Raw genomic sequence first — 51134 nt, forward strand, 5'->3', positions numbered from 1 at the left:
ATCAACAAATCACAAGGCACCCTAGAAACACTTCACAAATAAAATATGCTTTTCCCTTCTACCTCCATTATCATCTGTTATGTTATGCATGGCCACTGCTTTCTACTTTCTTTATTGCATGCCACAACTTTGCATTACAAATATTAAAAAAAAAGAAAGAAAGAAAAAAAAAACCTTTGCTGGTTCTGGAATTTTCCCCACGTAACCACTAACCTCCTTATCTTTCGCTATGCTTGCCAATTCTTGCCTGTTGTCCCGTTTCGTCCACGTGTTCGTGAACCTTCCATTTTTCTGTAACCGGTCTGTAGCCTAGATCACTACGTTCACATAATCCCCTCCACACTCTAACAAAGCAGCCATTCACTCCGGCCGTAAAAGCCCGTACGGAACCTTTCTTCCCTCCGGGCTGTTGACCCACAATTCGCATGAACCTTTAAACACGTCACACCTAACCCTTTAAATACCATGCCAATGATGAGGACGGTGCCCAGAAGAAGAACAGTCTCTGTTCGAAATATCGGCGGCTTCTGTCCTGAGGCAACTCCCTTCCTACCGCTTGAAGAAGTTCCTCATACGCTTCGTCTGGCTTCTTCGTCATCGGGGAGTACACGGCGGGTACTGCGGTTGTAGCGAGGGGTGCTAAAATGACGTAGAGTTGCTTGAAGAGCTTGGGCGCTGCATCAAAGTTCCCGTCCATGAACCATGTCGGTGATTCACTTAAAAGCCGGAGTCAACGAAGAGCCTGCGAAGACGATCATGCGGTTCTCTGAGTCGGGCCCATTGTCATAGATGAGGAAACGCCCCTGTGCTGCCCCTCGTGTCACCGTCGATCACAAGTTCTCTGAGAGATGCTGGCTGGGGCAGGTACACAGAAGATCGTTGAGCAGCGCTTGAGGCTGTCCTCTTTCTTCAATCATACCTTCTCTGCTGGTGTAAGACTTGTTCGGGCTACAATCGCTGCAGGGTTTTCCGTCGTAAACATCGCAAGTTCTCGCCACGTTGACATCACCGGGATTCGGAGGGTGGTTGTGGGCTACGCTGACTCGGCACATTCCTGTTGTTTCACATATTAGGGCCCCTTTGCGGGCTTCTATTCTTCTCACGGAGCGCCAGCGGACTCCGCAAGCTACAGTCTTGTGCTTTACGTACACGAACCCACCGGTGCGCATTTTCTCACGTCCTTTATTTGATGTGACGATTTCCATTGTCGTAACCACTCAGGGGCTGTCTGCAACAGCTGTGTAAAAATTACATTACAGTACATACTTGGGAGAAAGCACTGTGAAAAAGCTTCAGTGTGATCAACTTGTCGAAGTCCTTAACAATAATAGTGACCATAGAAGTGAAGCTAAAATAACAATTCTTACATAATGCACTGATACACGAAAATGAAAATAAAATTTCTTACAAATTTTACAATCCACGTCTGAGGTGTCTTAGGACACCCAGACGGGAGGCATCACGTGCCACGTGACCTTCTGACGCCATCCGCTCAAACGTTGCCTGCCTGCGTACTGCTACTGATGGCCCAGCAAGACCGAAACAGCTGTCCATGCAGTACTGGCTTGGTGACGTTTGACTTACAAACATATATGTACAAAAGCTTCAAGACACCCTTCTAATCTCTGTCCTGACGAAGGCGGAGCTTCCGCCGCAACGTTGACCATACCCCTCGATACTTTTATATTAGTTTAAATTGTAATAGCCCCTTTTTTACTTCCCCCCTTCGTTGTTTGCCTTTCATTCCTTCATATTATATAGACCGTTTACAGCAGAGTTATCTGGGCGCCGCCATCTTAGCGCACGTGACCTTGCGCGCCACTGCTTGCCTTCTCTTTCGGCTGCCTGTTGGCACGGCGTACGTAGTACGGCGGTGCAACCCAGATACGCTTTCTCCGATTTAAAATTTTTTGCAATGAATTCCGGATGGAAGGATGACACGAGGCTTTGGCCGAAGCTTCAACGGTCAGGTGAGTGCATTTGCTTGATTTAGAGTGATATTTATTCTGTCCTCGTGCGTCCCAGATGATCGGCCACACCATGCTCGAGTTGCTACATATTTCGGCGTTTTTTTTTCCTCTTCTTTTGTTGCGCATACGTTACGTTGTGGGTACGTTCATAATGTAATATCGTAAAATCGTGATTTCTTGCTTTTTATCGCAAGAGTTGCGGTACAACTACCTGAGAAGGATATGCACGTAATGTCTGTTATGTTGTCGTTATGAAGTAGCATACTTTTATTGTTGATTTCAGATGTATACAACCACATGATCAACGAGCTAGAGGGAGACGGAAAGTCTCCGCAGAACAACAGAAAATTTGCAAAGGGAACGAAGCTCTTTGACAGCAGCCATGTCTGTGTAGTACTGTGCCAATGCAACGATGGTGTATGAATTTTAAGGGCCGACATCAGGTCGACACAAACAGTGAGAAGAACGTGTAATACAGAGACTCGCTTCGGGCCCACTTTGGCGGCAACAGGCACATGAAGTGGGTTTGAGTAGAGGTGCAGTCATATTTTTACACCGCTCATCAAGGTTGTAGAGGCGACAAACAAGGGGCTCACGCACTGACAAGGCATGTACACGGAACCGTTCAGCTGCAAGGAACGTGACCCCTGCTACTATGGGGAAGTGTATTCTCACAAGCAGCAGCCAACGCCTACAGCGGAGTTTGGGGCTCACACAGAAATGCTGCGCCACTTTGAGAGCTGCATTACTTACCCACGCTGACTCTCCCGGTTTGAAATCCTTCTTCTAAAGATTCTATACCTACTCTTGTCGAATCAGCTTGTTTTGCTCTCTTTGTGGAAACCCGTGCATTGCAAAATGCCTCGAACGCGGGCAGCATTTGTATAGCGACGGCTCGTGAATTTAACAAACAGCTTCGTCCCACACGATCAGATCTCTGTTACAGTTTGTACACTCAATCACGGAACAAGTCTTCCCTCTGATTTTCCAGATTTTGCAGAGAACTGTAGCACAGCGGCAAAAAATGTCGAAAACACTCACATAGGCAAAGGCACACAGGCATTCGCAGAAGGCAAGCAATGGCGTGACTACTGTGGCGCCATCTATTAGCGCCCGAAGCAACTGGCTGCTTTCGTCTGCTACGAAGGCTACGAAGAAGCGGTTGTACCGCTGTGCAAGCCGGAACTCTCTGGCTGCACGTATAACATATGTTTTTAAGTCAAACGTCGCCATGCCAGTACTGGACAGCTGTTTCGGCCTTCTTGGGCCTCATCAGTAGCACGCAGGCAGGCATCGTTTGAGCGGATGGCGTCACAAGGTCACGTAACACGTGATTCCTCGCGTCAGGGTGAGCTAACTCACCACTGAAAGCCCAGTGCAAAGCCAGTGAAGTATACTAGGGAAAAAAATAGCCGGAGTTCTTTGGCTGCACCTATTGAAACAAATACAACACAATAATTATTTCAGGCAGTCATTTTCTAAGCAAGTGAGAAATATTTAAAAGTTTCCTACAAAGAAAATCAACAGACACAACTAATACATCACGCATACATAATTCCCAACTCATAGAATATGAATCGAGTGAATACCTGAAACGAGGTCAAAACAAAGCAAGCAGCATGAATACACCCCCACCACCACAACAAATAAATTAATGATAATGAATTGGGAAATTCGCCACATAAGGTGCGGCCCGCTACCCCATGGCACAATGGGCAGGATGAGATATGTCCTGATGATGAGGTGATGAACGATGCTAAATAGGGTCGATAGCCAGTAAGACATCAGAATACACCACAGAAGATAAAGTGTGATGAAAGCCGACGAACCCAACACCAACATCAATGAAAGATTAAAGTCACTGAAAAGGTTAGCTAGCTGTAGGACTCGAACCCACATCTTCTGGAATACCGGTCCAGGGCTAACACACCTCCACAGCGACTTCCAAGGGTGTGTCCATCTGAAGGGACACATCAACCACTCTCTCTCACTCATCCTCCTTTCACTCTTACATTTTTGCTCATTCATTCACAAATTCATACGACGGGGTCGACGCAAGCAGCAACTGTTGAACATGAGACAACTGATGTTCTGAGGCTGGAATAACATAGAAAGGACAAACACATACAAAGCACAAGTTTGTCCTTTCAATGTTGTTCCAGCCTCAGAACATCAGTTCTCTCATGACCAACATCAAGTTAGGGAAGGGAGGATTCTAGCGCGGTCTTGTACATGGAATCATTGAAAGCACACGTTTTTTCTTACACATCACATGTTTTTGTAAATCAGTTTCCATAATTCTCACGGCAACACGAGCGGGGTATTAATAACATTCTAAACCAGATAGCGTAACACACTTTTAAACAATAAACTGAGCATAGATATGCTTTTAATTAAGTGTAGAGAGGCACCCTTGAAAACAGAACAGACAATTGGCTCTACATTGAAGAGATGGACAAATTTATTATTATTATTATTGTTGTTATTGTTTTATTGGTGCCCAAGAACAGCCTCATATGGCTTAGTATTGGCGCACACAACATCACATATGTTAAAATGAGATACAAAATACTGTACAAGAAAGCAAGATAATTGAACAAAACTAAAGAAGATGCGAACAATAAAAAGGAAACCTACATAGAAACTATATGAAAAATCCAAAAACAGACATGAAAGATTATCAGAGTAGTAGATGTTACGATAGGCACATGGTAATACCTCTCTTAAAGGACACAAAGGAAGGAGAGAACGTGTCACATGACATTGAAATTGAATTCAGCAACATTTGGCAACGTACAATAGGATCGTAAGGACAGAAACTCTTTACATAAAATGAAGGCGGATTGCGGAACGCAGCTCGAGGAAGACAAATGAAGAATCAATAGATGAACGTACACGTTTATAAGTAAACAAATCATCAGCAATAATGCGTCGTGCATGCAGTGGGCGTAAGTTGAAATGCTTCAACAAACCATTGTAGTCATACAATTTAAAGGCCGGGATGCGCCGTAGAAAAAAGTAGTGAAGGACGTGACAGCTTCAAGGCGATTCACATCAGTGACGCACAGAGCATTCCACACAACCGACGCATACTCGAGTCTTGGGAGGACATAAGATTTGTACAGCGTTATAAAGACAGTGGGTGAATCAAAAACTTTACATTTATAGGTTAAAAGGCCCAGGACGCGTAGCGCGAAAGCCCTGGCCGCATTGACATGTTCGCGGAAATGCAGTTTGGAATCAAAAGTCACACCGAGATCACGAATTGTATTCACTCGGCATATCACACCATCGCACACGTACGAAAAGATACTAACGTTCTTTTTACGAGTGAATGAGACGACCTTAGTCTTTGTACTGTTAGTTTTAAGCTTATTGACAGAAAGCCGTACTCGAATTTTGTACTCGTTACCATAAGTCAAGGGAAGGCGTGATAGAAAACTGCTTCGAAAAAGAAGAGCCGCGAAATGATTTCATTATCACTCCATTTCAATACGTCCTAGACATGGTCGTATTCGGAGATATGGTAGAAATTACAGAATTAAAGGTGCAAGAATTTGTATATCGGATCTACAATAGTTATAAAAATATCTGCACATCAACATCGGAAGGACCACTGGGATTGATGGAGGGGTTTTTGAGGTCGGCGAACGAAGAACTGAAGTACTCAAGCCCAGATGTAATCGTAATCATTGCAAATGGCGTTGCATTCATCAAGAAAACAGTGAGATCAAATTATCATATACAAGCGGTCTATATCGCACGATTTATTATGAATTTGTTGAAATTACATCTAACTATTGACATGGAAAGTACATAAAGAATCTTATCACGTGATATGTTCTACTACCACGGAAACGCAATTATTTTCTTCTACAAGTTCTTGCAACGATGTCGAATGAGCAGAAGTTCAATATTGTTGTACAAGGTCTGATGTGTCATCACTTATTGAAACTCAACGAACATATCAACTGTGGTGGACCACAGGACGATTTTCATCGAATACTCTCTTGTACGCCGAGAATTTTCATGCAATGAAAGGAAACATCAGTAAGAGATTGCGCAAGTTTGTGGCAACTAAGTGCAAGTTACTGAAGCGGATACAAATACGGCGCCAACATATCGATTGCATTAATCAACACATTCAAGCGACCCATAATAAGACATTATTATATGATGCATTCTCAAGTCATCAATCAAGACAACAAACGAAAACTTCAAAGTTTGAAATAGAACAATTGTACTTGATCGAAATAAACAAGTGTAAAGCTGAAAAAATAAATGTAAATCTTTGTGATCTCTATAATGAATTAAATACATCGCAACGAAAACAGATTGCGATTGTATTTAGCATGCTCAGTTTGAGAACAATGATTGCTAAGGAAACGAATATTCCACACTATGTGCAAGAATTTTCATACGGGATCAGAGCTGACCATCAAATAGGTTTTACCCGACTACACTCTACAATTTCAACATCCGAACGATAGAATTGCCGGAGAAGGATCGGTCATTGAAATTTAGAGGCCTCATGATGCCTCTAAATTTCAATGACCGATCCTTCTCCGGCAATTCTATCGTTCGGATGTTGAAATTGTGTTATTCTGTTGTGAAATTTGTGTTATTCTGCGCATTTTCTAACTTTTGAGCTCCCATTTGCGAAACACACGCACAGGTATGTATAACACACTGCATAATATTGGCTACGGCAACGACGCGGTATCGCCCCTGGCGATGAAACTCATCTTTAGAATAAAGTTGTTGTTGTTGGGAAGGTCCGTCATACAATCAGTTGCAAAACTATATAGTGTGAGCGTGTTGATAGCACATTTCAAACGCTTTATTGTTCGGTGTAGATAAACGAAGCGTCGTGTCCTTTGAAACAGGAATACGGAAATATATCGGAAACACAATAATGAGATATCGCTATAGTCATTCATTGCACTCCGTTTCTTTAAGGTGCCGTGCCTCAGGTAAAGCATTTCTGGCGGGTTAGAATTACCTAAGCTTACACAGGTTGCCGAACTCGGTCTATAGTGATCTTCTCACATTACATACACTGTGGGTATATGAGCCACACAAAATGGTTAATAATATTATCATGGAGTCATTACGCCAACATGCTTATTAATGCTTGGCGGCGGTACGCAAGCGATTAACCTTAAAGAAATTCATTGTTGAGAGCGTTTGACATGTTCAGGGAAAAGCTATACACGATATTTTTGTCTCTTTAAATGTTTCAATGCGGAGGTGATCTCACATTTGTAGACTCTTACTGAGGAACTCATGATTCAGGAAAAGTTTATGAAACGTTGATTTTCGTATACAGGGTGTCCCAGAAAACGTGTCATTGAATTATAATTAAAAAACTACACCACCTAGAGTCATGCGGTCAATGGCATTTGTTCTTACTGAGTTTTTGCCACCTCCTCATGTGACTCTCGTGTAACGTAAGTTTAATGAAGTAAATTTTTGCGAGCTTAAGTCGGAAATTTGCCTAGTAAAGGTCACTTTTTTACCCCACCAATGTGCAGAGCGTGTCTAATTTAGTCAAATTAATGATAATTGACAGGGATATTCAGGAGCTATCCCATCGGAAAAAATAGCCGAACATCATGCTCTATACGGAGGTCGCACAGAATAGCGCACGATGAATTTTTCAGCGCAATCTTTGTCAGTCCGACGAAAGGAGGTTGGAAACCCAGCCCTCCCCGACATCGCAGAAAGAGATAAAACAGGAACGGCTTATCACGTCCGACTTTCGCTGGGATAATGCTTTCCCTCTCCCAATTTTAGGAACTGTTACTTTTTCTACTATCACTCTGTGCGCTGGCTTCGGAACCTCCATTCGTCGCACTCAGAGCGATTGCGCTCAAAAAGTCATCGCGCGCTATGGTTCGGTGCTCCGAAAAGCATGATCTTCGGCTACTTTTTTCCGATGGGATAGCTCGTGAATATCACAATGAATTATCATGAATTTAAGTGAACTCGGAACGCTCTTCATATTGGTGGGGTAAAAAAGTGACCTTTACTTGGCAAATTTCCGAGTTGAGTTCGCAAATATTTACGTAATTAAACTTGGAGTACATGACATTCACATTAGGAGGTGGCAAAAACCTAATAAGAACAAATGCTGTTGACCGCGTGATTCTAGGTGGCGTAGTTTTTTATTATAATTCGATGACACGTTTTCTGGGACACCCTGTATAGTCAAACGGTAGGAGCAACTTATTTACGAGGGGTGTTCAAGTGAAACCGGGACTTTCTGTCTCCTGAGTGTACAAATGGCTCGCGCTACTTCCTTTTCGTCATTTTCACACGCGACAAGCCTCCGCGTTCACCACGTGGTGGTGCAAAGTTTGTGCAAAACAGAAGACACGTGCTGGACAAGATGGCCGACAACGAGGTGAGCGCGCACATCGAACAGCGAATAGTCATCAAGTTTCTCGTGAATGAAGGCGTAAAGTCATCTGAAATTCACAGAAGACTTGAGGCTCAGTATCGCCACGATACACTTAGCCGCAGCAAAGCGTCTGAGTGGTGCAAATGGGGGCGAGACGGCCGTGCATCAGTGCAGGACGATCCCGGTCGGGGCGGCTCAAAGCCAGTGTCAGAGTTCCTGAGAACATCCAACGTTTTTCCACGGTTTTCTGGGACAAGGCTGGCGTTGTTCATGTTGATGTTCTGCCCAGTGGTACCACCATCAATAGTGCATATTACTGACAGGTTCTCAGGGATGTGCATAAGGCGTTGAAGCAGAAGCGGCCGGGCCTCATCACCAAAGGAGTCCTCCTCCTACAGGACAATGCACGCCCGCATACTGCGCATCTCACGACATGCACCTTAATGAAACTTGGCTGGGAGTTGCTGCCACATCCCCCTTACAGTCCAGACCTCGCCCTCAGCGATTTCCATCTCTTCGGGCCACTGAAGGCGTTCCTTGGGGGCCGCCACTTCAGCTGCGACGACGAGGTCAAGAATGCGATCCGATGATGGCTGCTATGCGCCGGTAAGGATTTCTACGCTGCTGGCATCCAAGCCCTCGTGAAACGCTGGGACAGGTGCATTAGTGCCAGCGGGAGATTACGTCGAAAAATCAAACTAATTTCTCGCCTGTAAGTTCATTTTACTTTTGCGAAAAATGAAAGTCCCGGTTTGACATGAACACCCCTCGTATTTACACATGGTAACAAGACTTTCGTGCACGAGACTGCACTTCTTCAGGTTCCAAAAATATGGTACAGGAACAGTTGACGGGGGAGTTTTGGTATGAGAGGGTAACAGGGTGATGGAAAGGATGCAAATACAGGTAAAAATGAAAAGAACATAAATACAAACGAAAGAGTATCAGAAGAAGGTTGCGCTTCTGATACCCCTTCTATTCATTTTTACCTGCATTTGCATTCTTTCCATCACACTGTTACCTTCTCTTACCAAAACTCCCCCGTCAACTGTATATACGTATGTTCCTGTACCATGTTCATATTTTTGTAACTTGAAGAAGTGCAGCCTCGTGCACGAAAGCCTTGTTACCATGTGTAAATAAATAAGTTGCTCCTACCGTTTAATATCACTCTTTGATCTACACTCTAAATCGTTTTACACCTTAAAGGGTGTAAATCAAAATGTTCATGGCGCACACCTTTTAAGGTGTATTTTAACACCCTCGTGGCAATTGGGGTGTAAAGGGTGTAACGCCGAATAGAACTGCTGGGTTCGTGGCAATATGCTGGTATACTTGTTTTTACTTCATCTGTGTGATATATTTTGTTTGAGGAATAGCAAGCCGACCTTCAGTCAGGCTGACCTTTCCGAAATATACGTATATCCCCCCCTCCCCGCTGGTAACCGTGTATTCACAATTACCAGCAAATTTCATATAATCAGATTGAGGTCCATATATGTATGTAAATCAAGGTGATTAAATATGTGTGTAAACATGCACAGCCGACATACAGAAAATCATGTATGGCGTGGCAGCTGTGCATAGCAATGAAGCATGGCAGCTGTATATAGCTTTTCGTGAAATTGTAGACCTTCTCATGAGCAGGCACCTCCCCCATATGCATGTTCATTACTTAGAACGTTGGATTTGTTCGTTTTTTCAAGGCTTTGCAGTGTTGTACCACAAATATATAACCCCTGTAAAATGCATTACATTGTTCATTATCCGCGACTCATCAGGATGTTTGGTCCTCTCCTAGCTGTATTGTGTATGCGTTTCGAAGGGAAACATCAGCATTTTAAGATGTTGCTAGAAAAACTCGACATTTTAAGAACATAACCCTTTCATTAGCAAGAAGACATCAACTTTATCAAATGGATGTGTGGTCGCAGCCCTTCATCAGAAATGTCACATCTACTGATGGTTCCAAGGAGATACTACTTCAACATGCCCCAGAAGCAATTCAGAGTTCTATGTAAAAAGTGCAGATGATAATGATAACACATTTGCTGTTGGCTGTGTTGTTGCCAAAGAATCTTCCGAGGAGGACTTACCCGTGTTCGTTGAGATTACAGGCATATATGTTATTAACTCTGATACTATTTTTCTTATACAAACATTAACTACAGTTGAGTATATATATCATGAGCACTATCATGTATTTGTTCTGTCTTGCAATGAGGGGCAACGTGTTTTAAGAAATTTAGGCACTATCTCAACAGATCTTCTAAATCTGTAGATGGTAGACGTGTTGTAAATCCACACCATGGACTTTTGTAATGTAACTTCCCGTTCCCGGTTGTTGTATACATTTACTTTTGTTCATGTGAACGAAAATAGACATACTCCCTTCCTACACCCAGGCGACACACTTATCACCATATTTCACCTGAGGGTGTAGTACACCATTGTTACACCCTCAGGAACTTCCAAAACAAAGTTGTAGGGTGTGAAAGGGGTGTGATCTTTGTTAATACACCTATTTTACACCTTTAAAGGTGTGAAACGATTTAGAGTGTACTCATCACCGGCAACTTGACATCGCCTATTTTTCTGCCTTCGTATGTTATAGTCAAACGCTTCGTAAGGGAAGCAGTGGGTAGGCAACAACATTAAAGGTTTTGATGTGTGCAATTTGTTTCCCCCTTGACTCTGTGGCGTGAATTACTGCTCATGGTACATCTTACTGGCCTACTTAAAAGTTTTATAGGAAGAAAACGGGGTGTAAAAGATGACTTCTATGCTACTTTAACTCCTAATTCCTGCGAGACCTAGAGCTTTGGTGCAGTATGCCAACAGGACGGCGTTGGCCCTGGCGTGAGCAAACATTATACCATTTGTTTGATGTTTTCACCTCATGGTAGCCACTTATTGATGACTCGATGTCTGGTCGCTTATCATGGTAGTGGCGCCACTTGATCACACTGATCAATCAGATATCTCTGTTTGAGGTTAGGATCCGCGGATATCTCGGACAGAAAAATCCTCTTGTGCTTCAAACATTATGACGGGAGAATTATTGAATGCACACACGCGCTATGTGCGTTAAATTATGTTCGAAATGCGCATCATCTCAAGGTCAAGATCAATGTGAAATAATATACAGGGTGTTGCAGAAAACGTGTCATTGAATTATAATAAAAAAGCCCACATTACCTAGAGTCAACGGCATTTGTTCTGACTAGGTTTTTGCCACCTCCTGACGTGAATGTCGTTTAACATAAGTTTCATTCGTTGCAAAGTAAAGGTCACCCCACCAATGTGAAGAGCGCGTCTAATTTACTCAAATTAATGATAATTGACAGGGATATTCAGGAGCTATCCCATCGAAAAAAATAGTCCAACATCATGCTCTACGGCAGCGTTTCCCAAAGTGTGGTCCGCGGACCCCTGGGGGTCCGCGAGAGTGTCCGTGGGGGTCCGCGACCGCCTCTCACATTTCAGTGAGGATTTTCGTCCCCACAAACAAGCGCTCGTACATGCCGCCCGACTTCCAATCACCCAGACCTTCCAAAATTGCTACAAGCATGCTTCAACGGCTAGCTTCAAATTTCTGATAGAAAAGTCCTGCGATGCACGTTTGTCCGCGTCATACACATACAAACAAGAAGAAGAAACCAGTCCGGAATCATTTCTGAAGCTGTATCGAAAGCACGCAGCAGCTGACGAGGTTGCTGGTTATGCACTGGCTGTGACGGTGTGTGTGTGTGTGGGGGGGGGGGGGGTCCGTGAATTGGTTCTCATCGCTTCCGGGGGCCCGTCACCGCCAAAAGTTTGGGAAACACTGCTCTACGGGGCTCCCACAGGATAGCGCGCGATGAATTTTTCTGCCCAATCTTTGTCAGTCCGACGAAAGGAGGTTGGGAACCCAGCCCACCCCGGCATCGCAGCAAGAGGTAACACAGGCATGGCTTATCGCGTCCGACTTTCGCTGGGATAATGTTTTCCCTCTCCCAATTTTAGGAACTTTTCTACTATCACTCTGTGGGCTGGCTTTGAAACCTCCTTTCGTCGGACTGAGTGCGATTGCGCTCAAAAAGTCATCGCGCGTTATGGTCCGCTGCTCCGAAAAGCATGATGTTCGGCTATTTTTTCCGATGGCGTAGCTCGTGAATATCACTGTCACTTATCATGAATTCGAGTGAATTCGGCACGCTGTTCATATTGGTGTGGTAAAAAAGTGACCTTTACTTGGCAAATTTCCGAGTTCAGTTCGCAAATATTTACGTAATTAAACTTACGATACATGACATTGATATCAGGAGTTGGCAAAAACCTAATAAGAACAAATGCGCATGATTCTAGGTCGCGTAGTTTTTTTATTATTATAATTCAATGACACGTTTTCTGGGACACCCTGTATATTGGGACACCCTGTAGGTCGTGGTTAACTTTATAATGCGTGCCAGCTATGTGAGGGAACTTAAATATTGCACCGTCTTTAGACACACTCGGCAACGAGATACCTACAGTAAGGTGTTGCATAGAGAAGGGTACGGTAGCGGATAAGTAGCGGCATAGTATTTACGTTACTTTTATTTGGTAGTGGTATCGCGTTACGTTTTCAAATTTGTAGCGACGCTAGTATTGCGTAAATTTTCTGTGGGGTAACAGTATTTCGTTACTTAGTTTTGGTAGCGCACTGATAGCACCCATTTAAATGAAACAAGGGGGGAAATCAATCAGAAATAACGGTTATTCGTGCTGACGTAAACGACCATAACAGTTCCGAAGCTCTAAGCCAGAAGTCGTGGACCAACACTATTTTTTTTCACGACGCCAGCACGACGTCTCAGCTAATGTCTTGCATGATTCCTCCTGACATTTTGCGAAACTCCTTCGTTTGGAAAGGAATAGGTGAATGCTCAGTTGCTCACCCAACGAGGTAATTTTTTTGCAATTACGCCACCGGGCGTTACCCTGCAGAAGTTGGCTTTCCGTTAGCTGCAAGTCCTACGGGATTAATGCAAAGTTCGGCATGCATCTCTTTATTTTGACAGGAAAGGATAAGACTGAGACACACAGCAGCCGAGCTCGTCCGTGTTGTTGTGTGCCATGTCAAGTTACCAACTTTCCACCTTATGCGATTTCATATCTAGTTTGCTTCAAGTCTTTCATTGGGCCCAATAGATATCTATCTGTCTGGAGAAGAGAAGGTAGTCGATGCGAACCCGTTTATTTGAAGCGAGTTGTTCGGTTCCATATCTGGCGAAATATGAGTCCAAGACACCTCTCGGACCGAGGAACACAATAATGGGCAACACTTTCGTTCGTGCTGTTCACTTTCGTTGCAGAGCTTGTCCGACTTGTTTTAGCAGCGTTGTGCGGCTGAGACGTATATAGGCGCATGCATCAAGACGATGGCTGTCGCATCGTTTTTCAACTGTCAAGTTTTTGTGCAGGTATCGCCGATCCCCCTCACCAAGTTTTGCGAACGTGTTTGTGAAGAGCAAATATAGACAGAATGGAATCCCTTTGCCTGTTTTTGCAAATACATGGGCAGGAATGACGCGTGATGACATCAATGATACTCTATTTTACGTGTCGAGACTTCCAGTGAAACATTTTCCAGGAAAAAAAACGCGCTTCGACACTCGATGCAACTATCGTCCACTAAATTCATCCGGGTGGGTCCTTATCACCCCACAATCGCCCGAGCGGATGAGTCCCTCCGTTAAAAGTACATCTGTAGATAGCTGTAAAATATATATTTGTGAAATTGAGTTTTTTTTTTTAAGGTCATGCTTTTGGGCATTTCGTCGTTTGACATTTTCTAGTTTCATTTTTGCGTCGAAACGACGAAAATATGTGATGGTAAAGGGTCGGTGCGCGTCTCCAGTGGAGGACATAAACGCTCGATTAGCAAATAGAGGCAAAATGCTCGTGTATCAGACGGACTAGTCTCCACGGATAGAAAGCCAATTGAGCCACTCCAATACAATTAGTTGCGGGACACGAAGCAAATATGAAATGAAAAATTGCTCCCGGCGCAAATGGGACTTTTTAGTAGCCGAAAATCTCCATACAGACTTTGGAGAGGACACTCGCAAATAAATTCTTGCAAGCATTCCGCGTTTCACATGAGATGCCAGGCCTACGAGTTGTTCCTCTTCAGCACTGGACTAATGGAATAGGACACCTTTCCTTCATCATCACCCCTTCCGCAAGAGCAATGAGGCAGTATACCGCCGGCGGTAATCACCCATCACATCATCATCCCATTTATGTGTGTGGGTGTCCGCGTTTCGGAAAAGTATTTCCACATCGTCAAGATTTCAGATGAGGTGAATTCAGTATGTGATGTACCTCACTGCATGTTTGAGAGCCAGTTAAAACACCATTACCTCAGAGAGAAAACACAAATACATTGTTCGCGGTAAAAACACATGAAGGGGTTTCTTGAAATGGGGCTGCGCGCGATTTCTGATCGTTCGGGAAACTGGCCGTTCCAATAATGATCTCTCATCCTGACAATCACCGAAAAAGCTGACGACGATTAAATATGTAACGGACGTCAAAGGATTTCTTTGACCCCATCCGATACGTAGTTTTGACAATTTCCGACCAAGAGATGGTATTTTTTTGTTTGCCGTAATTTCGGAAGGAAAATGCCCTTTATTAGGAACTTTCATGAATCCTTTAAAAGCAGGTTGTTTGTCATTCACCTCGTTCCATCATTGTGCGCCAAAATGGAATTTTTGAACATTCCTCGAGAAAGGGGGATTAAAGGAGGAAACAAAAGACGAGATGAGGGTCACACCAAGACTTTCACCGCGCCCTTAAAATTAACGCCTTTCTTTCATGCATGAAACACGTCCCTCAATTGGCTGCTTTTCAAGCAAGTTGGGGGAACTTGTTAATGACGAAATGTACTGGACCAAGAAATGTGCACTCATCTAAGATGCAGTGCGTGAAAAGGTCCAATCAAGAGTTCATTCTGTCCTTTGAACTGACGGTCGATGCTGGGGAGAAAACGAAAAAAAAAAAAAAATCTCTACCGAAATTGCCAAGTACTGCCTGGAAAACAGCCGTCGTAGAATATCCAATTCAAACATCCTGTGTCACTGGAAATTTGTGAAAAACCCAGCATTTCTAGAAGAGGAAAATTGTCCTAAAAAGAACGGCCACCAAAGAGGTGATGCATTCTTTTTTTTTTTACAAAAAGGGATGTGACATATGGTAAATAATGAGAAAGGATGATGGACAGAAAGCGATCGATGGCGCCTCCCAGAGGATGCTCTTGCAATCGTCCTCGGGAATTGCAGAAACAAAAGGTCGTTCTAGAAAGGGCTCCCTTTCCAGTGAAAATGGCCTACTAATCCCATTGTGGAGCTCCTCTTAATGGACGCCGTCATTTAGAAACCTCTCCACGTGCATTATCTCACTTTGTCTTCTTTTTTTTTTTTTTGTCTCGCCCAAAAAATGTCTCTATCCAATGGTGATGTGCTGCAAATATTGGCGAAAATCGGGCCAATTTTAAAGGCACTCGAAAAACTATGCTGTATATAGACACGAAGGGAGTTGTCTCAGGACAGGAGCCGCCGATATTTCGAACAGAGAATGTTCTTCTTCTGGGTACCGTCCTCATCATTGGCATGCTATTCAAAGGGTTAGGTAGCGTCACACCTAACCCTTTAAATACGATGCCAAATGATGAGGACAGTGCCCAGAAGAAGAACAGTTCATCCTGTCCTGAGGCAACTCCCTTCGTACTTCTCTACCCATCTATATGCTGTAGACAGTTGGTTGGAGCACAAGCCCATCATCTTCAATTTATGATCCAGAATTTAATGGTACCCGAGAAGCTTTCACAGTATTTATTGCGCGTCTATCGATCGTTTCATCTCATTGATTACAATTACCATTGCATGTACAGTGAACCCTCGTTAATATGACCCCCGATAATCTGACATACACGCTTAACGACCGTACTCTTGGGACAAGAATGCTGTGAAACCTCTGCAAATCTCCCCCGTTAATATGACAATTCCGCATTATGACCAAAATTTTCGGGAACGACCGTGGTCATAATAACGAGGGTTCACTGTATTGCAATTGATTGTGGACAAAGGAGGAACAAAGGACCGCTAGTCTTAACACGTATACCAACAGGCGGAGCGTGAGACTTGTAATCGAGGTGAACCATTCTTACCGCAAGAAGCTTCTTTATTTTTCCAAATCCTGTTGGGTAGACACAGAACGAGAGAGCGAGAGAGACAGAGAGGATCCGCCTCCTCTGTCATGTGACAATCGGAGGGAGGTTCCGGCCCGTAGCAGAAACCCCACCAGTGCCGCTTCAGCCTCTCAGGTGAGTCCACATTCCTTTCATTCCTCTCGAACGTTCGTCCAAAAAGTTGCACACTCGCTTCTTTTTTTAGTAACGTTATACAGGAGACCCGAGGATCGATGGAAAACTTTCTTCTCGGAAAACCCCCTGGAGAAAGAAATGGGTGTTAATTAAATAGCCCTTTCTTAAGCCGTGGGAATCCAATTTAGCGTCTCACTGTATAAAGGACTCTTTATGACGCCGGAATCATAAAAGTATCTCATTAAGGAAGAGATATTTGAGTCTTTTTCTTTTTTTTGTCGATATTTTGACTTTACGCGAGAGTTTCGTGCGCACTTCTAGACTCCATATTGCGGTGGTACCGAATAAAATAATGCTCATTTAAAGTTCTACCAGCCCACGCTCTTTCATTGTATGTATCAATTTGTTGTTGGCGGAAATCTTTCCTGGCCGTAAACAAGACCCGTTTGAAATGTAGCTAATGAGCCTTCAAGTTGGCGTCAGAAAAGATTACCGCAGTCAACTACACTTTCGCAACCGTTCAGAATTCAATGAAAGCGTCGTCGTTTAAAACTGTTGTTCTTTCGCGACCGATAATGCATTCCTTTCGGTCTATTGGAATTGCGTAATCGAATGACCGCGTTGCCAATTACTGGACAACGAAATACAGTTTTTTCGTCACACAAAAATTCCGCAAACGCGACAGACAGAAAAATAGCCACTGGTGCACCTCTGAAAAAAAAAAATCTTTAGTACATGCGAGCTTTTATGTATGACTCAGCAAATCTCTCTGAAAGTCAAGTCTCGCTGATCTCTCTTGTTTTCATCCGGTGGCACTTAGTAGAATTAGAATGGTCAGAGCGTCCCTCCATAAAAATCTCGGATTGGACGGTCCTCAGAAGATATGACCGTCGTATATTTCGCGACACCTTCGGGCTTATTAATAATAAAGGACAATTGTCGTGGTCCATATAAAAAGCTTGGAAAGAGTCTCCATTTATTTATTTCGACGGGTCGAGCATCAAAAGATTAGAACAAGTATGTAATACATAACGGCACGACAAAGATCTGGACTGAATCCTGGTGCATAACTTGAGCTGCTGCGAAGAAATAAATACAAATACACGTATATCGATTCTTATACAAGGTAAGCGTGCCGCCAATTAAACAAGTTTTCCCTGGGAATTGTCAGGAGACGTCTCAGAATGGTTCCTCGTGAAGCAGCGATTCTTTCGATTGCCAACGTTTTAAGGTGCTGGGTAACATGAAACTGGAAATGTAGCACAAGTCGCAGAATATTTTAGGAACCTGACGGAAAATCGTTCAAGAAAGACCTTTCAAAGAGTTGATGAAACCGCTATGAATGCTTCACCAATTGGCTTGGAAAGAAACGTCCAGCTTATTCGAGAGACAAACGACAGTCCTCCGGCAATAAGATCACGGTAATGGCAAAAGGGCAAGGGTGCAGGCCAGTTGATACATGGTGAAAAAATTTTTGGAACCCGAGAAAGGGACAGAGGAGGGACGACACGACACACGTGTCGTGTCGTGTCGTCCCTCCTCTGTCCCTTTCTCGGGTTCCAAATTTTTTCAATAAGATCACGGATGATCTCAGCCATTGTTCAAATTGTAACTCATAAAGGAACCGGCAGCTACACTCTAAAAACAGCTTCACCGCATAGCGCGCCAACCATTGCCACGAATGATAGGTTTGTCGCTTCTGATTCGAGGAGAGATGAGGGGAGTACGCCTTTTTGTGACATTTTGGATATATGGTAATTGCCACAAAAAGGCGTACGCCTCCCATTCTCCTCGAATCAAAACAGATAACCGGCAATGATTGGCGCACAACGTGCCATGCGGTGAAGTTCTGTTTTTAGAGTGTACGCCCTATGAACATGATTGTATCTTTTATTAGCAGGAACGTTGTACAGCATGGTCGGCGATTAACAGACAAGACGGGTGTGGAATGTTTGAATGCAATGACGGTGGTGATGACCAGAGGTGAGACGCATTCGCTGTATCGATAGCCTGAGCGGACCATAGCTGATGGTCTGGCAACGTCCGTCACCCGTTGCAAAAGGAACGATCAGCCATATGTTGAAAGAGGGACAGACGGCATTTGGATATATATAGCGATAATTGCCGAAGACTGGTGTTTCTTTTTTTTCTTTGGCAATAAACTGTGGAAATGTCCGGCAGTCAGTGTGGAGCTCCAGCACAGTCGGTTCTTTGTGGCGTACAAATTGCTAATGCTGCCACGTACCACATCCGTCAAATATAACGTCTTCCTGGCGCTCTAAAAACAACGTTCCCGAATGGCGTCCTTCTGACTGGTTAAAACGTACACTCTTAAAAATGAACTTCACCGCATAGCACGCCCCTAGCCAACCATCATCTCGAATGATATCGTTGTCTGCCCTGATTTGTTGAAAACGGGAGGCGTACGCCTTTTTTGTGACATTTATGCTGTTCATAATTGCCACAGAAAAGGCGCACGCCTCCCGTTTTTAACAAATCAGGGCAGATAACGATATCATTCGAGGTGATGGTTGGCTAGGAGCGTGCTATGCCGTGAAGTTCATTTCAAAGAGTGTACACCTTTTTGGAACACTTATGCCAAAAAGGCTTTCCACAAATAGGGAGTGGCTCTTTTTCGAGTGCGGGGGGAGGGGGGCGAAAGGTCGAAACGAGTCTTTCCTCGGTTCATTCGTATCCACACTCTTAAAAAGAAACTTCACCGCATAGCATGCCCCTAGCCAACCATAATCAAATGATATCGTTACCAGTCCTGATTTGCTGAAAACGGGAGGCGTACGCCTTTTTTGTGACACTTATGCTATTCATAATTGTCACAAAAAAGGCGTACGCCTCCCGTTTTCAACAAATCAGGGCAGATAACGGTATCATTCGAGATTATGGTTGGTTAGCAGCGTGCTATGCGGTGAAGTTCATTTTTAAGAGTGTATGACTATAGAATTCAATGGCTGATCCGTAACTAGACATTTTTCTTCTTTCGGCTGGCAGTGCTTCATTTTAATTGGCATTTTATTTGATTTTCATTGTTTTGAGCAATGCACCACATGTGTGAGCGGTTTGCGGGCATCTTAATAAAGAAATATTAATCGACTTACTGTGCCACAAAAATGGCGTACGTCCCCATTCGGGATGATGTAACGTTAGCGTGCTGTGAGGTGATTTTTAAGAGTCGAACCATTGACACTCGGTCTCGAAAAAAATGTATCGCGTCGCAGAAACTCTTTCCAAAATGAACCATGTACAGTCATCAATTCCCATCTATTACTCCACAAGACGACAACAACTAACATCACTGCGGCCGGGGGGGTCAACATTCGTACAGTTAGGACAATCAAGCAGCCCTCAGTTCCACTCTGGCCAACACGCCGGTGCACAGAGAAGTTCACAACGAATGCAGCACCAGTAAACGTGCAGGGTGCGCGGTACCATCAAGTATATATGTATACGCAAGACACCTACTGACGGCAGAGCTAGCCGAGAAACAACGCCCAGTTTACTACGCGGCTGTCATTTTAAAACGCTTGTTTTCGAAATGGAAGGTGAAAGTATTGACTACAGAAAACATGTGTTCAAGGTCTTGAAACTCCAATTTTCCCGTGATGGTCCAAGTTCCTAGAACACGAACAGCGACTCCTCCTAATCGAGCCCATCCCAGGTGAAAAATGTCTCCAGTCCCCAAGTGGTTTATGAAAGGATTCCACTTAGGATGGCAGACATTTTTCACCTGGGATTGTAATTCAGTTAACACTGGGCATGTGAAATAAGCTATGAATGATGTCCTCCCCGTTTGGCTCGCCTATCGGCCGGTCCTGGCTGTCATCTACTTGGACTGGTTTTCATGCCGGACGCCGTTATTGCGTATTCCAAAATAACTAAGGCATATTTTGGCCAAGATATACATTTATTTGATACATGGCATATGAACAGCAAGACCACTTCTGCAGTATCGACCCTCCGGCGCTCTTGGTATCGCCGACCCCGTCACTGACGATTTCACGACTACGTTCTTCTCAAGTCCTTTGCAGAAACGTGGATCGCTATGCGTAGTTCCCCTTATGGTCAAAGAAGATGCTCTTCCCCCAGAAGCCAACAAGAAACAGACGACAGTACAACGTCTTCTCTCGCAGCTACGGTGCTTCTGATCGTCACCGCATTTACTCCCGGAATATTCTTCCGAGAAAGAGATTTGTTATGATACTTGTGTCGGGAAGCAGAACGACACACGCAGGGCCACTTTAAGAAACGAACAAATCCGGGAAACAACGAGATTTGGTCGAGGCAGACCACACTTAGGGACGACACAAACATGTAAGCCTCATACGCCCGGAATCATCGAAATGCAACAACTCAGGGAAAAGAGGCGCTGACGCCAGGAATCGAACCTGGGTCTTCTGATTTCCGGTCAGATATGCTACACCACACCCCCCCTACTTGCGGCACTCAATGGCTCATGGGACTCATGACTCAATGGGCAGGTCGACGCATTTACATGCACAAGAGCGTACTGAGTCCATTGCGCAGTGCTTCCCGGCACACTGCAACAAAGTTCAAACCTGTAAAACACGTATATCGACACAGCCTATTCCCAACAACGAACAACTGTCACATAATTGCGCACAATCTCTTGATCATCATGTCCTTGCCTGCTATACGTCAAGCATAAAATGATACTGCTTCATGAATCCGATTTTCTTGTCACCGCTATGCAAATCTGACGGCGCAATCCGATTGGCTGTTCTTAGACAGATGCTTGTGTCGAAAAACAGTACAACACGATCAAAGACACCATAATACACGGATAAGACGACGAACGCACTTTCCTCCCAACGAAAGACACCGCCGACCCGGCATCCACCGTTCGAGTGGTTCAAGTTTCAAATGAAACCGCAAAGAGGATACGCAGCACGCAGGCGAGGAAGCGCAAAGTGCAGTTTTCAAATTCTGGCAACCAATCCGAACACTCCTGTAGCGTCTGACCAATGGAGAGGCACGGATTGCTCCGTGCGCAGTAACACGCATTTTGATACAGATTTTGCGAGAGCTGTGTGTGTGTGTGGGGGGGGGGGGGCTGGTAATACCACGTGGTTATGACGCCGTAATGTTTCTTAGGGCCGCGGAGACTGCGGAGCTGTGGAGGCCTGGACAGGCTCCAACAGCTCCCCATATAGCCTATAGTTTGAAATAATTCACACAACCCTGGGCACACGACCAATGAAATTGCAACATTGTACACATTATGCATACCAGTCGGCCAACCAGGAGCCTTGCTGGCCTTTCGGCCGGTCCTGCCTACCATCTACTTCTACTGGACTCCACGCCTGCCGCCGTTATTCGGTATTCAATATAACTACAGCTACCTTTGGCTAAAAGAAGCATTTATTTGACACAAAGGATTTATTCGAAGATCTGATAGGTTGATTGATTTGTAAAAAAAAAAGGGGGAAAAGAAAGAAAGGGAAACTATCCACTTTGAAATGGAATAGATGAAGGCATCACCATAGAACGTGGCGCCAGAGGCAACAGTGCAGGAGAAAATCTCAATGCACAAAACAAAGAGCATCACAGGGTGTGAGAGTGGTCAGTCGAGAGCACAAGGGCGCTGGTATGAGCTGATCTCCAGGTCAGCACCCAAGAACCTCTTCGGTGGAGTAAGTATCCCAGCGGTGACACAAGGGTACGACGGTGTACCTCGGGCAGACTTGGAGTATGTGATCCACGTTGAGGCGAAGACTGTAGATGAGCGACGTGTGGGTCGAGGAAGATGAGATTTTCTTAGGCTTCGCATCCGTTTGGGTATACTACGTAATGTGCGTAATCGGTACATGACGTGCCACGTCTCGCAAGTAGCTTCATTCCTAGGAACGCCACAGTGACAGCAGACGAATACTCCCTGAGTACAGTACAGAGCTTGGAGGGCGGTTTTAGAGTCGCTGTTCAGTGTATCATGGGCTGACCAGACACAATGAAGGAAGCGCCATAAGAATAGAATATAGCTCGGCCACAGCCTGTGGGGTCCTCCGTGGCACCCTCGTAGCAGGTTAACGCTCCGTATTGGCCTTGGGCGACCGCAAGTCCCCAAGGTCAAGGGAGGACGCGGGGGAAACAACGGGACACAGAGACCAATGTAAGTCACATCTCTTGTGTGACAATAGAGAACGGCCATAAGCCTTACACCTCTCTCAACGTACGCACGGCACAGGGAGTTGTAGAGTCAGTCATTTTATCTTCAGCGGGATGAAGCATGCTCAGGCTGAGTTGCCGAAGAACAATTGTCATAGCTCATCTTTTTCTAAGCCAAGCCAGAGACATTTACATGCGCAGGGTGGTGGGAATGCGGTGAGCTAAAATAGCTTGGCAGTAGCTGGATGCTGGTCGCCGAATGTGTGACGGCGAGGGGAGAGCCTCACGTAGTGCCCAAGAGACTGTGCCGTCCGCTCACTAGCGAAGGGGTAGTTGGCGTTGATATGTGCACTTTTTCATACTCTTTGCAAGGACGGTTTCCAACACTTGTTCGGACAAGGGACGAAGGTTACGCAACACAGGAAGATGATATATCAACATCTGGCGTATGAGGGACCGGTGTAGATCAAGCAATGCCTTTGTAAAAAGCACCCAACGAACCGAACGAAGAAGGGTTTGCTTTTGAGTTGTATTGAGTTGAGGGTTTACGTCGAAATGTTCGGCCTCGTGTTCCGTGGTGACCGCGATGCGAGCGCTGTCCATCAGCCAAACATCCGTGGAGGAGTATTGGTCTACGATGACGGCTATCTTCGTGCCGTTCACCAGGTGTTGTGGCTCCGGGCGAAAATTTGTGACCAGAAGTTCGAATATTCCGTTTCTTACGGGCACAATTCCTGAGGAGAAGTTGCGTGTTGCCTTCAGCCAACAAACAGCCAGTCGGTGCTTTCTCGCACGTAGCGGTCACAAGGACTGACGACAAGGGAGGCAGGTTGACGTGCTGAGTCGTCACGGCGGTTACGTCCGTGTTTACGCGTTTCTCCGGGGTTATTCGTGCCCACCACTTGTCTTCTGCTGCTTCCGGCGTTTTAAAAGAGATAACTCCATTTGTAAAGTCGATGATTGCTTCATTTTCAACTAGAGTCCATTCCGAGTATTACATCCCGTGGGCAGTTCGGCAAGACGGCAAAGCTGACGACGTACTGGATGTCATGCACTTGTATGACTGCCGTGCATCGGCCAGTCGGTGTTACGACGTGTCCACCAGCAGTGCCGATGTTAGGCTCATCCCACTTCGTTTGCACTTTGCGAAGCTTCTTAGCCAACCTACCACTTATAACAGAGTCGTCGGTTCCGGTTTCTTTTACGCCCCTCAGTTAATTTCTTCTTTTACGCCCCTCATGAGTCTCTGAACCTTCTTCTCCTCGGACGCTTTGGGGTCAGCTCGCCGGAAGAGCCGCAACACATCTTCGACGAAGCCTGTAACGCTTTCGTTTGGCAACTGGATCCGTCTCTGGAGCAGATGTTCAGCGCGTTCAGCTCGTTGTTGAAAAGCGAACGCCTCGCGGAGTTTGCTTTTGAAGACGTCCCAGGACGTGAGCGAAGTCTCCCGGTTCTCGAACCATGTCTTCGCGGTGCCTTCCAGGGAGAAATAGACGTTGACGAGCTTCTGGTCGTCACTCCAGTTGTTGAACTTGGCGATCCGCTCATAGTGGTCGACCCAATCGTCCACGTCGTCGTAATACTCCTCGCTGAATGTCTTCGGCGACCGTGCAGGGGCTATGGGCGTGGCAACAGGTTGCGCCACTTGGGTACTGGTCTCCGCAGTCATCTTCTTCTTGCGTTTAGGGGGTTCTAATGGACCGAATTCTGCAGGCAGACCAAGCTGTCTTCTGCTTTGTCGCAGTTGGTCTTCCAGGCCGTTGGACAAGGAATACCTTGCACCTCCACCAGAAATGTCACGAAGCGAAATGGGTCGTCGAGTCGTCGAATAAACAGCGAACGGTTTATTAGACTACTTGGTAGCAAAACACAAGAGTGATAGCTCTCTGAACACAACTGAGTCCAAAGAAAGAATGCTCCAGATTGGAGCGCATAAGCATTTAAGCGTCGCGCCGAAAAGTCTAGAAACAGCACGTGTGTTTGCCAGAGAGCAGGCGATGTGTCTGGAAGCTTCTTGCTTCTTCTTCAGCATGCGCCGGGATGTACCGTTTCGTGCCTGCCCTGGAAGTTTCGCGATGATGATTCGTGGCAATATAACCAAAGCAAGTAAGACGCGAATAATTACATAGGCGAACCGAATCATTATGTAACTGACAAAATGCCAAGCGAGTAGTTATATGATCGAAGCAAATAAGAAGAGAATAGCTACATGATCAAAGCAAATAGGAAGGGATAATTTACCTAACCGAAGCAAGTAAGAAGCAAATAGTTACATAACCGAATCGAATGGCTTTGTAACTGGCAAAATGCGAAGCGAGTAGTTGTATGATCGAAGCAAATAACAAGCGAATAGCTACATGGTGGAAGCAAATAGGAAGCGATAGTTTACATAACCAAAGCAAGTAATTCGCGAATAATTACATAAGCGAACCGAATCATTATGTAACTGGCAAAATGCAAAGCCAGCAGTTATATGATCGAAACAAATAAGAAGAGAATAGCTACATGATCGAAGCAAATAGGAAGGGATAATTTAGGGTTATGTAACTGAGAAAATGCGAAGCGAGTAGTGGTATGACCGAAGCAAATACCAAGCGAATAGTTACATAAGTGAATCGAATGGTTATGTAACTGAAAAAAAAATGCGGAGCGAAAAGTTACATGATCGAAACAAATAGGATGCGATAGGTTACATAACTGAAGCAAGTAAGAAGCAAATAGTTACACAACCGAATCGAATGGTTATGTAACTGAGAAAATCCGAAGCGAATAGTGGTATGACCGAAGCCAACAGGAAGCGAATAGTTACATAACCGAATTGAATGGTTATGTAACTGAGAAAATGCGAAGCGAGTAGTTGTATGGCCGAAACAAATACGAAGTGAATAGTTGCATGATCGAAGCAAATAGGATGCGATAGTTTACATAACCGAAGCAAGTAAGAGTTGCAAGTAACCGAATCTATCGCTTTGTAACTGAGAAAATGCGAAGCGAGTAGTTGTATGGCCGAAACAAATACGAAGCGAATAGTTGCATGATCGAAGCAAATAGGATGCGATAGTTTACATAACCGAAGCAAGTAAGAGTTGCAAGTAACCGAATCTATCGCTTTGTAACTGAGAAAATGCGAAGCGAGTAGTTGTATGGCCGAAACAAATACGAAGCGAATAGTTGCATGATCGAAGCAAATAGGATGCGATAGTTTACATAACCGAAGCAAGTAAGAGTTGCAAGTAACCGAATCTATCGCTTTGTAACTGAGAAAATGCGAAGCGAGTAGTTGTATGGCCGAAACAAATACGAAGCGAATAGTTGCATGATCGAAGCAAATAGGATGCGATAGTTGACATAACCGAAGCAAGTAAGAGTTGCAAGTAACCGAATCTATCGCTTTGTAACTGAGAAAATGCGAAGCGAGTAGTTGTATGGCCGAAACAAATACGAAGCGAATAGTTGCATGATCGAAGCAAATAGGATGCGATAGTTTACATAACCGAAGCAAGTAAGAGTTGCAAGTAACCGAATCTATCGCTTTGTAACTGAGAAAATGCGAAGCGAGTAGTTGTATGGCCGAAACAAATACGAAGCGAATAGTTGCATGATCGAAGCAAATAGGATGCGATAGTTTACATAACCGAAGCAAGTAAGAGTTGCAAGTAACCGAATCTATCGCTTTGTAACTGAGAAAATGCGAAGCGAGTAGTTGTATGGCCGAAACAAATACGAAGCGAATAGTTGCATGATCGAAGCAAATAGGATGCGATAGTTTACATAACCGAAGCAAGTAAGAGTTGCAAGTAACCGAATCTATCGCTTTGTAACTGAGAAAATGCGAAGCGAGTAGTTGTATGGCCGAAACAAATACGAAGCGAATAGTTGCATGATCGAAGCAAATAGGATGCGATAGTTTACATAACCGAAGCAAGTAAGAGTTGCAAGTAACCGAATCTATCGCTTTGTAACTGAGAAAATGCGAAGCGAGTAGTTGTATGGCCGAAACAAATACGAAGCGAATAGTTGCATGATCGAAGCAAATAGGATGCGATAGTTTACATAACCGAAGCAAGTAAGAGTTGCAAGTAACCGAATCTATCGCTTTGTAACTGAGAAAATGCGAAGCGAGTAGTTGTATGGCCGAAACAAATACGAAGCGAATAGTTGCATGATCGAAGCAAATAGGATGCGATAGTTTACATAACCGAAGCAAGTAAGAGTTGCAAGTAGCCGAATCTATCGCTTTGTAACTGAGAAAATGCGAAGCGAGTAGTTGTATGGCCGAAACAAATACGAAGCGAATAGTTGCATGATCGAAGCAAATAGGATGCGATAGTTTACATAACCGAAGCAAGTAAGAGTTGCAAGTAACCGAATCTATCGCTTTGTAACTGAGAAAATGCGAAGCGAGTAGTTGTATGGCCGAAACAAATACGAAGCGAATAGTTGCATGATCGAAGCAAATAGGATGCGATAGTTTACATAACCGAAGCAAGTAAGAGTTGCAAGTAACCGAATCTATCGCTTTGTAACTGAGAAAATGCGAAGCGAGTAGTTGTATGGCCGAAACAAATACGAAGCGAATAGTTGCATGATCGAAGCAAATAGGATGCGATAGTTTACATAACCGAAGCAAGTAAGAGTTGCAAGTAACCGAATCTATCGCTTTGTAACTGAGAAAATGCGAAGCGAGTAGTTGTATGGCCGAAACAAATACGAAGCGAATAGTTGCATGATCGAAGCAAATAGGATGCGATAGTTTACATAACCGAAGCAAGTAAGAGTTGCAAGTAACCGAATCTATCGCTTTGTAACTGAGAAAATGCGAAGCGAGTAGTTGTATGGCCGAAACAAATACGAAGCGAATAGTTGCATGATCGAAGCAAATAGGATGCGATAGTTTACATAACCGAAGCAAGTAAGAGTTGCAAGTAACCGAATCTATCGCTTTGTAACTGAGAAAATGCGAAGCGAGTAGTTGTATGGCCGAAACAAATACGAAGCGAATAGTTGCATGATCGAAGCAAATAGGATGCGATAGTTTACATAACCGAAGCAAGTAAGAGTTGCAAGTAACCGAATCTATCGCTTTGTAACTGAGAAAATGCGAAGCGAGTAGTTGTATGGCTGAAACAAATACGAAGCGAATAGTTGCATGATCGAAGCAAATAGGATGCGATAGTTTACATAACCGAAGCAAGTAAGAGTTGCAAGTAACCGAATCTATCGCTTTGTAACTGAGAAAATGCGAAGCGAGTAGTTGTATGGCCGAAACAAATACGAAGCGAATAGTTGCATGATCGAAGCAAATAGGATGCGATAGTTTACATAACCGAAGCAAGTAAGAGTTGCAAGTAACCGAATCTATCGCTTTGTAACTGAGAAAATGCGAAGCGAGTAGTTGTATGGCCGAAACAAATACGAAGCGAATAGTTGCATGATCGAAGCAAATAGGATGCGATAGTTTACATAACCGAAGCAAGTAAGAGTTGCAAGTAACCGAATCTATCGCTTTGTAACTGAGAAAATGCGAAGCGAGTAGTTGTATGGCCGAAACAAATACGAAGCGAATAGTTACATGATCGAAGCACATAGGATGTGATAGTTTACGTAACCGAAGCAAGTAAGAGTTGCAAGTAACCGAATCTATCGCTTTGTAACTGAGAAAATGCGAAGCGAGTAGTTGTATGGCCGAAACAAATACGAAGCGAATAGTTGCATGATCGAAGCAAATAGGATGCGATAGTTTACATAACCGAAGCAAGTAAGAGTTGCAAGTAACCGAATCTATCGCTTTGTAACTGAGAAAATGCGAAGCGAGTAGTTGTATGGCCGAAACAAATACGAAGCGAATAGTTGCATGATCGAAGCAAATAGGATGCGATAGTTTACATAACCGAAGCAAGTAAGAGTTGCAAGTAACCGAATCTATCGCTTTGTAACTGAGAAAATGCGAAGCGAGTAGTTGTATGGACGAAACAAATACGAAGCGAATAGTTGCATGATCGAAGCAAATAGGATGCGATAGTTTACATAACCGAAGCAAGTAAGAGTTGCAAGTAACCGAATCTATCGCTTTGTAACTGAGAAAATGCGAAGCGAGTAGTTGTATGGCCGAAACAAATACGAAGCGAATAGTTACATGATCGAAGCACATAGGATGTGATAGTTTACGTAACCGAAGCAAGCAAGAAGAGAATAGTTACATAACCGAATTGAATGGTTATGTAACTGAGAAAATGCGAGGCGAGTACTTGTATGGCCGAAACAAATACGAAGCGAATAGTTACACGATCGAAGCAAATGGGAAGCGATAGTTTACATAACCGAAGCTAGTACGAAGCAAACAGTTACATACCGAAGCAGATGGGTAGAAATCAAGCGAACCGGTAGAATGTAGGAAGGGAGTTGCCTCAGGACAGAAGCCGCCGATATTTCGAACAGAGACTGTTCTTCTTCTGGGCACCGTCCTCATCATTGGCATGGTATTTAAAGGGTTAGGTGTGACGTGTTTAAAGGTTCATGCGAATTGTGGGTCAACAGCCCGGAGGGAAGAAAGGTTCCGTACGGGCTTCTACGGCCGGAGTGAATGGCTGCTTTCTTAGAGTGTGGAGGGGATTATGTGAACGTAGTGATCTAGGCTACAGAGCGGTTACAGAAAAATGGAAGGTTCACGAACACGTGGACGAAACGGGACACCCACCCCGTTAACCACGCATTCACATGCACAAGCTCCAATGTCATGTACTGCATTGAATGCGGCGACTGCTCCATGCAATACATTGGTGAAACCGGCCAACAAATGAACAACCGCCTTACCGGACACAGAACCGACACGTCCAACAAACTCCCCAAAGCAGTCGTCGAACACTTTAACGTTCCTGGTCACAATTTTGACAACATTAAACTATATATTCTAGAAACCGGGTTTAGATCCACACGGGACAGACGTGATAGGGAGTCTTATCTCATATACAAGTTCTCTTCATATTGGAGGGGTAAAAAAGTGTCATTTACTTGGCAAATTTCCGAGTTCAGTTCGCAAATATTTACATACTTAAACTTACCATACATGACATTCACACCAGTAGTTGGCAAAAACCTAATAAGAACAAATGCCGTTGACCGCATGATTCTAGGTGGCGTAGTTTTTTTATTATAATTCAATGACACGTTTTCTGGGACACCCTGTATATACTAAAATAGAGCTCCACCTCATAGCACGCTGCTTGCCAACCATCCTCCCGCATGACAACGTTCTCTCCCTTGATTTGATGCAAATGGGAGTGTACGCCATATTTGTGGCAATTATGAACTGTATAATGCGACAAACATGGCGTACGCCCCCCCCCCTTTACAGCAAATCAGGGGAAAGAATGACGTCACTCGGGATGATCATTGGCCAGGAGAGAAGTCCATTTTGAAGGCGCGTTCCCCCTCAAGTCGGCCCAGGGCGCCCTTTGCGATAGTCGTGACGTTGCCCGCCTTAGCGTGGCCGAATAGGGCAACCAGATCCATCATCATCACCATCATTCTTTAGAGTGTACTTGAAAGATTCAATGTACAGTAGTTGGTTCGTTTATTGCCACCCAATTTCTAGGAAGAGTATTTCACCTTAGCTCTTTCAGCATACATCAACTATCTTGCAAGCTATCCAAGACTACATTCCGGGACTTCCATCCTGAAAAATCAAGCTGTTTAAGAATGTCCCTTTCTATGCATAAGAGCGACGAGGTATTAAGTCTGCCGTGCGTCGTGGTTGCCATACGACTGTTCTTTATTAGCTTCAATTTCGAAAATGAGCTCTCACAGAAACTGTTGCGCTTACCATCATAGGGATATATAAGGAGAGCAACCTCTTCCTTCACTCCCTTCTCTATAATCAGCGCCTAGAGGAAGTGTTCTGGGCTGCCGACATTGTCATGAAGTAGATGCCCGAAGTGACTGCAGTCCCTCGTTCATCCAAAAGTTGCAAATCTTCTTCGTAGACTTCCGCCAGGCATCTAGCCTTTCTCCTGGTGTCTTCGGTGCCGAGGATGCCGATTTCTCCGAAGAGACCAAACTTGGTCCTTCATACGCAGCCAACCGTTGATTAAGCGAAGCTAGAAACTGATCGGGGAAAGGTTATTTTGGGGGAACTCCTATGAAGCACAACCAAACCGTGCTTCCAGGGCAGTTCCGTAGCCTATGTGGCATCACACTGGGGAGGAAAGGTTAGTCAGGCGTTGGCTGATTTGCTATTCCTTCAATAAAAAAGAAAAGAAACACACAGGGACACACAAAAAGGGCCTTAAAGGCTGGTCGAGAGGCCGGTGGCACGGAGAAAGTTCAAGATGGTAGTCGTAACCGCCCCCTGGTAGTGCAGGACCGGGCCGCGCAGTGTGGCCAAAGTGGCGTTGGAGGACGAGTCTTTGTGAGAGGTACCGGTTGCAGGATAAGAGGCAGTGCTCAATGTCGGCTTCCACACAACAAGTTGCGCAATTGGGGGAGTTCGTCTGGCGCATTTTACACAGGAGTGCGGGTGTCCGTGCAACATTCATTCGAAGACTATGGAGGGGTGATTCTTCAGCTCTATTACAACGGCAGGGAACAGTAAACTCCTGCAGGTATGAGGTAGAGCGCCACCGGCGAATGTGCAGGGTACAGGCAGAGATCGTTAGGGGTAGAGAGGTAGCAGGGAGAGCTCTGTTACCGAGAAGGCCTACGTGATCCGGGATCCACTGAAGCGTCACAGTTGTGTCAGAGCTTGCAGTATGAGCGCTTGGAGGGTGAATATTGCGCTGGGGCGAAAACAGAGCATATCCAGTGAAGCCTTGCTGTCAGTCAGAACAACCCACTGTGCAGCCGGCACACCGAGCAGCTGCTGTAGAGCCGACAGGATGCAAAGGAGTTCTGCTTCCATAAAGGACATTGGGTAAGGGAGGGCAAAGGCTTGCTGAAAGTCACTATCAGGGATATAAAATGTGGCGCCCGAGCTGTCTGCCGTGACTGAGCCGTCCGTGTATACCTGGCGACGGTTCTGATACGTGGAGTGCAGAAAATCGAGAGCGAGTTGGAGGACTACAGGTGCGGGAGTGTCACGCTTGCGCTGAAGACCGGGGATGGTGGAGCAGATATCAGTACGTGCAAAGGTCCACATTGCTGGCGCGTAAGAGGGAGTGGTTGAGGAGGAAGGAAGATGATCCTTTAGGCGGGCGATGGCCTTGCCGAAAGCTGAGTCAGGGCAGTCATCGTCAATATGTGGAAGATAGTGGTGAGGGTGACGGGTGAGATAGCGGGTATATACCCGAAGGGTATCAGCATCCCGCAGAAGGGAAACAGGCGTCTCCCGTGCTTCAGCAAGAGTACAGTAAGTCTCTGATGTTAGTGGTACTCCCAGACAAATGCGAAGGCCGCGGGCCTGTGTTTGGCTGAGGGCATGCAAGAGAGGGAGGTTGTAGCTTAGTGTCCCCAACACGAGGCCTAGTGGACGCGCTGAAGATCAGACCACGACGCGCCTCAGGACGCACCAGCGATACGTTTGAGGACGTGAACTGAGGCAGCCGCCTTTGTGTTAATCATCTTCACATGGCGGGACCACGTTAGGTCGCGATCAAGTATTAGACCTAGGTAACGGCACGAAGTCAGAGGGGAGCCATCAAGGTAGAGCGGATACCTGCGGAAGCATTTGCGCGAGAACGCCATTGCAACGGGAGGAAAGGTAGGTTGTAATCACGTGTAGAGAGCGTTGCAGTCGGCGCTGGATCGTATCTCGGCGGGTTGCAGAAGTCCAGATACAGTTATCGTCGACGTATATCGTGATGGATGTATGAGCAGGGAGCAACGGGGTAAGGGAGGCCATGATAAGATTAAAGAGGAGGGGGCTAAGGATACCGCCCTGCATGTCCCCACGGGTCACGTGGTGCTTTGTGGTGTCACCATCACCGGTGCGCACGAAGGGATAGCGGCCTCATAAAAAGTATTGTATCCACCGCAGAGGGCAGCCGCCAACTTGAGCCGCAGCAAGAGCTTGAAGGATGACAAAATGGTAAACGCTGTCGTAGGCTTTCTTTACATCGAGGAACACAGCGGCAGTCAATAATCCCTCTGCTTTGGCTTGTTGTACCTGGCTGACTTATTGGGTGACGACACAGTCCAGCCGTGAGCGGCCCGGGCGGAAACCCGTCATCACTTCCGGGAAATACTCAGCAGTCTCAAGGAACCAACTGAGGCGTGTGAAAATCATGAGTTGAAGCGTCCTCCCTATACAGCTGCTGAGGGCAATGGGACGGAAAGAGCCAATGTGGTTTTAGTATAGGAGCCACCATGGCCGTCTTCCAATCCTCAGGAACTTGTCCGGTGCACACACTCTCATTGAGAAGCCGCAAGAGGTGCAAGCGACCCGACAGGGGAAGGTGCCAAAGGGCCTTATAGGTAACTTGATCTGCCCCAGATGAGGAGGAGCGGCTGCAAGTGCAGTTTCGAGTTCAGCGAGGGTCAAGAGCGTGTCCAGGACCGGATAACTTGGCGCGTGGATTCGTCCATAACGCTATGGTGAGCTAGGATGAATGGTGTGCTGAACGGCGACTGAAACCGGGTCATGACGACGGGCCTTGACGAGCCTTGAAAGGGGGAGAGCAGTGACATAGTGTACAAACACTAAAACCTTGCATAATCCTGTTTAGACAGAAAGTCTTCAGTCTTCCCTTTGGTACCCGTACCAAACGGGAAAACAAAAACAGTTCCAACAGAGGAGACTCTTCCTACTGGCTGAAGTGAGCGTCTCTCGAAACGAGGGCGCACCCTCAGCGCAACAGCTCTTAGTGTTATATTCTGAAGTGAAGTGCCCAGTGCAGTGCCCATATGCTGAAGTGACCAGTACTTTGTTTTCATGGACGCCGCCACAGAGCAAAGTTCGCAAAGTACATCATGACGGATAAAAGAGAAAGAGAGAGAGGACTTTCATAACTTTAATGCTCAGGAGCAGATGTCCTCCTAACAAAGCCGTCCAAATTTTGGAAGATAGCTTCAGCAAAACCAGCAATCCGAAACGACAGGCAAGTCAGGGTAACTCTGCAAACGCTGCGGCGGCCCTCCTGGTGCTGGGGGTCGCTATGTCTTAGAATGTGAGGTGCCCTTTTATGCTGGCATGGCGTGCCTAGACTGGGAGGTGACCCGGGTTCGAATTTCGGTAGAAGCTGCGCTGTCTCAGGCTGGGCTTTCGTCGTACACTTTAAGACAACTGTCAGCACAGTTGCCTATGAAGTCGGTCCAGAACGCCCCTCACTAAAACCATGAAATGTTGTGGATTCGGTTCCGGCTGAGGAGGCTTTTCGGCGGGGTACAAGTTGCTTATAGATTACGCCCAACGCATTGCCAATGCTACTGGATCCCTCAAAGGCTGAGCGAGAATACGGCGATATGCACAGACCGAGGTTGACAGACAGAGATCGGGTTCCATTTTTTCGCCATGTACCAGCTGGTCCTTTTGCCATCACTGTTGCATCGCTTATGATCATCGTTATAAGCAACAAATTATCAATTCCAAGAGAGTGAGAGAGAACCTGAGCAAGCAACGACATTGCAGTGAGCTCGTGATGCGCTTGATAAACCATCCATCGACATCACTGTTCCGTTTCTCGGCCGGCGCGGTGCGAACCTCTGCATTTCACGGAAATGAGTACGTGATACGAAACAGAAGAGTACCTCGGATTTCCACAAAAATTCTTCCGCAAGGCGCGCAGCGAGCTTTAGCGCATCCATGTAAACAATCCCACGTGGCCGGGTGCCACGGCCACGCATGCGGTTCCATGCATTGGATCACCATCGTAAGCACACCAGTCATTCTAGCTCACAATAATAACACTGGATCGCCCATTGCGCGCTTTCTTTCTGCAACAATTTCTTTCGTTCTAGTTACACCTTCCTCAGCCCTGCGATTGTAGTCGACAATACATGACAACATGCGATAGTGATCGACAATACATGACAATTAGGCCTTTTCGCATTTATCCGATAGACTCCGATAAACTCCCCCCGTTGTTTTTTTGCAAAACATCGGATTTATCCGATAAACTCCGATTTTTCCAACGCCCACGGGGCGGAACAGTTCTGTGTTCGCCACAGCTGCTACTCATTTTGACTCTGGGCACCATTCACAATTTGTGTAAATACGCTCGTTTGTACTTCAATAGCTCCGGGTATTAAAACATCCGTGCGTTACATCGTGTGGTCCCAGTCGCTTTTGAACATCTTTCCTTCCATTGTCTCTGCGATGAGTGCTCCGCAATACTCCGAAATCGGCGCCGTTCATTTTTCAGATTTTTTAATCCTCCGAGAAACTCGGAATTTTCGAAAAGTTGAAAACCCCGATAAACACCCTCCGAATTTTCCAAAATGAAAACTCGGAACCCTAATGGCAATACATGCGACAGTGATCGAATGCTTTGCGGCAATAAAGCCTTCGAGCGATCCGAATAAGGAAACCGGGCTACTCAGGCCCATCTTTGGACTTGGTAACGTATTGCTGGTATTGTTGTTCACGCTGTCTAAAACATGGTCCCAAAACGCGACATAAATTTCCCTTTCAAGTCTAGACATTGAGCTATTTCATCTCGATCGTTAGCAGAGGTGGGCATCCTCACGAAGGCAGATGAGGGTGCCCTCACCTCACGCACATTGAGGTGAGGTGAAGTGAGGAAAAATTCCCAAAAGAGAGATTGAGGTGAGGTGAGATGAGGTGAGGAAAATTTTCGAGAAGGAGGTTGAGCAGATGTCGAAATTGCGCTTAAAAGAGCCAGCGATTTTTCTATTACCGAGGTAGCAGAAATGCTGCCTAAGTACTGTACACACAGGCACTAAAATGAGTCAGCTCCCCGTTAGTTTCAGATACATGAACAGGTGTGCGCTTTATGTGTTTCAATAAAGCAGACGTATTATTTGGACGCGACAACCAATGAAGACTGACGTAAGGCAAGTTCCGTGGTAGCGTCGCGAAGCAACTGTAAGAAGGTTGAGGAATATTTCAAAAATGAGATGAGGTAAGGCGAGAAAAAAAAATTCCCCAGAAATTGAGATATCAGACGAGGGCAAAGATCGTTCTGATTGTTAGCAATGTCTTCCAGCGTGTCTACGCGTGGATGCTGTAACCTAGGCTCGAGTGAATCGGCAGATTTTAAAAGCTTTTCTGCCGTACTGCACTGATGGCAGCAGACCCCATCGTAACACTGCCCTCGTCGAGGAAACAAATTTGTATAGGAAAAGCCTCGTTGGTGAAGCAATCTGGAATCACGAAAGCGCGTACGTGATTTTGGTCATAGCGCTTATAGGTTATGGGGGTACTGAAACGCGGCCCAAACCGCTTTCAAAAGTGCTTCTGCAATGTATATTTACGGGAGAATGAAACGATGCTTGTTCATTTTTTTCTAAATAACGTGGGGTAGAACACGTTGTCACACCTCAGAAAGCCTCTCCGCTCAAACGTCTACAATAAGTCTCGCTGATTCGGACGCTATGAAATTTGTGTTTCCTTCTTCCCCCACAGATGTGAATACTGTCGGCGTGACCATCTTTTCCCACTTGTTCCACATTCAAATACTAACGTTAGGCTGTTTTGGAATCAAAATGGCATTGGTGGTCGCAAAACTCTTACTAAGTTTGTAGATTTCTTGCTGTTGGGAAAAATTGCCTTCTTGTTGCTTGTGACAACAAACATGTGAGAAACGAAAGAAAATTCCACTTTGTTATCGAATACATGTCTGTCGATGATCTTTGTAAATCTAGGGAGATGAAATAGCATACATGCAGGCAGGCAAGATCTGTATGGCAACGAAAGCCACAAGGACAACAGGAACGTTACGTCCTGCTGTACCCAAGTTGAGGAGCGAATTGAATATCGAAGGAAAGAGTTTTTTGTCGCTGCAACAAGGAGTGTCCTGAAAACGAGAAAGATTCCAGAGCAACATTTTTCTCCATTGAAGGTGCTCTCGAGAGGATCCATCGACGGATATCTCTGGGGAGTCCTTTCGACGGCACTTAAAAGCGGGCCGCTCTGAATTCGTCGCAAGTTGAAAGGGCACTCCGGCGTTCAGTGAAAGAGCACAACGCAATTAGCGGGGGCATTTTTGAGGCCAACTTGCGGATTGAACGCTATATGCATTTGGCTCTCAACGCATGCCAACTTTGTCAAGAAGCCTTTTTTTTTTTGGTCTTCCACAGAATGCTGCTGGTAATCCTTGTAAGCAGCCTCGTGCTGCTCAGCTGCACGCAAGCTGAAACCTTCCACAAGCTCTCCACAGCCAGGGGATTCGGCAAAAGGGCCTCTCTGGACCTCCCCGTGTGAGTCTTTTAGTGTGGACAAAAAGCCACGGGACTTTTGTATCGTGTGGCAACACTATTTCGTTCTCGCGTGTCATTCAGTTGGAAATATTTCACGGGGCCGAGTGACCTCTGAAAATGATTTTTTTTTTCTTCAGAAATCGAGGTTACATGGCCACAGCTAGGGACTTGGGAAGGCGAGAACTACCCGACATGTTCTTTTGGGACGACGACGCCAACGAGTTAAGGTAACGCTCATATGTCAAGATGTTCCGTCTAAAGGTTTTTCCTTTTAGGGAGAAGCGGGGCATACGACGCCTGAGCCTCTCAACTGCCAGGGGATTCGGCAAACGCTCTTTCTTCTATCCACGAGGGTACATTTCATTCTACAGCAGTAAGAAAAAAAAGTCTCCGTGGGTTTAATACATGTTGAAACTCTTTCAGAACGCCTAATGAGTGGCTAGATGAAGCCGACAGCAGAGGTAACGAAAACGACGCAAACTCCTGGTACGTTTTTCAGCCTTTCTTTCTTTGCAGATGACGCGTTCCTGGAGACGCAATAAATATCGAGTGGAACTACGGGTCTCCTCTGCATAGGTTTCGAAAGCATTAAACGATTCCAACTTGTAATCACTCGTCATTACAGGCTGAAAATTACACAATAAAAATGGATTGATCGTTGTCGCGCGACTTGGTCGCGATCCCATTGCTATAAAGGTGATGATATGTACTAAAAAACTATGAAATATGCAAAAAAATGGAAAGCATGCAATAAAATATCGCTGTGCAGAGTGTTATTGAAATGCGATAGCGTTTATGACCTCACCCGCGGACATTCTGCGACGATGGACAGTACCCAATTGAAATTGGCCAACGGCCGACTCTCGGCAGAAAGTCGGGGACCAGTCATGTTCTAACGCCTGGCTAACGTTAACTGCCAAATACGTCGGCGAGGACCTGGCCAATGACGTTAGGCCAACAGCCCGTGCCGACGGGACGCCACCGTAGCTTGCCGTCAGTCGGTTACCGAACTCATCTTCACGTAGTACCAAGGTAAGTGGCCAATGATGTCTCTTTATGACGATTTCAATCAGTTCTCGGGGGTGCACATATTACCTAAGATTGAGACAGTAGACTCTGTTGTAGTCGTTGAAACTGTCACAAAAGAGCCATATACGCCATATGAAAAAAAAAAAAGGGTCCTCTAGCGTCCCCTATATGTTGCATGTGATAGGCAGAGCGAGGTTTGGCAAGCCGTCGGCCAGGGCAGATCTGTAGCAAGAAACGAGCTCGTTGTGCAAGCACGGCTCGGTTGGCCAGCCAAGCTCTTGTCAAGCTTGGTTCAATCTCGGTATGTTGCCTCGGGGAGAGTGAACGCGGAATGGTGTAGCACTGCATAAGTTCAACTTTCGATTGGCCAAGTGATTGTCTCAAACCAAAAGCAGTAAGAAACAGAGACATTATCTTCATGGTGAGGTAATACTACAAGCAATTCCTCATTTCAGTGTTGTTTGTGTACGCATCAAATTAAACTTAGACACCTCACCCTTCATTTTGACTCACACGCGAGCAGGACTCTCGAATTTGTGGAAGCTCGCAAGACAAACCGATGTATAGTATCTGCTGTTCTTCTTCAGGAAAGAAATGCAATTTCTTTTCTTTATACTGACCTGTTTGATTCTAGTGATCTCGGGCATATTGCGAGCTTTTACGATTCTCCCCCTACGCCGTTACCCTACCCCGCGAGAGAATTGAGTGAGTTAGGTCATGCATTTTTTTGCAACGGGCCGTGGTTGGCCCATGCGCAGGTGTTGTTCCATGGGCCATTCTAGGGCCCACGTTTACCCAATCAGTACCCAAGCTTGGTTCCTTATTGGCCAGACATCGGCCCTACATCTGTCAGGTCAGCGCTGTACATTGGCCCGAGCTTGTGCCGGCTAAGTCGGCCCGAGTGAGGTCATTGTCAATCCCCAACCTTGGCCCAAGCTTTTTTGCAAGCTAGGCCCCACAACTTTTAGGTTGGAAGCAGACGTCGGCCCAGTGTTTCGCCAATATTGCTTTTCCCGCTGGGAAGTAGCGTTGTCATGCAAAATTTCTCACTGGGCCGTGATATGGCCATATATTGGTCAGCGTTGGCCAGGTTGGCCAGAAAGGTTGGCCCTATGTTGGTGGCCAATGGATGGCCAGTCTCAGGCCATTGTCAATCCCCAAGCTCGGCCCAACCATGTTGTCTTAGCATGGGCCAAGGTTGGCTTAATTGGCCAACTCCTCTCAGCCGACCTTGGGCCAAGGACGTTTTTTCACTTGGGTAGCCTAGTCTTTGTTCAGGGAAACGGCAGGTGCTTTCGTTGTTGTGTCGATGGAAACCCCATATACCGCTTTGGTAGACGCGCTCATCTTTTCTCGTCATGTTAACCTGGGGTTTGTCTACTCAATTGGCAGATTGCTCATGCTGGTCTTTCACCCGATTCTATATTGGCGGTCCTTTAGTAGACAAGCCAATTGTTTCCCTGCACACTTTTAGCCTAGTCTTTGTTCAGGGAAACGGCAGGTGCTTTCGTTGTTGTGTCGATGGAAACTCCATATACCGCTTTGGTAGACGCGCTCATCTTTTCTCGTCATGTTAACCTGGGGTTTGTCTACTCAATTGGCAGATTGCTCATGCTGGTCTTTCACCCGATTCTATATTGGCGGTCCTTTAGTAGACAAGCCAATTGTTTCCCTGCACACTTTTAGCCTAGTCTTTGTTCAGGGAAACGGCAGGTGCTTTCGTTGTTGTGTCGATGGAAACTCCATATACCGCTTTGGTAGACGCGCTCATCTTTTCTCGTCATGTTAACCTGGGGTTTGTCTACTCAATTGGCAGATTGCTCATGCTGGTCTTTCACCCGATTCTATATTGGCGGTCCTTTAGTAGACAAGCCAATTGTTTCCCTGCACACTTTTAGCCTAGTCTTTGTTCAGGGAAACGGCAGGTGCTTTCGTTGTTGTGTCGATGGAAACCCCATATACCGCTTTGGTAGACGCGCTCATCTTTTCTCGTCATGTTAACCTGGGGTTTGTCTACTCAATTGGCAGATTGCTCATGCTGGTCTTTCACCCGATTCTATATTGGCGGTCCTTTAGTAGACAAGCCAATTGTTTCCCTGCACACTTTTAGCCTAGTCTTTGTTCAGGGAAACGGCAGGTGCTTTCGTTGTTGTGTCGATGGAAACTCCATATACCGCTTTGGTAGACGCGCTCATCTTTTCTCGTCATGTTAACCTGGGGTTTGTCTACTCAATTGGCAGATTGCTCATGCTGGTCTTTCACCCGATTCTATATTGGCGGTCCTTTAGTAGACAAGCCAATTGTTTCCCTGCACACTTTTAGCCTAGTCTTTGTTCAGGGAAACGGCAGGTGCTTTCGTTGTTGTGTCGATGGAAACTCCATATACCGCTTTGGTAGACGCGCTCATCTTTTCTCGTCATGTTAACCTGGAGTTTGTCTACTCAATTGGCAGATTGCTCATGCTGGTCTTTCACCCGATTCTATATTGGCGGTCCTTTAGTAGACAAGCCAATTGTTTCCCTGCACACTTTTAGCCTAGTCTTTGTTCAGGGAAACGGCAGGTGCTTTCGTTGTTGTGTCGATGGAAACCCCATATACCGCTTTGGTAGACGCGCTCATCTTTTCTCGTCATGTTAACCTGGGGTTTGTCTACTCAATTGGCAGATTGCTCATGCTGGTCTTTCACCCGATTCTATATTGGCGGTCCTTTAGTAGACAAGCCAATTGTTTCCCTGCACACTTTTAGCCTAGTCTTTGTTCAGGGAAACGGCAGGTGCTTTCGTTGTTGTGTCGATGGAAACCCCATATACCGCTTTGGTAGACGCGCTCATCTTTTCTCGTCATGTTAACCTGGGGTTTGTCTACTCAATTGGCAGATTGCTCATGCTGGTCTTTCACCCGATTCTATATTGGCGGTCCTTTAGTAGACAAGCCAATTGTTTCCCTGCACACTTTTAGCCTAGTCTTTGTTCAGGGAAACGGCAGGTGCTTTCGTTGTTGTGTCGATGGAAACTCCATATACCGCTTTGGTAGACGCGCTCATCTTTTCTCGTCATGTTAACCTGGGGTTTGTCTACTCAATTGGCAGATTGCTCATGCTGGTCTTTCACCCGATTCTATATTGGCGGTCCTTTAGTAGACAAGCCAATTGTTTCCCTGCACACTTTTAGCCTAGTCTTTGTTCAGGGAAACGGCAGGTGCTTTCGTTGTTGTGTCGATGGAAACCCCATATACCGCTTTGGTAGACGCGCTCATCTTTTCTCGTCATGTTAACCTGGGGTTTGTCTACTCAATTGGCAGATTGCTCATGCTGGTCTTTCACCCGATTCTATATTGGCGGTCCTTTAGTAGACAAGCCAATTGTTTCCCTGCACACTTTTAGCCTAGTCTTTGTTCAGGGAAACGGCAGGTGCTTTCGTTGTTGTGTCGATGGAAACTCCATATACCGCTTTGGTAGACGCGCTCATCTTTTCTCGTCATGTTAACCTGGGGTTTGTCTACTCAATTGGCAGATTGCTCATGCTGGTCTTTCACCCGATTCTATATTGGCGGTCCTTTAGTAGACAAGCCAATTGTTTCCCTGCACACTTTTAGCCTAGTCTTTGTTCAGGGAAACGGCAGGTGCTTTCGTTGTTGTGTCGATGGAAACTCCATATACCGCTTTGGTAGACGCGCTCATCTTTTCTCGTCATGTTAACCTGGAGTTTGTCTACTCAATTGGCAGATTGCTCATGCTGGTCTTTCACCCGATTCTATATTGGCGGTCCTTTAGTAGACAAGCCAATTGTTTCCCTGCACACTTTTAGCCTAGTCTTTGTTCAGGGAAACGGCAGGTGCTTTCGTTGTTGTGTCGATGGAAACCCATATACCGCTTTGGTAGACGCGCTCATCTTTTCTCGTCATGTTAACCTGGGGTTTGTCTACTCAATTGGCAGATTGCTCATGCTGGTCTTTCACCCGATTCTATATTGGCGGTCCTTTAGTAGACAAGCCAATTGTTTCCCTGCACACTTTTAGCCTAGTCTTTGTTCAGGGAAACGGCAGGTGCTTTCGTTGTTGTGTCGATGGAAACCCCATATACCGCTTTGGTAGACGCGCTCATCTTTTCTCGTCATGTTAACCTGGGGTTTGTCTACTCAATTGGCAGATTGCTCATGCTGGTCTTTCACCCGATTCTATATTGGCGGTCCTTTAGTAGACAAGCCAATTGTTTCCCTGCACACTTTTAGCCTAGTCTTTGTTCAGGGAAACGGCAGGTGCTTTCGTTGTTGTGTCGATGGAAACTCCATATACCGCTTTGGTAGACGCGCTCATCTTTTCTCGTCATGTTAACCTGGGGTTTGTCTACTCAATTGGCAGATTGCTCATGCTGGTCTTTCACCCGATTCTATATTGGCGGTCCTTTAGTAGACAAGCCAATTGTTTCCCTGCACACTTTTAGCCTAGTCTTTGTTCAGGGAAACGGCAGGTGCTTTCGTTGTTGTGTCGATGGAAACTCCATATACCGCTTTGGTAGACGCGCTCATCTTTTCTCGTCATGTTAACCTGGGGTTTGTCTACTCAATTGGCAGATTGCTCATGCTGGTCTTTCACCCGATTCTATATTGGCGGTCCTTTAGTAGACAAGCCAATTGTTTCCCTGCACACTTTTAGCCTAGTCTTTGTTCAGGGAAACGGCAGGTGCTTTCGTTGTTGTGTCGATGGAAACTCCATATACCGCTTTGGTAGACGCGCTCATCTTTTCTCGTCATGTTAACCTGGGGTTTGTCTACTCAATTGGCAGATTGCTCATGCTGGTCTTTCACCCGATTCTATATTGGCGGTCCTTTAGTAGACAAGCCAATTGTTTCCCTGCACACTTTTAGCCTAGTCTTTGTTCAGGGAAACGGCAGGTGCTTTCGTGTTGTGTCGATGGAAACTCCATATACCGCTTTGGTAGACGCGCTCATCTTTTCTCGTCATGTTAACCTGGGGTTTGTCTACTCAATTGGCAGATTGCTCATGCTGGTCTTTCACCCGATTCTATATTGGCGGTCCTTTAGTAGACAAGCCAATTGTTTCCCTGCGCACTTTTAGCCTAGTCTTTGTTCAGGGAAACGGCAGGTGCTTCTGTTGTGTCGATGGAAACTCCATATACCGCTTTGGTAGACGCGCTCATCTTTTCTCGTCATGTTAACCTGGGGTTTGTCTACTCAATTGGCAGATTGCTCATGCTGGTCTTTCACCCGATTCTATATTGGCGGTCCTTTAGTAGACAAGCCAATTGTTTCCCTGCGCACTTTTAGCCTAGTCTTTGTTCAGGGAAACGGCAGGTGCTTCTGTTGTGTCGATGGAAACTCCATATACCGCTTTGGTAGACGCGCTCATCTTTTCTCGTCATGTTAACCTGGGGTTTGTCTACTCAATTGGCAGATTGCTCATGCTGGTCTTTCACCCGATTCTATATTGGCGGTCCTTTAGTAGACAAGCCAATTGTTTCCCTGCGCACTTTTAGCCTAGTCTTTGTTCAGGGAAACGGCAGGTGCTTCTGTTGTGTCGATGGAAACTCCATATACCGCTTTGGTAGACGCGCTCATCTTTTCTCGTCATGTTAACCTGGGGTTTGTCTACTCAATTGGCAGATTGCTCATGCTGGTCTTTCACCCGATTCTATATTGGCGGTCCTTTAGTAGACAAGCCAATTGTTTCCCTGCGCACTTTTAGCCTAGTCTTTGTTCAGGGAAACGGCAGGTGCTTCTGTTGTGTCGATGGAAACTCCATATACCGCTTTGGTAGACGCGCTCATCTTTTCTCGTCATGTTAACCTGGGGTTTGTCTACTCAATTGGCAGATTGCTCATGCTGGTCTTTCACCCGATTCTATATTGGCGGTCCTTTAGTAGACAAGCCAATTGTTTCCCTGCGCACTTTTAGCCTAGTCTTTGTTCAGGGAAACGGCAGGTGCTTCTGTTGTGTCGATGGAAACTCCATATACCGCTTTGGTAGACGCGCTCATCTTTTCTCGTCATGTTAACCTGGGGTTTGTCTACTCAATTGGCAGATTGCTCATGCTGGTCTTTCACCCGATTCTATATTGGCGGTCCTTTAGTAGACAAGCCAATTGTTTCCCTGCGCACTTTTAGCCTAGTCTTTGTTCAGGGAAACGGCAGGTGCTTCTGTTGTTGTGTCGATGGAAACTCCATATACCGCTTTGGTAGACGGGCTCATCTTTTCTCGTCATGTTAACCTGGGGTTTGTCTACTCAATTGGCAGATTGCTCATGCTGGTCTTTCACCCGATTCTATATTGGCGGTCCTTTAGTAGACAAGCCAATTGTTTCCCTGCGCACTTTTAGCCTAGTCTTTGTTCAGGGAAACGGCAGGTGCTTCTGTTGTTGTGTCGATGGTAACTCCATATACCGCTTTGGTAGACGTGCTCATCTTTTCTCGTCATGTTAACCTGGGGTTTGTCTACTCAATTGGCAGATTGCTCATGCTGGTCTTTCACCCGATTCTATATTGGCGGTCCTTTAGTAGACAAGCCAATTGTTTCCCTGCGCACTTTTAGCCTAGTCTTTGTTCAGGGAAGCGGCACGTGCTTCTGTTGTTGTGTCGATCGAAACTCCATATACCGCTTTGGTAGACGCGGTCATCTTTTCTCGTCATGTTAACCTGGGGTTTGTCTACTCAATTGGCAGATTGCTCATGCTGGTCTTTCACCCGATTCTATATTGGCGGTCCTTTAGTAGACAAGCCAATTGTTTCCCTGCGCACTTTTAGCCTAGTCTTTGTTCAGGGAAACGGCAGGTGCTTTCGTTGTTGTGTCGATGGAAACTCCATATACCGCTTTGGTAGACGCGCTCATCTTTTCTCGTCATGTTAACCTGGGGTTTGTCTACTCAACTGGCAGATTGCTCATGCTGGTCTTTCACCCGATTCTATATTGGCGGTCCTTTAGTAGACAAGCCAATTGTTTCCCTGCGCACTTTTAGCCTAGTCTTTGTTCAGGGAAACGGCAGGTGCTTTCGTTGTTGTGTCGATGGAAACTCCATATACCGCTTTGGTAGACGCGCTCATCTTTTCTCGTCATGTTAACCTGGGGTTTGTCTACTCAACTGGCAGATTGCTCATGCTGGTCTTTCACCCGATTCTATATTGGCGGTCCTTTAGTAGACAAGCCAATTGTTTCCCTGCGCACTTTTAGAGTAGTCTTTGTTCAGGGAAACGGCAGGTGCTTTCGTTGTGTCGATGGAAACTCCATATACCGCTTTGGTAGACGCGCTCATCGTTTCTCGTCATGTTAACCTGGGGTTTGTCTGGCAGATTGCTCATGCTGGTCTTTCACCCGATTCTATATTGGCGGTCCTTTAGTAGACAAGCCAATTGTTTCCCTGCGCGCTTTTAGCCTGGTCTTTGTTCAGGGAAACGGCAGGTGCTTTCGTTGTTGTGTCGATGGAAACTCCATATACCGCTTTGGTAGACGCGCTCATCTTTTCTCGTCATGTTAACCTGGGGTTTGTCTACTCAATTGGCAGATTGCTCATGCTGGTCTTTCACCCGATTCTATATTGGCGGTCCTTTAGTAGACAAGCCAATTGTTTCCCTGCACACTTTTAGCCTAGTCTTTGTTCAGGGAAACGGCAGGTGCTTTCGTTGTTGTGTCGATGGAAACCCCATATACCGCTTTGGTAGACGCGCTCATCTTTTCTCGTCATGTTAACCTGGGGTTTGTCTACTCAATTGGCAGATTGCTCATGCTGGTCTTTCACCCGATTCTATATTGGCGGTCCTTTAGTAGACAAGCCAATTGTTTCCCTGCACACTTTTAGCCTAGTCTTTGTTCAGGGAAACGGCAGGTGCTTTCGTTGTTGTGTCGATGGAAACTCCATATACCGCTTTGGTAGACGCGCTCATCTTTTCTCGTCATGTTAACCTGGGGTTTGTCTACTCAATTGGCAGATTGCTCATGCTGGTCTTTCACCCGATTCTATATTGGCGGTCCTTTAGTAGACAAGCCAATTGTTTCCCTGCACACTTTTAGCCTAGTCTTTGTTCAGGGAAACGGCAGGTGCTTCTGTTGTGTCGATGGAAACTCCATATACCGCTTTGGTAGACGCGCTCATCTTTTCTCGTCATGTTAACCTGGGGTTTGTCTACTCAATTGGCAGATTGCTCATGCTGGTCTTTCACCCGATTCTATATTGGCGGTCCTTTAGTAGACAAGCCAATTGTTTCCCTGCGCACTTTTAGCCTAGTCTTTGTTCAGGGAAACGGCAGGTGCTTCTGTTGTGTCGATGGAAACTCCATATACCGCTTTGGTAGACGCGCTCATCTTTTCTCGTCATGTTAACCTGGGGTTTGTCTACTCAATTGGCAGATTGCTCATGCTGGTCTTTCACCCGATTCTATATTGGCGGTCCTTTAGTAGACAAGCCAATTGTTTCCCTGCGCACTTTTAGCCTAGTCTTTGTTCAGGGAAACGGCAGGTGCTTCTGTTGTGTCGATGGAAACTCCATATACCGCTTTGGTAGACGCGCTCATCTTTTCTCGTCATGTTAACCTGGGGTTTGTCTACTCAATTGGCAGATTGCTCATGCTGGTCTTTCACCCGATTCTATATTGGCGGTCCTTTAGTAGACAAGCCAATTGTTTCCCTGCGCACTTTTAGCCTAGTCTTTGTTCAGGGAAACGGCAGGTGCTTCTGTTGTGTCGATGGAAACTCCATATACCGCTTTGGTAGACGCGCTCATCTTTTCTCGTCATGTTAACCTGGGGTTTGTCTACTCAATTGGCAGATTGCTCATGCTGGTCTTTCACCCGATTCTATATTGGCGGTCCTTTAGTAGACAAGCCAATTGTTTCCCTGCGCACTTTTAGCCTAGTCTTTGTTCAGGGAAACGGCAGGTGCTTCTGTTGTGTCGATGGAAACTCCATATACCGCTTTGGTAGACGCACTCATCTTTTCTCGTCATGTTAACCTGGGGTTTGTCTACTCAATTGGCAGATTGCTCATGCTGGTCTTTCACCCGATTCTATATTGGCGGTCCTTTAGTAGACAAGCCAATTGTTTCCCTGCGGACTTTTAGCCTAGTCTTTGTTCAGGGAAACGGCAGGTGCTTCTGTTGTGTCGATGGAAACTCCATATACCGCTTTGGTAGACGCGCTCATCTTTTCTCGTCATGTTAACCTGGGGTTTGTCTACTAAATTGGCAGATTGCTCATGCTGGTCTTTCACCCGATTCTATATTGGCGGTCCTTTAGTAGACAAGCCAATTGTTTCCCTGCGCACTTTTAGCCTAGTCTTTGTTCAGGGAAACGGCAGGTGCTTCTGTTGTTGTGTCGATGGAAACTCCATATACCGCTTTGGTAGACGGGCTCATCTTTTCTCGTCATGTTAACCTGGGGTTTGTCTACTCAATTGGCAGATTGCTCATGCTGGTCTTTCACCCGATTCTATATTGGCGGTCCTTTAGTAGACAAGCCAATTGTTTCCCTGCGCACTTTTAGCCGTCTTTGTTCAGGGAAACGGCAGGTGCTTCTGTTGTTGTGTCGATGGAAACTCCATATACCGCTTTGGTAGACGTGCTCATCTTTTCTCGTCATGTTAACCTGGGGTTTGTCTACTCAATTGGCAGATTGCTCATGCTGGTCTTTCACCCGATTCTATATTGGCGGTCCTTTAGTAGACAAGCCAATTGTTTCCCTGCGCACTTTTAGCCTAGTCTTTGTTCAGGGAAGCGGCACGTGCTTCTGTTGTTGTGTCGATCGAAACTCCATATACCGCTTTGGTAGACGCGGTCATCTTTTCTCGTCATGTTAACCTGGGGTTTGTCTACTCAATTGGCAGATTGCTCATGCTGGTCTTTCACCCGATTCTATATTGGCGGTCCTTTAGTAGACAAGCCAATTGTTTCCCTGCGCACTTTTAGCCTAGTCTTTGTTCAGGGAAACGGCAGGTGCTTTCGTTGTTGTGTCGATGGAAACTCCATATACCGCTTTGGTAGACGTGCTCATCTTTTCTCGTCATGTTAACCTGGGGTTTGTCTACTCAACTGGCAGATTGCTCATGCTGGTCTTTCACCCGATTCTATATTGGCGGTCCTTTAGTAGACAAGCCAATTGTTTCCCTGCGCACTTTTAGCCTAGTCTTTGTTCAGGGAAACGGCAGGTGCTTTCGTTGTTGTGTCGATGGAAACTCCATATACCGCTTTGGTAGACGCGCTCATCTTTTCTCGTCATGTTAACCTGGGGTTTGTCTACTCAACTGGCAGATTGCTCATGCTGGTCTTTCACCCGATTCTATATTGGCGGTCCTTTAGTAGACAAGCCAATTGTTTCCCTGCGCACTTTTAGAGTAGTCTTTGTTCAGGGAAACGGCAGGTGCTTTCGTTGTGTCGATGGAAACTCCATATACCGCTTTGGTAGACGCGCTCATCGTTTCTCGTCATGTTAACCTGGGGTTTGTCTGGCAGATTGCTCATGCTGGTCTTTCACCCGATTCTATATTGGCGGTCCTTTAGTAGACAAGCCAATTGTTTCCCTGCGCGCTTTTAGCCTGGTCTTTGTTCAGGGAAACGGCAGGTGCTTTCGTTGTTGTGTCGATGGAAACTCCATATACCGCTTTGGTAGACGCGCTCATCTTTTCTCGTCATGTTAATCTGGGGTTTGCCTACTCAATTGGCAGATTGCTCATGCTGATCTTTCACCCGATTCTATATTGGCGGTCCTTTAGTAGACAAGCCAATTGTTTCCCTGCGCCCTTTTAGCCTAGTCTTTGTTCAGGGAAACGGCATGTGCTTTCGTTGTTGTGTCGATGGAAACTCCATATACCGCTTTGGTAGACGCGCTCATCTTTTCTCGTCATGTTAACCTGGGGTTTGTCTACTCAATTGGCAGATTGCTCATGCTGGTCTTTCATCCCATTCTATATTGGCGGTCCTTTAGTAGACAAGCCAATTGTTTCCCTGCGCACTTTTAGCCTAGTCTTTGTTCAGGGAAACGGCAGGTGCTTCCATTCTTGTGTCGATGGAAACTCCATATACCGCTTTGGTAGACGCGCTCATCTTTTCTCGTCATGTTAACCTCGGGTTTGTCTACTCAGTTGGCAGATTGCTCCAGCTGGTCTTTCACCCGATTCTATATTGGCGGTCCTTTAGTAGACAAGCCAACTGTTTCCCTGCGCGCTTTTAGCCTGGGCAGGTGCTTTCGTTGTTGTGTCGATGGAAACTCCATATACCGCTTTGGTAGACGCGCTCATCTTTTCTCGTCATGTTAACCTGGGGTTTGTCTACTCAATTGGCAGATTGCTCATGCTGGTCTTTCACCCGATTTTATATCGGCGGTCCTTTAGTAGACAAGCCAATTGTTTCCCTGCGCGCTTTTAGCCTAGTCTTTGTTCAGGGAAACGGCAGGTGCTTTCGTTGTTGTGTCGATGGAAACTCCATATACCGCTTTGGTAGACGCGCTCTTCTTTTCTCGTCATGTTAATCTGGGGTTTGCCTACTCAACTGGCAGATTGCTCATGCTGATCTTTCACCCGATTCTATATTGGCGGTCCTTTAGTAGACAAGCCAATTGTTTCCCTGCGCACTTTTAGCCTAGTCTTTGTTCAGGGAAACGGCAGGTGCTTCCGTTGTTGTGTCGATGGAAACTCCATATACCGCTTTGGTAGACGCGCTCATCTTTTCTCGTCATGTTAACCTGTGGTTTGTCTACTCAATTGGCAGATTGCTCATGCTGGTCTTTCACCCGATTCTATATTGGCGGTCCTTTAGTAGACAAGCCAATTGTTTCCCTGCGCGCTTTTAGCCTGGGCAGGTGCTTTCGTTGTTGTGTCGATGGAAACTCCATATACCGCTTTGGTAGACGCGCTCATCTTTTCTCGTCATGTTAACCTGGGGTTTGTCTACTCAATTGGCAGATTGCTCCAGCTGGTCTTTCACCCGATTCTATATTGGCGGTCCTTTAGTAGACAAGCCAACTGTTTCCCTGCGCGCTTTTAGCCTGGGCAGGTGCTTTCGTTGTTGTGTCGATGGAAACTCCATATACCGCTTTGGTAGACGCGCTCATCTTTTCTCGTCATGTTAACCTGGGGTTTGTCTACTCAATTGGCAGATTGCTCATGCTGGTCTTTCACCCGATTTTATATCGGCGGTCCTTTAGTAGACAAGCCAATTGTTTCCCTGCGCGCTTTTAGCCTAGTCTTTGTTCAGGGAAACGGCAGGTGCTTTCGTTGTTGTGTCGATGGAAACTCCATATACCGCTTTGGTAGACGCGCTCTTCTTTTCTCGTCATGTTAATCTGGGGTTTGCCTACTCAACTGGCAGATTGCTCATGCTGATCTTTCACCCGATTCTATATTGGCGGTCCTTTAGTAGACAAGCCAATTGTTTCCCTGCGCACTTTTAGCCTAGTCTTTGTTCAGGGAAACGGCAGGTGCTTCCGTTGTTGTGTCGATGGAAACTCCATATACCGCTTTGGTAGACGCGCTCATCTTTTCTCGTCATGTTAACCTGTGGTTTGTCTACTCAATTGGCAGATTGCTCATGCTGGTCTTTCACCCGATTCTATATTGGCGGTCCTTTAGTAGACAAGCCAATTGTTTCCCTGCGCACTTTTAGCCTAGTCTTTGTTGAGGGAAACGGCAGGTGCTTTCGTTGTTGTGTCGATGGCAACTCCATATACCGCTTTGGTAGACGCGCTCATCTTTTCTCGTCATGTTAACCTGGGGTTTGTCTACTCAACTGGCAGATTGCTCATGCTGGTCTTTCACCCGATTCTATATTAGCGGTCCTTTAGTAGACAAGCCAATTGTTTCCCTGCGCCCTTTTAGCCTAGTCTTTGTTCAGGGAAACGGCATGTGCTTTCGTTGTTGTGTCGATGGAAACTCCATATACCGCTTTGGTAGACGCGCTCATCTTTTCTCGTCATGTTAACCTGGGGTTTGTCTACTCAATT

At 45.8% G+C, this 51134-nt stretch overlaps 1 protein-coding gene across 3 annotated transcripts; it reads left to right on the forward strand.

Annotated features, from left to right (window-relative positions):
* The first annotated feature begins 1822 nt into the window (after positions 1-1822).
* LOC135396494 (uncharacterized) lies at positions 1823-37947 on the forward strand. Of its 3 annotated transcripts, none has more exons than XM_064627508.1 (6): positions 1823-1970; positions 37052-37171; positions 37309-37398; positions 37447-37524; positions 37595-37632; positions 37688-37947. In XM_064627508.1, the coding sequence occupies exons 2-6, from the start codon at positions 37053-37055 to the stop codon at positions 37711-37713; spliced, it is 351 nt and encodes a 116-aa protein (XP_064483578.1). In that variant the 5' UTR covers positions 1823-1970; position 37052; the 3' UTR covers positions 37714-37947. The 3 variants fall into 3 exon arrangements, with proteins under 3 accessions (XP_064483578.1, XP_064483573.1, XP_064483586.1); XM_064627503.1 differs by lacking the exon at positions 1823-1970 and adding an exon at positions 35780-35874; XM_064627516.1 differs by lacking the exon at positions 1823-1970 and adding an exon at positions 35780-35874 and having other exon boundaries at positions 37309-37392.
* The last annotated feature ends 13187 nt before the right edge of the window (positions 37948-51134 follow it).

Source organism: Ornithodoros turicata, chromosome 1 (genome assembly GCF_037126465.1).
Source record: "Ornithodoros turicata isolate Travis chromosome 1, ASM3712646v1, whole genome shotgun sequence".
Taxonomy (NCBI): Eukaryota; Metazoa; Arthropoda; class Arachnida; order Ixodida; family Argasidae; genus Ornithodoros; species Ornithodoros turicata.

What these genes read in the sequence shown, in the direction of transcription:
- LOC135396494 (XM_064627503.1), top strand. An exon ending in GCCTCTCTGGACCTCCCCGT is followed by an intron (nt 37,172 to 37,308) that starts GTGAGTCTTTTA and finishes TTTTTTCTTCAG; the next exon opens with AAATCGAGGTTACATGGCCA. An exon ending in GACGACGCCAACGAGTTAAG is followed by an intron (nt 37,399 to 37,446) that starts GTAACGCTCATA and finishes TTTTCCTTTTAG; the next exon opens with GGAGAAGCGGGGCATACGAC.